Consider the following 72,089-nt stretch of genomic DNA (forward strand, 5'->3'; position numbering starts at 1 on the left):
CTCTTGCTTCACAATAAAGATGAGTTGTGTTTCTGATAGGACGGGGCTTGATGTGATACTCAACACCTGCTTTCTAGGGAGAACCAGGAAAAGGGTGATGACAGCAAGTCATAGAGAAAGATGGTAGGGTTGGTCTCAGAGTAAGGCCATGGTTGTATATGTTATTCATACCTTACAATACGTTGAACTTGCATTGGTTACTTTCTAGGTTATTTTATTTGAGTGAAAGTATTTTCTTGTCCTTATTTATTTAAAAAAAATGTAATGAATGAGTAGCCAATTCTTCAGTTGCAGGAAATTACTATTGAGCCTTGTTGAGTGAGGTAATGTTGTAGTAAAGTTGCAGTAGAAAGGGTTCCCTTTGCATCACTTTTTAATCTTCTAGAGTCGATTGACGCACCGGTCTGTCAATCTAAGTTACAAACCCAAATATTCCCCATCAAAATACGTCAGTTTAAGCTAGAGATATCAGGTTGTTTGCATTGGATGCTTCTGAATCCATTGCATCCGCCAGTCTCACATTTCCACATCTGTAGTGAAAGGTGGCAGAGCTAGAGCTGTGTTTGTCAGACCATGAGACATCCTGACTTCAGACCATGAGACATCTTGAAAATTGGTTTTCTCGCAAAAAATAACATTTTGACCTACACAACTATTGACTATGATCACTCTATGGAAAGAGGAAACTCTCACGAAGATTATGGTGTTCTCCCCCACAAGTGTCAGGAGACTCATCTGAAGTTGGTACCGTCGATGTGCCAACTGATGTTTGGTAGCGTCCAAACTGTTGGGCTACAAACTAATGTGACACCCCTGTGGAAAGAGGAGATTCTCACGAACATGATGGTGTTTGCTGTATGACCCCCACAAGTGTCACGGGACTTGTCTGAAGGTAACCGGTACCGGTTCAAAAAAACAAATGGAAATATGAAGGTTCTGTAGTTTTGTGCCTACCCCAAAAAAGGAGTTAAATATGTGTTAAAAACAACAAAATGCTTCCGGATTTTTTTTTTTATATATCTCCTAGATTTAGGACAGACACTTCAATGTCCTTTTTGCCATTTATGAATGTTTTATTCAATGTGTTTATATGGGCTTTAGTAGTAAAAAATCAATAATCAATATACATTTTTTATCCATCAAAGTCAATATTTTATCCCCCAAAAATGTATATATGTTTTTTATACCTAAAGGGGTCCTAAAATTCTGAATCAAATGGCTAAATGATCCATAGTATGACCATCTTAGTATGACTCCTCCCCACACACACATCTTAGACTCTAAAGAATTAAAAGAGTTTACTGCCAAAAGAGAGGGCAAGTTATGAGGTATTCTGTGTTTTGAAAGGTTTCAGTAGAGAAGGTCCGTTTTCACACCATGAAATGAGCTCATTCTGTTAGCCTGGCAGAAAGGCTTCAGATTTTTTACATAACCCCCAGAGACCCTGGGAAGCAGTTAAGACTCGGTTCCAAGAAGTCAGTGCTGAAACTGCAAACACTGTCCATGTACAGTTGAAGTCGGAAGTTTACATACACCTTAGCCAAATACATTTAAACTCACTTTTTCACTATTCCTGAAATTTAATCCTAGTAAAAAAAACCTGTCTTAGGTCAGTTAGGATCACCACTTTATTTAAAAAAATTGAAATGTCATCACATTCCAGTGGGTCAGAAGTTTACATACACTCAATTAGTATTTGGTAGCATTGCCTTTAAATTGTTTGGGTCAAACGTTTTGGGTAGCATTCCACAAGCTTCCCACAATAAGGTGGGTGAATTTCAAATCAAATCAAATGAAATTTTATTTGTCACATACACATGGTTAGCAGATGTTAATGCGAGTGTAGCGAAATGCTTTTGCCTCTAGTTCCGACCATACAGTAATATCTAACAAGTAACCTAACAATTTCACAACAACTACCTTATACACACACAAGTGTAAAGGAATGAATAAGAATATGTACAGAAAGATGAATGAATGAGCGATGGCCGAACGGCATAGGCAAGCTGCAGTAGATGGTATAGAGTACAGTATATACATATGAGATGACTAATGTAGGTTATGTAAACATTATATAGTGGCATTGTTTAAAGTGGCTAGTGATTCATTTTTTACATCCATTTTTCATTATTAAAGTGGCTAGAGATGAGTCAGTATGTTGGCAGCAGCCACTCAATGTCAGTGATGGCTGTTTAACAGTCTGATGGCCTTGAGATAGAAGCTGTTTTTCAGTCTTTGATGCACCTGTGCTGACCTCGCCTTCTGGATGATAGTGGGGTGAACAGGCAGTGGCTCGGGTGGTTGTTGTCCTTGATGATCTTTTTGGCCTTCCTGTGACATCGGGTGGTGTAGGTGTCCTGGAGGGCAGGTAGTTTGCCCCCGATGATGCATTGTGCAGACCTCACTACCCTCTGGAGAGCCTTACGGTTGTGGGCGGAGCAGTTGCCATACCAGGCGGTGATACAGCCCGACAGGATGCTCTCCATTCTGCATCTGTAAAAGTTTGTGAGTGTTTTTGGTGACAAGCCAAATTTCTTCAGCCTCCTAAGGGTGAAGAAGCGCTGCTGCACCTTCTTCAAACGCTTTCTGTGTGGGTGGACCATTTCAGTTTGTCAGTGATGTGTACGCCGAGGAACTTAAAACCTTCCACCTTTTCCACTACTGTCCCGTCGATGTGGATAGGGGGCTGCTCCCTCTGCTGTTTCCTGAAGTCCACGATCATCTCCTTTGTTTTGTTAACATTGAGTGTGAGGTTATTTTCCTGACACCACACTCCAAGGGCCCTCACCTCCTCCCTATAGGCCATCTCATCGTTGTTGGTAATCAAACCTACCACTGTAGTGTCGTCTGCAAACTTGATGATTGAGTTGGAGGCGTGCATGGCCACGCAGTCATGGGTGAACAGGGAGTACGGGAGAGGGCTGAGAACGCACCCTTGTGGGGCCCCAGTGTTGAGGATCAGCGGGGTGGAGATGTTGTTTCCTACCCTCACCACCTGGGGGCGGCCCGTCAGGAAGTCCAGGACCCAGTTGCACAGGGCGGGGTCGAGACCCAGGGTCTCGAGCTTAATGACGAGTTTGGAGGGTACTATGGTGTTAAATGCTGAGCTGTAGTCGATGAACAGCATTCTTACATAGGTATTCCTCTTGTCCAGATTTTGGCCCATTCCTCCTGACAGAGCTGGTGTAACTGAGTCAGGTTTCTAGGCCTCCTTGTTCGCACACACTTTTTCAGTTCTGCCCACACATTTTCGAAAGGATTGAGGTCAGGGCTTTGTAATGGCCACTCCAATACTTTGACTTTGTTGTCCTTAAGCCATTTTGTCACAACTTTGGATGTATGCTTGGGGTCATTGTCCATTTGGAAGACCCATTTGCGACCAAGCTTTAACTTCCTGACTGATGTCTTGAGATGTTGCTTCAATATATCCACGTAATTTTCCTCCCTCATGATGCCATCTATTTTGTGAAGTGCACCAGTCCCTCCTGCAGCAAAGCCCCCCCACAACATGATGCTGCCACCCCCGTGCTTCACAGTTGGGATGGTGTTCTTCCGCTTGCAAGCCTCCCCGTTTTTCCTCCAAACATAACGATGGTCCTTATGGCCATAGAGGTCTATTTTTGTTTCATCAGACCAGAGGACATTTCTCCAAAAAGTACGATCTTTGTCTCCATGTGCAGTTGCAAACCATGGTCTAGCTTTTTTTATGGCGGTTTTGAAGCAGTGGCTTCTTCCTTGCTGAGCGGCCTTTCAGGTTATGTCGATATAGGACTTGATTTACTATGGATACTTTTGTACCTGTTTCCTCCAGCATCTTCACAAGGTCCTTTGCTGTTGTTCTGGGATTGATTTGCACTTTTCACACCAAAGAATGCGTTTCGTTCCTGAGCGGTATGACGGCTGTGTGGTCCCACAGTGTTTATACTTGCGTACTATTGTTTGTACAGATGAATCTGGTACCTTCAGGCGTTTGGAAATTGTTCACAAGGATGAACCAGACTTGTGGAGGTCTTACTTTTTTTTTCTTGGCTGATTTCTTTTGATTTTCCCATGATGAAGGTAGGCCTTGAAATACATCCACAGGTACACCTCCAATTGACTCAAATTATGTCAATTAGTCTATCAGAAGCTTCTAAAGCCATGACATAATTTTCTGGAATTTTCCAAGCTGTTTAAAGGCACAGTCAACTTAGTGTATGTAAACTTCTGACCCACTGGAGTTGTGATACAGTGAATTATAAGTGAAATAATCTGTCTAAACAATTGTTGGAAAACTTCCTTGTGTCATGCACAAAGTAGATGTCCTAACTGACATGCCAAAACTATAGTTTGTTAACAAGGAATTTGTGGAGTGGTTGAGTTTTAATGACTCCAACCTAAGTGTATGTAAACTTCCGACTTCAACTGTATGTTTGATAGGGAAAGAAAAATACAAATATTCTGCAATTTACACATGAGGAATGTATGATATATTGTAAAGTGTGTACCAAAACATTTATCGAAATGATAGCGCCTTTGGCTAACATAGATTTTTCAAATCGATTTATGGAATTTGTTGATACTTCTCCTAATCATACTTTGTTTTGATCTTTTTATCCTTGTTTTATCCTTTAGCCTCTTAACTGATGTGAAATGTGAATGTTCTGAATGTTTTAAACATAGGTGACTTCTTTGTGAACTTTAAACTTTATCAAGAACTTCTATATTACGTCACATAAAGCAACACTTTCAGAACAGTAAATCACAGGCTTTGTATAATATTATTTATTTTAGTTAAAGGGGACCCAGCCCACCTCCCAAGCAGTGCTCTTTTACCCGTAACCGTACAAGAACCCTGTCCTCTCCTTCCCTCCAGTCTCTATGCAGGGCTCAGAACCATGGTGGGCAGCTGTCTGCTCCAAGAGGCAGCAAGGCCATGTTGGAGAGGAAACAGTTCTGCCAGTGGCCCTGTAAGTGCAGGGTTCAGCCCCAGTGTGCCCCTGGGGTCAGCTCGGTGCTGGATGGCTGCGGCTGCTGTAAGAGCTGTGCCCGGCTGATCAGAGAGGCCTGCAACGAGAGGGACATCTGCGACCCCCACAAGGGCATGTACTGCGATTTCTCTAAAGACCAGCCGCAACATGAGGTCGGAGTCTGCGCTTGTGAGTGAACGTGTCAAATCTAGCCCATGGGTTATCAACAGAGTTAAGTCAATGTACAATTGAATGTCTCAAGGTCAATTACTTATTTTCAAAGGGGGCAGGAGCTGTACTGTGCAATAGGACTCTGCTACTTCAAAGAACTGGCTAGAGACTTTACTACATGAAAATACTTCAATCCCATGCGATTTGCAAAAACCTGTAGTTCCACAGGACTGGTTTACTCATTTACCCATGGTCTCTTTGATCATCAAAGGACCCCATTAGGTCAAACACACATTTCAATCAGGCAAATACCCCAAGGCTGACCACACTTAGAGACACACTAACACCACAAGAATGTGGCAAGCACTGCACAGGCCAGTCAACTGAGTTGAGTTCTGTTTCCCTTATCGCCTGCTTCTAGACTTGATGGCAGTGGGCTGTGACTTGAATGGGGTCCACTATGAGAACGGTGAGGCCTTCCAGCCCAGCTCATCGGCTGCACCCTGGCCTTCACACAGAAGCCTGCTGTTCTCCTGGGTCCTGCCCCTCTGAGGAGCAACACGCCCCTGCCAGCCGGCCTCCAGAGCGCCCCCGGTGCTTCTAGGAAGCACCAGCAGGATACGACCTACATGGCCGCCATGCCAGGTGTGTGTTAGTAGAGAAAACCAGGGCCAGAATTGCCAGCTTGTCTGCCCTGGAATGCTAATTGCTGTGAAAGTAAGCTGGATGGAAAGACGGAGGCAGAGGGCATTTTAATGACTTTGGCTGGGAAGTGTAGAGAGGATGAAGTGTGGCTGACTGACTGTTAGGGAGTAGGGTGGATGGTTCCAGTCATGAACCATAGAGAGCTGGAGCTCACTTTCCATCAAAAGCAACAAGGCCTCTTTTAAGTATGCTTTGATATATTTGAATAAATGTCTGCTTGAAAAACAAGAAACATCCTGCTTTCTAGTTAATCTGAAAGGTTAGCAGGCACTTGGTGTTGATGTTTTTGATATTGCCATTACAGAAATTGAATATGACTTCAATCGCTGATTTAAAATCTTATAAATAGGCAATTGAAACCATCTTGGCATCATGGCCTGCCTAAAGATTTCTCTCCAACTGGGTTATCCAAGAGTCTTTAGCAGGCAGAATGATTGAGGACTGAGGGCTCTTGATTCACTCTGAACAGCATGTGCTCTGTGGCAGAATGGCAGGTGCAGGCGGGTTCCTTCCTCTAGCCGCCTGGGTGTTCACCCGTTGCCCTTTAATACTGAAAGCTTACAGGGATCCTCCTATAGTCTGGAAGAAGAACTGCCTGATCCAGACCACTCCGTGGAGCCCCTGCTCCAAGACCTGCGGCCTGGGTATCTCAGTCCAGGTCAACAACGACAACGGCAAGTGTGAGATGAGGAAGGACCGCCGCCTCTGCCTGCTGCGGCTGTGTGAGAAGAGCATCATGAAGAACGTCAAGGTGACCGACCACTGACCAGCCAGGCTCTCTCTGGGGGTTGATGATACATTGTTAAGATGGTGATGATGGGTGAAATGTAAAAATAATTCCCTCTATGCCCACAACACCCTGAATATGACAGTGGTCTTGGATCGACTGTATACATTCACAGCAGAAGAAGTATGATAGGGTTCCTATGTAAATCTTAAGTAATCATTTGGTGGGTGCTTACATTTGTCTTATTTCAGGTGTGTATTAATACGCATGTGTGAGTTGGAAATGTGTTTTTTTGCATATCCCAACTCTCCCTAAGACACCCTTGGAGTGTGGGATCACAGCCAGGGTCAATCTAACTATGCCCTTTTCCCCTCTAGATGCAGAGAGGAAAGATGTGTAAGTCCAAGTTCCAGGCCAAGAAAGCTGAGAAGCTGACCCTGTCTGGGTGTACCAGCACCAAGAGTTTCAAACCCACTTACTGCGGCATCTGCACCGACAAGCGCTGCTGCGTGCCCAACAAATTCAATATGGTGGCCGTCAATTTCAAGTGCAAGGGCGGCTCCAACGTACGCTGGAAGATGCAGTGGATAACGTCCTGTGTGTGCCAGAGGAAGTGCGACGACCCTGGGGACATGTTCGCAGAGCTACGCTTCCTCTAGCACCTTCTCCAGCATCTATATCAACCTTTGAGCCTCATCCATATTAATACCCACAGACTCCAACACAGGCCTTACTGCCTATGACCGAGTAATCCATATTAATGCCCACAGACTCCAACACAGGCCTTACTGCCTATGACCGACTCATCCATATTAATGCCCACAGACTCCAACACAGGCCTTACTGCCTATGACCGACTCATCCATATTAATGCCCACAGACTCCAACACAGGCCTTACTGCCTATGACCGACTCATCCATATTAATACCCACAGACTCCAACTCAGGCCTTACTGCCTATGACCGACTCATCCATATTAATGCCCACAGACTCTAACACAGGCCTGGCCTTACTGCCTCTGAGACTGAGTCATGGTGGTTAAGCGGACAGGACTGAACCCTGGTCACAGTTCAGTCTGGACATCAAGTGCTCCTGAACAGTGCCTGTGTTCTCTGGCTAGATGCCAGTGGGCTGATATGAAAGTTGAAACACGTGGAACCTCAACTCATGAAGTGTGACTGGATAGAGACAACTAGGGTTTGGCTGATTGCTTAACAATTAACATGAAGGGAAACGTAATGTAAGTAACGACAATTTGGGGTTAAACCTCAAATGCTATGGTTTTTACAGTACCTCATTAACAGTAGTGCTGTCAGTGAGGCCAATAGTGGTAACAGGGATAGATAGAGCAAACATGTTCTGGGTCAGTTTTCTTCTTAAAAAAATGTATGATCTAGAGAACAACTGATCGTAACCCCTTATCAATACCAAACACAGTGTTATTCCAGCTGGATAAAAAATGAATCTTTCTACCAGTTAATTCTCAACCAAGTTAGCTCCAAAATATCTTACAATCTCATATCCACTTTGGTTCACTACAGATTTGGATTGTTAGTTTGAATTGTTAGTTTGGTAGTAATGTGTGTTTGTATTGTCGACATAATAACCTCTTGTTTCAAGGTATACATACTCACTACTCAGCAATCCATTGTCATTTATTTTGACGGATGAAGAATATCATTTAGACACGAAAGTGTAAGAAATCTTTTCAAACAAGAAATAAACCAGTTATTTATCAAATTACAGTACTATTTTCTTGTAGTAAAATACTAAATTGCTTTGCACGTATACACCAACACATTACCACACACGGTCCACTATGTGTACAGTCTGCTAGTGCTAACACACTCACACAGAGAGGACCTTCATGTGGCAATGTTGAGTCTGGCAGCGTCAGGCATTAGTCTGTCCTTGGTGGCATCCAGCTGACTGTAGTCCTCTATCAGGGAGGAGAGGAAGGAGATGGCCCCCGTGAAGCAGCCCTGCTCCGTCCCGTCCATCAAGTAGAAGAAGGAGGAGATGGCCCCGGTGAAGCAGCCCTGCTCCGTCCCGTCCATCAAGTAGAAGAAGGAGGAGATGGCCTCGGTGAAGCAGCCCTGCTCCGTCCTGTCCATCAGGTAGGAGAAGGAGAAGATGGCCTCGGTGAAGCAGCCCTGCTCCGTCCTGTCCATCAGGTAGGAGAAGGAGGAGATGGCCTCGGTGAAGCAGCCATGCTCCGTCCTGTCCATCAGGTAGGAGAAGGAGGAGATGGCCTCGGTGAAGCAGCCCTGCTCCATCCTGTCCATCAGGTAGGAGAAGGAGGAGATGGCCTCGGTGAAGCAGCCCTGCTCCGTCCTGTCCATCAGGTAGGAGAAGGAGGAGATGGCCTCGGTGAAGCAGCCTTGCTCCGTCCTGTCCATCAGGTAGGAGAAGGAGGAGATGGCCTCGGTGAAGCAGCCCTGCTCCGTCCTGTCCATCAGGTTGGAGGAGATGGCTTCGGTGAAGCAGCCCTGCCTGTCCTGTCCATCAAGTAGGAGAAGGAGGAGATGGCCTCGGTGAAGCAGCCCTGCTCCGTCCTGTCCATCAGGTAGGAGAAGGAGGAGATGGCCTTGGTGAAGCAGCCCTGCTCCGTCCTGTCAATCAGGTAGGAGAAGGAGGAGATGGCCTCGGTGAAGCAGCCCTGCGCCGTCCCGTCCATCAGGTAGGAGAAGGAAGAGATGGCCTCGGTGAAGCAGCCTTGTTCCGTCCCGTCCATCAAGTAGTAGAAGGAGGAGATGGCCTCGGTGAAGCAGCCCTGCTCCATCCCGTCCATCAGGTAGGAGAAGGAGGAGATGGCCTCGGTGAAGCAGCCCTGCTCCATCCTGTCCATCAGGTAGGAGAAGGAGGAGATGGCCTCGGTGAAGCAGCCCTGCTCCATTCCGTCCATCAGGGAGAAGATGGCTTCGGTGAAGCAGCCCTTCTCCATCCCGTCCATCAGGGAGGAGATGGCCTTATTGAAGCTGCCCTGCTGCATCCCGTCCACAAGCAGGTAGTGATGCAAGTGAGCCTGCCAAAACAATACATTATGTCAGATAGGGAGGTACTCTACACTGATCACAGGGAAAATCCTGATGCCGACAGCCCTGCTTAGAGAACATGAACCACTTCTCCTTCTTTAGTAGAACTTTGCTATTGTCCTCTGTGAAATGGAAATGGTCTTGTTGCGGTCTTTACCTCTCAATCTTCTGGACCCTAAACACTTCTTTTGCAACAGAGTCTAAGGTTGTTGTGATTGAAGATTAGGTTAGGATGCACCTTCTTCCTGTAGAGCTTGGTGATGCGGTCTCGGAGCTCTATGAAGGTAGGCTTGACACAGGTGTTGTTGGCCAGGGCCAGTAAGGAGTGATCCACAGGGGGCATAGAACACAGCCCCGTCTTCCATCCCTCCTGGTTCCACGACACAAAGGGCAGTGTGGGCCTCAGTCTAAGATGAAGAAGAGAAGAAGAGAGAATAAATATGGGGCTGCCATTGGTCAACCTGCTTTTCTATGAAAACATATAGGGTAGGATTCTCATTCTCAAAGGAGAAGTTTAGGCTCCTGGAAACGAGTCCATAGGTTACCAGACACGGAAGCAGCCCACATTTCCAGGGTTTACTTTAAATCACATCTAGATGCACAGTCTAATTGAACAACCAAAGGGAATAATAACTGTCGCTATCCAAAGTCACCTAAATGTGCCACAAGGTGTCTGTGCTCCAGGAGATTTCTCCTCCAGGTTTACATGGTGGTCACGCACAGGTATGTGCTCTCATAAAAGCTCCTGTTTCTGTTGCTCTTGACAACATGCCACATGAAAATGATCTCTGCAGGGAGAGGTGAGGGGAGAAGGTGGGTGCTGAATTGGCCAGTCATGATTCAGAGGCACCTGTAGTGGAACACAAACACACAGGGGTGAATAGGAACACTATTTGAGAGTGAGCGGCTGGGATGGTAATCTCTGGGCCTTACGAGTATGTATGAGTCTGGGTGAACAGGCAGTTGCAGTACTTTTTATTAGAGATTGAAAACGGGAGGATAGCTGAAGTCAGACACCTGCATGTTGCCCCGGAACCTTAGGGCACAGGCCAGGCAGTGGTCTTTACTGGAGGCATCAGTGAACATCTGGTCCAGCCTGAGGTAGGATAGACACAGACAGAGACAGTATTGAGTGCATACATTTTTGTAATTTTTTCATACTGGTCCCTCTCGGAAATCGAATCCACAACTCTGGCGTTGCAAGCCCCATGCTCTACCAACAGCGCCACACAAGACTGCAATGTACCGTAACTAAACGCATTCAACTAACAAAGATAATATGCTATTGTATAGTGCTTTCACATTACACTATACACGCCAGGACACACCATTGGCATAATGGGCTATTCATAGGTCTCTCTAGTATTCCTAGTTCACTGTACGATTCCACTTTGAGACACCAGAATTTATAATGAGTGCTTGATATCATGCTATCACTATCACTCACTGTTTTTGTTATAAAGCAATAAATGATGCTGGCTCATCTAACCAATAGGCGGCACTATCACCGGTCCTAGGTTGGTAGGTTCTGTGAGCAATAGAGAGAGTTAGTTGAGTATTGGTCTCCATGATAGATAGTGGTGTAAATCAGTTTCTAATAAATGACAAGTAAAGATTACATCCAGTGTTCTCCAATTATATGTTTGTCTATTCAAGATACTACAGTTTTATATAGCATAGACCAGAGTAGACAGCATCGGTGAGACGGAGCTTTGCTTTTCACTGACTGTCAACAATGGGCACTTGTACAGAGGGCGGTGGGCAATGTAATATCCTGATTTCCAGAGAAGTCTATGGGTAAAAATAGCTGTTGGGACAGGAGAGCAGATCTCCTAGAGGGGATGTTAAAATCAGCCAGGGTGTAGAGAGGGGTAACACTGGGCGCCAGGTAGTGCAGTCGAGGGAAGGGAACTAGGTTCATGGCTATCTCATTCAGGTCCATGTTGAGCGATCCTTCAAAACGAGCCGAACTACAGCAGCAGAGAAACATAAACAGTGAATTGGTAGCACATCAGACATGTAAGAACCAAGCAGACAGATGCTAATACCTCAGACAAACAAGCATTCTTTATTGACACAAATAAACCCCCTTTAACATTGAAATGACTGCACTGTGCAATTATGTTGTAGGTGGTGGGGTGGGTTTTCTAATTCTATTATAGCACTTTTATAACTCAGAATTTCCTCTACATTTTCTTAAAACTTGCTTTTTTATCCAAAAACAGATGTTGGTGTTTACAATGGCAGTAAAATGCACTGGAGGAGACCAAACTGCAAACACCTGGGAGGCTCAATGAAGAGGCCTAGTGCCACATACAGCAGTCTGTCTTTCTCCAGTAGTCTACCTGCTGACATTGAGCAGCAGGTTGGCTACGATATTGTTCATGGCATCAAAGGCTTCTCCGCTCCACTGACCCCTCCCTGGCCTGAGATGATGGCAGTGTCCTTCTTGATCACAGAACCTACCATTCCACTGTGGGACATGTGCTTTATCTTGTTCACTATGTCTACCAATGACTGGAAGAAGAATAACAAAAATGGACAAAGTAAGTAAATCACTGTGGTTTAACTTTAACTGTCAGAAACAGAATGGAGGACATGCATAATGAGGAAAGACCTGAGCATTGAATCAAAGACTAAGATTACACTTTAACCCTGACACACAGGCAGTAACACACACACAGACAGACACACACCTGATTCTCCACAAGGAGAACACAAGTCGGCATGCCCGGTGAGCTACTGCATGGCCAAGACACTGTTGTAGGAGGTGATGATGTCAAGTTTTAACACACGAGTACCCAGTCCCTGGCCATCACAGCATAAGACACAACACATTATGGTCATCCAAAACTTTACACTGGAAAAATGTTTAAGGCACCAATGCCGTTCATGCCGTTATAATGTGTTTATTAATGTGGTTCAGTAGTTATGAGACTATGAATGCATTTGTACACTCCGAATCCTCACCGCCAACCATTGAGCGAATGAGAAAGCATTGCAGCCAGTCACAATGCTCTGCTGCCCTCTTCAACTGGTCCACAATCTGTTCCCTGTAGGCTGAGCCAAACGTCCAGTGGCCCACTGCCCTGGAGATAAATTAATGAGGTTGCACACTTGCTGTACAGAAGAAGTTTGGCATTGTTTGACCACAGAATTACCTCGATAATTAGAAGTTTATTGACTAGTCCTAATGTTCAGATTTTAGCCAGAAACCTATCGTCAGTGTCAGTGGCGCGTGACAATTAGTGCTGAGCGATTAACCAAAGTCGGTTTTCAAACTACTAATTGACCGATGTCGGCTTAAATATTTGAATGCCATTTAGTTTTTTTTCTTTCTGTGAGCTAGATGTGCAGTTTCTGTAGAGATAAATTAGATAAAGTCTGAACCGTGCGATGTAGTAGGGAGTTGTAGTTTCCAACAGGACAATATTCTACATAGTTTAGCGCAGAAAACATTGTAATTAACTACAATGACCATAATCCATTGCGAGTCGGTTTAAACTTGTCCGGTCTGTGCGGAACACATGATCAAGAGGGATAGAAAGCAGGTGCTTTGTGAGCCGAAAAATACAGGATCTATGTGATTGATAGTTGGTATTCAGCAGTCATAAAAGTATGCCTTATTTACTTTGAAGAACTACTAAATAGTGTTTTTTGTCAGACAGCATAGGCAGCAGCTCTATAGAGATGATGACTTGGAATTAAATAATATAGTCATCAACTAAAACAAATATTTTATTAAAGTAAAGTAATGTGAATAAATTATGGTTAATGAGTGATAAGCAATAATGGGCAGTGCCCACCATCAAGGGACTTTTGTGAATTGTTTTATTCTGTGTTGTTACAGCATTAAACCCACATAATGCATAGTGCATTTAATGTCTAAAAAATAAATAATCGTAACCGAAAACCATGATAATTATTTATAATCGAACCGAAACCGAACAGATAAAAAAACACAAATCACTACACACCAAACCACTGACAATGCTATCTCCACTGAATTAGACTATTTATGTGCCATATACTGAAGTGATTACCATGTAAAGCTCAGGGGTACTAAACTCTTTACCCCTACAAGGTAAGGAGCATGCTGTTTTTCTGTTATACCTGAGAATTAATTGCACCCACCTGGAGTCCTACTGTAGGTCTAAGTCAGTCCCTGATTAGATAAGAACAATGGAAAAGCACATTGAAACTAACATCGAGGTCTAGAGTTGAGTTTGAGGTACCTGGCCTATACAGAGGGCATTCTTCTTGTCAGAGGGTGTGTGAAGCTGACACACACACACACACACACACACACACACACACACACACACACACACACACACACACACACACACAATAAATAATCACTGGAATTTACCCTGGGATCGTATCCTCCCACCGATGATGTCACAAGCTCCCCCATCGCTTCTCCTGGAAATACATACATAGCAGGGAACAACAATGGTCATTTGAGAAGGTGAGTAAAGGTTGACTGACTGACTGAGCATGCACGTTTCACAGGCATGTAGTCGCTCGGGTTGAATGAGTCACAGCAAGAGATGGGCGGGATGGAATTACCTTGAGTCAACATTCTGGAAAAAGCTGCTCAGAGCCTCATTGTAGATTACTTTTTAAATGACAAAGAAAATAGGAAAGGAATGTTAGAGATACTGTTGCCCAGTCATGAGTATGTCAAATGAGAACATACCACTAGCCTAACTTCCTGTCCCATTTTACACAACAGGGGATAAAAACACAGGTGACTGGCATTCATCTAAAATACATTGTTAAATATGATGAAATATTTGCTTCACTACTGGTAGTCTTGACTTTTTCCCCATCATATCAAATAAATGTACCTTTTAATAACTACATTTATTTTTTAGGAAAATGTACTTACTTTGTTTTCATATAAATGCTCCCGCAAAGCAAGATCCCATAACCTGCAGCCCACCTCGTTACCACACTGTCCAACTGCAGAACACAGCTAACCCATGTTACATAAATATTAGCTAGCTGTTCCATTTTAAAGCAGTGATATACCTTACTCACCATCAGGCGTCAGCATGCCTGAGTGTACAAAACATTAGGAACACCTGCTCTTTCCATGACATAGACTGACCTGGTGAAAGCTATGATCCCCTATTGATGTCACCTGTTAAATCCACTTCAATCAGTGTAGATTAGGGTTGAATGGTGGGAACCGAGATTTACCGGGATTTACTGCCCAAAACCACTCCCTTTTCCCAGGATAAATAACTGCAAGAAACCAGTAAATTATAATAAATTATTTATATGAACAGCATAGCGTGAAATGGAAAATTAAATTATATGCAATGTCTGAATCTGTCTTCTCTACGGCCTCTGCATGATGAATCAACGCTCAGGGTGGGGACAGACAGCCCATCTCAGTATGGGAAGCAGTATACGGCCAATTATATTTAATAGTTCAAATCAAATTCGCTAGCCTATACTTGAAACTTTGTAGGATTCCAGTGCAGCATGTGCTGCACTAGAATCGCATGTTCTCTTCTGCTTTATCATGGTTTGAAAGATGTGCATAATTCCATATAATACAGTCCATATAATACACTATATTACAATACAGGACAGTAATACAGTTCACACTGAAAAAGATTAGGCTACTGGAGCTAGTTTCATTTATCTACCCAAGATAGAATATAGTTAGCTACATCTATGGGCTTTTATGTTTTTCTGTCATGTGTAATGTGCAGTAGCCTATATCATATATGAAATGGATAACAGCACAATCATTTGGGCTCATTAAATATCTTTAATGCAGGGCTCATAAAGTGTATTTAATATATGGCTCATCAGCAGGGTTGGGTAGGTTACTTTCTAAATGTAATCAGTTACAGTTACAAGTTACCTGTCCAAAATTGTAATCGGTAACGTAACTTTTGGATTACCCAAACTCAGTAACTTAATCTGATTACATTCAGTTACTTTTAGATGACATTTCTGATTACATTCCGTTACTTTTTAGATGAGGCATTAGAAGAAGACAATGTCATGGATCCCTCCGGAACTTTCTTTACGCACACCTGGCCCCTATTCCCAGTGATTAGCAATTGTATAAGTGTGTCCTTGGTTTACCAGTGTCCTGTTGATTATTTTACAATGTCCGTTGGTTCGTGTGAGTACGTGTGCTGTGTGTTTTGGCTTTCGTGCCATTGTGGATTGCGCAGATGATTACGGGTCTCGTGCCTTTACATGGCACGCTGTAATTTGGGTATAATAAAAACACCTATTACGCAGTCCTGCGTCTGTCTCTCAAATCATTCATACCAGCGTGATAGACAAAAATGTATGTTACCAATTGAAGGACATATATTGCAGGATAAATCAATATTAAAGTTTACATAGCTGGCCATTTATGGATGTTAAATTTTACTTTATGGCTTGGTTATGTAGGCTTCTATCCCATCACTTTCTACTACATATGTATAATAATATGATTAAATTATATCAGAATTCCAGGCATTCCAATAAATGTTGTACCCCTTGATCTTCAAGAATAGGACTTGGAAATATGGAAGTATAGATTAGCCAAATTGTTTTACCTGAGCACGACCCCAAAACTAAGGATTTATTAGCCACCTCTACTCTGTTGTTTATGATTTTGTTGTCATGGAGGACTGATTGGGCTCATTGATTCGAAAATAAAAATAAATTCTGCGCTCATGGAATGGCATGCTTTGCCAAGAGTGTGCAAAATGTATTAAACCCTAGCGTAGATGAAGAGGAGAGGTTAAATACGATTTTTTAAGCCTTCAGACACAGATTGTGTATGTGTGCCATTTGGAAGACAAAACATTTAAGTGCCTTTGAACAGGGTATGGTGGTAGGTGCCGTTTGAGTGTGTCAAGAACTGCAAAGCTGCTGGGTCAACATGGGCCAGCACCCCTGTGGAACACTTTCGACACCTCCTAGAGTCCATGCCCCGACGAATTGAGGCTGTTATGAGGGTACGGTGTTCCTAATGTTTTGTACACTCAGTGTATATAAACACTGGATTGTTGCTATGTATTGGCCATTGAGAGGCTTGGAAACTACCTTTTGGCCATATTGGTAATCCCCAGTAGGAGCAGTCCTCCATAGGAATGAATGGAATTGTACAGTACTTCAATTAAATGTTTGAAGGACAGAATGACCTGTATTTAAGTATTTTTGTTGTTGTAGTGAGAACAGTAACATTAGTAATCTCAAAAAATGATACCTTAAGGAATTCATTTTGTTTTTGTTTAGTGCACCTAATATAATTTACAAGTATGCAGTAAGGTGTTTGTAATAGAATAAACATGTCAAAAATGAACGGAGACATTAATAAATAACATTTCTATAGCTTCCAATATATTTTTTACACTGGTGGGGGAGTGCCAAGATGGAGGCACGATGGCTTCAACACAGCACCCCCTTTTCAAGGTGTTGTAGCCATAGACATTAAAACAGGTAGAGCAGGTAGAGCAAACAGAGATAAGAAAGTATCAAGCTCACATTGTACACCAACGGATTGTCATTGCTTCATAGAATATCAGACGGTAACTTCTTGGAACATTATAATTTACAGAGCTTCATATATCAAACTTTCAGACCAATATACAAGGCAGTTTGAGAATTTGAGCACAGAGTTTCTAAACCCAAAAGGCGCAACATTGTCTACTTGGTCATTGATGCAGACCAAGTAGACAGGGCCGTGGTCTGGGGTTTGAGAAATCAATAAGAGAAGTGAAAAATTCTTCTTCAGTTGTTCATTTTCTCAAAATCTAAAAGGCACAACCTATTCTGAACGAAAATATAAATGCAACATGTAAAGTCTTGAGTTAAAGCATTATACAGGACTTGACTTACTCCTAACCAATAGAACTATAAAAGCTTAGAAGATTTCCTGCACCCTGGTAATGCATTTTGAAATAAGCCCATACCCTGTTAAAAAGAACCAATGAATGTTGAACATGATTTCCTGTTAAAATTTCTTCAGGATCGGTGGGTCCCCCACCCCCACGGGACGGTTGAGCTAATGTAGGCTAATGCGATTAGCATGAGGTTGTAAGTAACAAGAACATTTCCCAGGACATAGACATATCTGATATTGGCAGAAAGCTTAAATTCTTGTTAATCTAACTGCACTGTTCAATTTACAGTAACTATTACAGTGAAAGAATACCATGCAATTGTTTGAGGAGAGTGCACAGTTATGAACTTGAAAAGTTATTAATAAACCAATTAGGCACATTTGGGCAGTCGTGATACAAAATTTTGAACAGAAATACAATGGTTCATTGGATCAGTCTAAAACTTTGCACTTACACTGCTGCAATTTAGTGGCCAAAATCTAAGTTGCGCCTGGGCTGGAATAGTACATTATGACCTTTCTCTTGCATTTCAAAGATGATGGCACAAAACAATACAAAAAAACAGTGTTTTTTTTCTTAATTTTTTCTTTTACCAGATCTAAAAAAAGGGGTGGATCCTTAATAGGTTTCAACTTAACTTAAAAGGCTACAATTTATTGTGCTCCCGATGGAGTTGTCGTTAATATCTCAAATGATGATGTTATAAACCAATTTGTAAGTAGGCAAAATGGAGTCTGCGTCTGTTTCCCTGTTGTCTCAGGTGCCAGACTTATTATGGACAGAGAGTGACATCTACTGGGCACTAAGACAGTGCAACCCAGTTAATACATATTGATCCCTCCAAAGCATTACATATGAATCTTAAAATAATATACATTTTATTAATATTGAAGCAGAAAGTGAATATCCAACAGAGATTGGTAATAAAAATATAGAGTCACTTTTTGAAGTGAAAACAATGCCTTCCAATATGGAGAAAGTGATCATGTGTCACACCCTGATCTGTTTCACCTGTCTTTGTGCTTGTCTCCACCCCCCACGAGGTGTCTCCCATCTCCCCTCATTATCCCTTGTGTATTTATACCTGCGTTCTCTGTTTGTCTGTTGCCAGTTCATTTTGTCCGTCAAGCCTACCAGTGGTTTTCCCCTGGCTCCTGTCTTTTTCTATAATTCCTGTTTTCTAGTTTTCCCGGTTTTGACCATTCTGCCTGCCCTGACCCTGAGCCAGCCTGCTGTTCTGTACCTTGTCACGCCGCCCTGGATTATTGACCTCTGCCTGCCCTGACCCTGAGACTGCCTGCTGTTCTGTACCTTTTGACTCCGATCTGGATTACTGACCTCTGTCTGCCATTGGCCTGTCGTTTTGCCTGCCCCTGTTCTAATAATAAACTTTTGTTACTTCGACACTGTCTGCATCTGGGTCTTCCCTAAAACGTGATACTACGAACTGGCCATGACCGACCCAGCAAACACAGACCAGCTCCACAATGCCATCTCCCTACAAGGAGCCACCATTGGATGACAGAAGGAGTTACTGCAATGTCTTATGGAGGGACCATACCCTGGCAGAATGCCATGAGCAGCTTCGAGAACATAGGAGGGAGAGGGAATCTGTGCCCAGTCGCCCTTGTTCGTCCTCGATTCCCACCTCGCCTCCGAAGAATCCCGTAGACCCCCAAAGTCTACATGTTCGAGTGAACCCAACGTCACCCAGGTTCTCTGAGGAATCACCGAGGGCCGTCGACTCGCCTCTTTCAGATTCCAGTCACCTGGGCAGGGCTAGATAGATGCCGGCTGAGCACTTACGCCGACTCCACACCCAGAGCTGTCTATATTGTGGAGCTACGGGACATTTCGTAGCTACCTGCCCATTAAAAAACAAGGCTCATCAAGAAGGGGCGAGTACTCTGGTGGGCATTATGGAGAACCTTTCCTCTCCCCTTACTCGCACCCCTTTCCATGCCATGCTGCTGTGGTGGAACCAGCCAAAATCTCTCAGGGGTACTCATCGACTCTGGGGTCAATGAGAGTTTTTGGACGCTACCACTAGGCCCCTCTCCCTTCCCATGGACATTAGAGAGCTGGATGGGCACTCTATAGGCCGGGTCACTCACAATACCACTCCCATCAACCTACGAGTGCAGGGAACCACAGAGAGGCAATCCAATTTATGCTGATTAAGTCTCCTCAGGTTCCCGTGGTATTGGGATTCTCTTGGCTCCAGCGACACAATCCCATCATAGACTGGACTGCTGGTGCCATTATGGGCTGGAGCCTGTTCTACCACGCTCATTGTCTGAAGTCAGCGCAGCCTGCCCCGGAACATCTTCCTGTGGGCTCAGAAGTTGCCCGGGCCGCTCCACTATTCACGCGGAGTACTAGGACATCTGGGAGATGTTCAGTAAGGCCCGGCCACTTTACTTCCGCAGCACCGACCCTATTGACTGCGGGAGTGACCTTCTCCCTAGCACCATTCCTCACCAGGGACGACTGTACTCTCTGTTGGGTCCGGAGACCAAGGCTACGGAGACCTACATTGAGGACTCCCTAGCTGCAGGGTTCATCTGTCCTTCTGCCTCCCCCGTTGGCGCAGGGTTTTTCTTTGTGGAGAAGAAAAAAACACTGCGTCCGTGCATCAACTACAGGGGTCTCAGTGACATCACGGTGAAGTACCTGCTACCACTCATCTCCTCGACCTTCGAGCCGCTCCAGGGGGCCACCGTGTTCTCCAAGCTGGACCTATGGCACGCCTACCACCTGGTGCGGATATGGCAAGGGGACGAGTGGAAGACTTCCTTCAAGAAGACTTCCTTCAAAGCGGTCATTACAAGTATCTGGTCATGCCACTAGGCCTTACCAACGCCCCAGCGGTGTTCCAGGCTCTGGTTAATGATGTTCTCTGCGAGATGTTGAACCGGTTCGTCTTCGTCTACCTTGACGACATCCTCGTCTTCTCCCGCTCCACCCAAGAACACGTGCTCCACGTCCGACAGGTTCTCCAACGCCTCCCGGAGAACCAGCTTTTTGTAAAAGCGGAGATGTGCAAATTCCAGTGCTCCACAATCCCCTTCCTGAGTTACATCATCGCTGCATGGAGTGTAAAGATGGATCCCGGGAAGGTGAGAGCAGTGGTGGATTGGCCCCAGCCTACGTCCAGGGTGGAGCTGGAATCCTGGGATTCCGCAACTTTTATCCCCGCAGCTCCCATCTTGGTTCATCCTGACACGTCCCGCCAGTTCGTGGTGGCGGCCGATGCTTCGGATGTCAGAGTGGGGGCTGTCCCGTGCCAGCATTCTGCCCTGGACCTCAAGTTACATCCCTGCGCCGCCTTCTCCCATCGCCTCAATGCCATGGAGAGGAACTACAATGTGGGGAATCGTGAGCTTCTCGCGGTGAAGATGGCGTTGGAGGAGTGGAGGCACTGGCTGGAGGGGGCGGAACATCCGTTCATTGTGTGGACTGACCACAAGAACGTGGAATATCTCGGCACCGGCAAGCGTCTCAACTCCAGGCAAGCTAGATGGGCTCTGCTCTTCACCCGGTTCAACTTCTCCCTCTCCTACCGAACAGGATCCAAGAACATCAAGCCGGATGTGCGGTCACGCCGCTATAGCCCCGTTTTGCCTGGCCCTGTTCTAGTAGTAAACTTTTGTTACTTTGACACTGTCTGCATCTGGGTGTGCAAAGTTGTCATCAAGGCAAAGGGTGGTTATTTGACGAATCTCAAATAAAAAACATATTTTGATTTGTTTAACACTTTTTTGGTTACTACAGGATTCCATATGTGTTATTTCATAGTTTCGATGTCTTCACTATTATTATACAATGTAGAAAATAGTAAAAACAAAGAAAAACCTTTGAATGAGTAGGTGCTCTAAAACTTTTGACCAGTAGTGTACTGGTAAGATGTTACCTCTCTCTCTCTTTCTCTCGCTGTGTCAGTTTATGGAAAATGTTGAATGAAAAAGCTATAATATTATTGTATTAGCTGCATGTATATTTTATGACCACATCTGTAAATCAGACCAGTGTCTTTCATGTGGGAGGGAAATGAAATAATAACAGCAAGGATTTTAGAAGATCCATTTTATTCAGCAGAACAAATGTAGAAAAACAACAAGGTGACAAAGCAATGAAGACTATTTTGTTACATGTGGATGTAGCCCCTTCTAGTGACTGCCATTTCCTTACCACCTATTTATTTATTTTTCTTCATTTTTAGTGTACTGTCTGTGTAGTATTATGTTATGTACTGTCTGCCTGTTTTGCTCTCCCAAATTTGAAAAATATATACACTACCGTTCAAAAGTTTTTGGTCACTTAGAAATGTCCTTGTTTTTGAAAGGAAAGCAAATTTTTGTCCATTAAAATAACATCAAATTGATCAGAAATATAGACATTGTTAATGTTGTAAATGACTATTGTAGCTGGAAACAGTTAAGAGCCTTAATTTCTCAGAACAAGAATAGGCTGACGAGTTTCAGAAGAAAGTTCTTTGTTTCTGGCCATTTTGAGCCTGTAATTGAACCCACAAATGCTGATGCTCCAGATACTCAACAAGTCTAAAGAAGGCCAGTTTTATCTTTAATCAGGCAACAGTTTTCAGCTGTGCTAACATAATTGCAAAAGGGTTTTCTAATGATCAATTAGCCTTTTAAAATGATAAACTTGGATTAGGTAACACAACGTGCCATTGGAACACAGGAGTGATGGTTACTGATCATGGGCCTCTGTATGCCTATGTAGATATTCCATAAAAAAATCTGCCGTTTCCAGCTTCTGATCAATTTTATGTTATTTTAATGGACAAACAATGTGTTTTTCTTTCAAAAATCCTAGAACATTTCTAAGTGACCCCAACCTTTTGAATGGTAGTGTATATATATTATTTGAAATTAACTTATAAATTAAATGAATAAAAACATAGAAAAGACAAAGATGTGGCTACATTGAGATTACAAAATAGGGTAGTGGAAGCATTGTCTGGAACTGGAGTTGATTGCACTTCTACAGTACATCACAGCTGTCGTAGACTAAACAAACCCGTCCTTTTGGAGTGTGAGTATGATTTATGAGTACTGTCAATGTAGATTAAGAGAATGAAGATACATTTACAAGCCTTTTTCAGTTGGCTATAATATGAGCACTGGAAATGCAGTGGTCCTTAATCACAACATGTTGCAGTCCTTCAAAGAAACAAAAACACTGAGACTCTTTGAAAAACAGTTTTTTTCTCTTGTGAAACTAGACTAATTCATAGGGAGGGTGGTTTACATTTCTGGGTCATTCTCTTTACCGACGAACAATACATTTTGCGTTGGTGAACAAGGATAGATAGTTATGAAGCAGAATTTGGTCAGTCTTGTTGCTGGAGAGCTGGCCTGTATTGGTTATGACAGCCCTTTAGGCAGCTGGACAGGAGCCCACACTGACGGCCCCGCTGACCAGGGCAGCTTTACTGAAGCTCACTTGGCTCTCATTCACAGTCAGCTTCCTCATACAACCTGTGTAGGCCCTCCTAGTCGTAATGCCCTCTGGAAGAAGAGATTCTAGGACGATAATAAATAACATTTAAACACATTCATTACTACTTACAGTCTCTGTATATGTTCAAAGACACGGCATAAAAAGTAATTGGATGAAACTACTATAGCTGTAAATAGTTCATATGATTTTTTTGTATATATTTTCTTAATTTCACCCCCCAGCAACCTATACAAAGTTGTTACAGTTGGGATGGGATTTGTGGATGGGATCTCAGGAATTAGGTGTTATAAGTAGTGTTTACAACTAGTATGAGAGTTGAGTAGTCTAGAGATGCATGGCCTTGCTACTGACCTGGAGCTCCACCAATGAACACAGGGGTCCTGGCACTCTGGGTGCTGGGGTTGAGTGGTCCCACCACGTGATTGACCTCTGAGTCGACATCCAGCTGGACAACATTGGCATCTCGAATCACTGTGAACCAGAGGAGGAAGGAAGGAACACATTGTTATCAGTCACTGCACATAACATTAGGGCCGGATGATACCAGTATCGCGATACTCGTTAGTATTATGGCAAGAAAACAAAACGCAAAGCGGATTTCACTTCTTTAGGAAAACAGCCCTAATGTTGGAAACAAACATCATTATGTTGTCATCAGTCACATTCATTTATTTTCCAAGCTATATCACACAATATTTTATTTACAGCAGATTTTTTTAAGGAACCAAATAGTAAAGTCTGCGTCATCTTTTCTTTTTTGACATGGAAAAAACATTGCAATACTGGTATTGTCACGGACCTACATAACATGGGCCAATCAGTGTAAATAAATCATGGTGCCATCCTGTTTAAATCAGGGCAGTCAGTGAAGGGAAGCCTCTTACCTGTGATCCTGTGCCAGCTCCCATCACACAGCCCTAGTCTAGGAGTGACCTGAGTGAAGAACTCACGAACTCCGTTGTTCACCAGCACCACCACCTGTGAGCATAGAACAACACTTGCATTGATGACAAGTCCAAGATCTACAAATAGAAAATCAGCAAATGAATACAGATCACTTTGTATTAGTGGCTTACTGCTCCTTGACGGATATATATGGTGAGGTACTCCTCGGCTGCTGTGTACACATGCAGTAGCACCCCTGATGCCACACGAGGGCGCACCTCTACCACCAGCTCAAACTTCAGCCCCAGGTTGAACGTGTCATCTGAGAGACGGACAGATTGAGAAGTTCAAACAAAGTCTGCTTTACAACCCCCTCCTATTCTGAACCTCCCCTTTAACGTCTGTAACCTGGAATATTTCACTGCCCTTCAGCCCAATGAGGTATGTCCACGTGTGAAACTTAGCCGGCCACAGTAGGGTGTGAAATTGCTCTGCCCTCACTCAAACAGCTGCAGCTCGGCTCCCAAGAGTTTTGGGTCTTCAACTCTCCTCCGTGCCCTCGACTTTTCCACCAGGCGAAATTTTCACCACAGCTGCACTGAGGATATTGTATTCCCCTATTCTGACTACAGTTTCTCTGCATCACTGTCTGTGTGGGGATTGGTGAGCGGCCCAAGGGTTTTGTCTGCTTTCCAGAGGAAACATAAAATGGCGTGTGATATAGTTGACTCATTGTTTCCAAACAGTTCCAGACCCTGCCAAAACTATTAGTGTACAACGATACGATGTCCTGAAGATTGCAGCAAATCAATGTTTCACAAGCTTTTCCTTTGGTATCCTACTTCAAATTAATCTGGAATGATTCAACCACAGTATGAAGCCAGAAGGGCTTTGAGGAGAATAATATGTGTTTGTGTATTACCCAAGACAACATATCCACCCTCTTCAGAGAAGTATGTCCCCGGCTCGGAGAGTCCCTCGAAACATGGCGTCACCCCGAAGGTCTGGGACACGGAGGACAGCCATTGGCCGTTCAGCTGAAGGTTTTTCACACAGCCAGTGAAGCTGTATGCAGAGTTTCTCTACAGGAGACAAATACAGCACAAGGAAGCGTAAATGAGTAGGACTAGACTGGTCCTATCATTGTAGTAGAGTAGAGTGGTAAATGTCTGGAAAATATGTTCCACTAACAAATACGGTCTTGCAGAGAGGGGTCACGTTGGTGCTTTCCTGGTCTCTGTGGGAACCGTATCATCTGAAGACAGCAGTCTGAAGTGAAAATACTTGGATGGCTCCCAGTGTGAACATATAATGCCATAAAAGACTAGAGGACCATAAATTACCCAAACATCTCTTGCAATGCTCTGTTTGGAGAGGTCAGGATCTTAACTATTGTATCCTACTTCAACATTCTTGGCCAGGCTTTGTGTTTCCAGGATTCCACTGTAAAAACTTTGTCACATTCTGCTCCATTTGCCTGCAGTAGGCTACTGGGCTACAAATGGCACCCTATTCCCTATATAGTAAGTGCACTACTTTTGAATGGTACTACCCCTGGGTGCTAAGAGGTGTATCTTACCTGTATGTTTTTCTGGGCCCTCCCTGGGGGCACCCCTCCCAAGTAGAGGTGGCTGCTGACGTGCCAGGAAACGTTGGAGCCCTGAGCTCTGTCCTCCAGCACTGTCAGTCCATCAATGACTAATCGGCCTAGATTCCCATCACGGATAAAAATAACCTGCAGGAGAGACAGGACAGAGCTGTCACACTGAAGTGTTGGAGTATTTCACTGCTAAAAACTAGTGGTTTATCTTAATATAGAATTATATATTTCTGTAGGGAAGTTGAGCCAAAGGGGTAAATTGTTTCTAGGAAAGCATACACAAAATGTATAATTTGACAAAATATTTTGGAAGTCATTATTTTAGGGAGTATATTTAGAAAGATACCACAAGGAAAAAGTGGTTAGGTCCAAAAAACGGATTTTTCACCAAGTCAAATACATGTAGATTAGCCAGCTGGCTCTGTGGCTTGTTCTCGCACTGGATTTGTCATAGCATTGATTTAGGCAAAACTTTGCCACAGAGGGAAACCACTGGCCTATCTTTGGCTTTGTCATCTATTGTTATCTTCAACGTTTTGGCATCTTCCATAAATTGTGTCTGCAAATCCGCCATAGAAATAGATAGAAAGAATAAGATGAAGCTCCGGTAATATGGATAAGTATTGAAAGATAGCTGATATGCGTTTTTCTACATTGTAATGGACATGGTGCAACCTTTGGTAGGCTCTTGGCAGGCTTCGGCTGGGGTACAGCAAAGCCAAGTCAGCCTGAGCTCATGGTTCTCACAAGGGAAGTGAAATGATCGGCTACAATGATTTTGCTCATGATCATGCACAACGTGCCTTTTCATTATCTGGATAGACACTCGTGGTTTTTAACTAATGTTACACCAATCAAAGTAGTGGGCCGATGGGGGGAGTGGGTATGCAAAATATCACGCAATTATACCATTTATGAAATGGTCATATACAGTATATATATATATTTTTTTTTTTATAAAGACTAGCTAAAAAAAATAAGTGAAAATTGACAAATTATCCAATGGATTATGATAATTTTCTGTTAAAAAAAGTACAGGAGCCCAGATCTGTATTTAATAGTTTACAAAAGTAGTTATCTTCTGAGATCTGTATTCAATTAGTTTAAAAAGTAGTCCGTTTTTGGGATCTGTATGCAAGTAGTTGTAGTCAACTTTTTGTTCCCCCGTTTTTCAATTTCTTATAAAGCATAGTTAAAACTATAGTTATCCCAGGTCTGGTATACTGTATGTGTGACTGTCAGAGGTCAACGTGATGTATTTTTGTATGGATAGTGGGGAATAAGTACATTCACTTACATTGTGCCATGCTCCATCATTGTACTTTTCCAGGCTCTTGATCTTGACCCTCTGCTGACCCAGGTTGAATGTGTACACCAGCTTGCCATGGGCCAGGAAGAGAGCCATGAAGTTGTCCTCCGCCTCATCTGATGCATAAAAGATTAGGCCAAAGGAGGACTGGGTCTTCAGGGACAGGGAGAGGTGAGACCTGGGGGAGGAAGGTGCATAAGAACTAGTACTTAGACCAGAGAGCATGTGACTAGTACTTAGACCAAGAAACCAAAGTGGAGTTCATGTGTAGAGTGGGTTCAGGATGGACCTCTGGTTGACTTCTGGTCAACCTATGTACCCACAATGTTTTCCTAGCCCCGGCCTTACCTCTCAGAGAGGGACCCTGGGATGTCTGTGAACTCCTGCCTGCTGTTGGCAGTGCCCCCATAGTGATGGGCATGGCGGGTGGCACGGGGCCTGGGGGACAGGTAGCAGGGCGTCTCCTCTGTCTCTCCTGGCTCCTGGTCATCACTATTCAGTCCCAACAGGCCTTTTGGGAGGTTGGACTTATCTCTGCCCACCTTTGAGAGACAGGAAGTCACTTGACTGTTAGTAGTGGGTCAATGCATGCATGCCTCTAGTTCAATATTCACTGATTAATTCTGTACTCCTTCCGCATTGATTATACCAAGATGGGCATGAATAAAAATGAAAATTGACATTTCGTAGCAAACTGTTTACTGACATGTATGGAAATTAATGTATGTCTTTATACCTTCCTTGTATGGCCTTTCTTGGGTTTGGCAGAGTTTTTACTTTGCTTTGAGAACAGGGCAGCGGACGGTCGCTTCACAGGGCAGTCCTGCAGAGAGGTCTGGACATTCTCAGTGTACTTCTGAAAGTCCTCTGGCTCAATGTCTCTGTCTTGTCTGAAGAGAGAGAGCGAGAGGGAATAGCATCTAAGTGCCAAAGACATAAGAGCCATAGATATACTCACACACACAACTCTGTCTCCATGGAAACACACTCCTTGTCCTCCCACTCGGCTCTCAACAGCAGCTCTATTTGTGAGCCTGGCTTTCCTCCTCTCATAGATAAAGCTAGGCAGCTAGGTTTTCACCAACCAACCTAAGCCAAATGATCAATTAGCATGCTCTCATAACAGCAGTCCCTGGAGAAAGGAAACAGGCTCACTAACAGTGTGCAAACTTGGACTTGTTCACTCGCTAATAAAATGCTCTTTACAGAAACACATTCAGCATTGACTGGCGGTGGATGAGGTCAGCTCACCCATAAAATTGCTTTATTTTAAATTGTTTAAATGTAACCTTTATTTAACTCGGCAAGTCAGTTAAGAACAAATTCTTATTTACAATGGCGGTCTACACCGACCAAACCCGGACAACGGTGGGCCAATTGTGCGCCGCTCTATGGGACTCGCAATCACTTAAGTGACTTCTCTATATAGGTTCCATGACAATCCATTTCATCAAATGCATTAGGCTACGAGGCCACTTGAGTTGCAATCCTGTCTATGTATTTCTAATGTGGTCTGAGTGCTGTGGCAGTGAGAGAGTGTGACCTGCTGATGTAGGCATAGCTGATGCAGCCAGTGAAGTTCTTGATGCTGCTGCTGCTGGGAGAGCCTCCGAAGTAGAAGTTCCTCACTGTGGATGCTGACGGGGCAGTAGTCGGACGTTTCTTCTCATGCTTGTCTTTGTCATCCACCACCAACTCATACCTAGGATAGAATTATATGGTTCATAAGCCAATTAGTGCAATGAATAATGATAGCCTATTCTATATTCAAAGAAACCTTTCAAATATGAAGTAATCTCAAAGTGCCTTAACAGCAGGGCAATCCGTAAAAGCACATTGTACATGGGAGCCATACATTGGATTCTTACTTGTCATTATTCACTGAAGCTACCAGGAAATGGGTAATTCCATCATTGTACTGCTTCTTCTGTGATTTGACTCTGGTGCCTCTGGAGTTCAATACCACTGCTCCATTCTCAAGGGTAATGGTAAACTCATCAGACTGGAGGAGAAAGACAGAGGAGAGTTTATAACAGTTGTATTTCCTTTGTAGTTCCTTTTGGATCTCATATTAAAAAGAGAGCATTCTTGATTTAAGAATAAATCCGTATACCCCTTCTCTGTGGTAGAACAGGAGACCAGTAGGCTGCAGTGTCCTGAAGTTAAGGCCTCCCTCGAAGGTGTCGAAAGGAGATATCTTTGCCGCAGACCCTAGGTAGCTCTCTCCAGTGAAATAGGCTTTACGAGACATCTGTGACAATCCAAGACACAACGGGGACATTGTCAACTATTGTAGTTCAGTTGATTCTGTATACACCACCAATGCTTTGTCTAGTAGAGTTTAATGTGGACTACAGTACATACAAAGTACTCCTCAGGACAACCGCTGCTGATGCCAATAGTGCCAGGTTCTTCCAGGAGGTTGAAGTCTTTCTTCTGGAACTGGAAGCCCTTCACACAGCCCTTCAGCCCAGCCAGGGAGGACAGATCAGGCCTGGGTGAGAGGGAACGGGCTCATAGTTTCATAGGGCATAGCTGTATTCAGTCTAATGCCAATGTTATAAGCTGTTGATATTGTGTTACAATTGTCAATTATGCTTTTAAGGTTATACCTCTGTCCAGGTCCTTGGATTGGTGTGAGGAAGTGCATGATTGTGGTGTTGGTTGGACAACTCACCTGGAGAGAAGAATGTGCGACGGGGCTCCTCCTATGTAGATATCAGAGAAGGGCAGAGTTTTTTTCTCGTTCTCCATGGACTTCACGTGACTCTTGTCCACCAATAGAATGAACTTCTTGGAGTAATGATAGATCACTGACACCTATAAAAAACAGCGTAGATTAGATTACCGTTGAGGACATTTATTTTATTCACATCTCACAGTTGTAGAATGCACACCCCTGCAGACACAAAGAGAATGGGCTGATTTAGATTTACCTCATGGTATCTTGCGTCGTTGATTTGTAGTTTGGGTGAGTTACTCTCCATGACGATCGGGCCTCCACTGAAGCCAAAGTCATACATGAGACGTAGGAAGCCATTCTTCAACTCCAACAGGAAGAAGTTGTCCTGGAAAGAAGATGGAAGAATTACAAAAGAAATTGTTCACAGTTACATGATGAAGAAAAATGATTGGTAAATCTTTATGCTCTCTGAAGCATTGCAAGGCATAGCATTGCATCAGTGACTGACTGTGTTGCTTGTTCAAATAGAAAGGTGACATTTTTGTTTCTATATTTACCCCATTGACCATGAGTAACAGGATGCCGTTGTTTGCTACTGTCCGAACAGCAATGTCAAACCGGGTGACGATGCCAAATTTACCCCTCCTCTCCATGTTGTTGATGAGGGCATATCCAGTTCCGTCAAACAGGTAGCTGGCGATGCGACTTTGTGAGAATGCCAGCTTATACCTGATAGGGCAAAGAAAACAATGTTAGATTTAAGTCAACATTAAGTGACTTGTCTGAACAAACCTCAGATGTAGACGTGGATTCTTTAAAGGCAGAGGTAATATCTAAAGTTCCCAACAAAAATGTTTGGACAAGATGCAGTATATCATACCTGGGACAAGGTGTTGAAGCAACTACATCCATCTTGTGGGTCTGTTTGAAATTGTACATACTGATGACATCGTTATTCAAAGAGGCCAACTCGATGCAGCCCACAAAAGGAGCTAGGCTGAGTGCAGGTGGAAGCTACAAGAAAAACAAATGAACAACATTCAGAATCTTATCTTAGAAGGGAAGAGTAAATACAGAATCATTGCAATACTGATTCAATCCTGCTGTGTCAATGGGTCTTGTGTGAAGTACAGGTTACATCAACACTGTGTGATGAAAACTGTCTGCTATGCATTAGCCAATGCCACAGAACTCTGATCAGAGGCTGGTGTCATATCCTGTTAGAAAGTAATACTGTACCCTGACATCAGCGGGGACGCCACCCACAAAGAAGACAGTGTCTTCAGGATCCAGGTCGAACAGGGAGTCGGTGCCAAAGGCCTCTCCCTTCTGGATGAATTTCTGCTCGTCAGTGGATGCCTGACTGGGTACAGTCAGGAACACTTTGCCATGTCTGCCCAACCTGTCAAAACAGAGACACAAAGTAGCGTGAATAATCAGTCACATCAACACTATTACCTCCTGCATGGGCAGATCAGCCTCCTAGCTCCCTGTGAGTGGTTAGACTAGGCAGATGTACTGACTGTGTGAATGGATGGACGACCTTTAGCCTGGTCGCAGATCTGTACTCAGTGGTGTAAAGTACTTAAGTAAAAATACTTTAGAATACTACTTAAGTAGTTTTGGGGGTATCTGTACTTTACTGTTTATCATTTTTGACAACTTTTACTTCACTACATTCCTAAAGAAATAATGTACTTTTTACTCCATACATACACCCAAAAATACTCGTTACAATTTTAATGCTTAGCAGTACAGGAAAATGGTCAAATTCACAGACTTATCAAGAGAACATCCCTGGTCATCCCTACTGCCTCTGATCTGGCAGACTCACTTAATTTACAAACTAAGAATGTGTGTTATGTCTGAGTGGTGGAGTGTGCCCCTGGCTGTCAAAAAATTATAATAATAAGGAAATAATGTCGTTTGGTTTGCTTAATATAAGGAATTTGAGGTATAGCATTTAATTGTACTTTTACTCAAGTATGACAGTTGAGTTATTTTTCCACCACTGTACTTAAGTACATTTAATACCAGATACTTTTAGACTTTTACTCAAGTAGTATTTTACTGAGTGACTTTCACTTTTACTAGAGTCATTTTAATATTAAGGTATCTTTACTTTTACTCAAGTATGACAATTCAGTACTTTTTCCACCTCTGTCTGTACTGTATGTGCTTTAGCCAAGTCCTTTGTCATTGGTTGTCAGTTATGATGCCAAACATGTATGGCATGACAGCAGACACGACAGAAGTCTTCTCTAACAAATATTAACTGATCTGCTACCAGAATATGATAGTCAATCTGTGTGGATCTGTTTCTTTGGAAATACTCTACTGTACCTCTCCACTTTGATGAGGTTGAAGACTGGAGGCCATTGGCTGACAGGCTTTGAACCAAGTGGGATCTCGACATCTTCCTCTCCCAGGTTGTAGATGTACACCAGGTTGTCATTCTTGATTGCCAGACCCATGTAGTCCTTCCTACCCTATATGATATATAGGACAAAAACCAAGGATACAGGTTTTATACAACATATAATACATGTACTGTAATATGGAATCCCTGCCTGTGCTCTTTTTCAAGGAAAGCAAAACAACCAAATCTTTGGGTTCATAAAACCAACGAATGGTCACTGAGAGTGGCATTTCTAAGCAACACCACTGCATAATTTACAGCAGTGGCAGAATCACCAGTGTAAGCAGCATCGTTAATGAGAACAGAGAGGCCCAGAGAGGCCCAGAGAGGAGAGATCTGCCCTGCTGTCAATAAGCCCCTATGGGTGGGGGATAACGCCATTTATGTAAAGGATCCCCGACTTTGAAGGCACACACTATTGTTAACAGGGGTTTCCTGGAAACCTTTCAAAAACGGCAACCGTCTGCTTTCAAAGGCCTCTCCTGCTCACATAATGACAACAAACCATTAATCTGCACACAAGCTGCTCTCCCTTTCATCTCAGGCCGTCCTCAGGGTCCAAGTCTGGGAAGTTTCAATAGCAGACCTGGGCCATTCTGCACCCCTCTCCTCCCACCCACCCACTTCTTGCACACAACAGAACAATGCCTCAGTCAGATCACAGGGGCTATTGTGGTCTATGCTGCTATCCTGATCCCAGATGTGTTTATGCTGTATGGCAAACTCCAATGGTAGTGACATCACAACAGCACGAGTTGGCTATACAGGACAAACATATCTTCTTTAGAGAAGAGCCAAGCTGCTGAACCCAGCACCAGCCCGGCTCCCTATTCCCTGTCCCTCCTCTCCCCTGAGCCTCCTCACGTTTCTGTCTCCCAGATAGAAGATGAAGCGGTCCTCGATAGGGTCCTTATCTGGGTCCACCCTGATCAACAGGCTGATGGTGGTCACTGTCTTCAGGTCCTCCAGGTTGGTGTGGGGATGCACCTGAACCGATGACTGACCGTTGAACTTCATGGACACTTGGACCTATGGTGTAACAAAACATGATATATCCGTGTCATACAATCTTGATTACGAACAAGACTTGGGATTATAGTAACGTGAGACTATATAGGATTTATCTCATCATAGGTGGTTGAAAGTACATTTCGGTTGTGATATAGTAATTGTTAAGGTGATAATATTGACCCGGATAAAGCACTAAATAAACTTCAGTTAGTGCTAAATACGGCTGCTAGAATCCTGACTAGAACCAAAAAAAATGGATCATATTACTCCAATGCTAGCCTCCCTACACTGGCTTCCTGTTAAGGCAAGGGCTGATTTCTAGGTTTTACTGCTAACCTACAAAGCATTACATGGGCTTGCTCCTACCCATCTTTCCGATTTGGTCCTGCCATACATACCTACACGTACGCTACGGTCACAAGACGCAGGCTTCCTAATTGTCCCTAGAATCTCAAAGCAAACAGCTGGAGGCAGGGCTTTCTCCTATAGAGCTCAATTTTTATGGAATGGTCTGCCTACCCATGTGAGAGACGCAGACTCGGTCTCAACCTTCAAGTCTTTATTGAAGACTCATCTCTTCAGTAGGTCCTATGATTGAGTGTAGTCTGGCCCAGGAGTGTGAAGGTGAACGGAAAGGCACTGGAGCAACGAACCGCCCTTGCTGTCTCTGCCTAGCCGGTTCCCCTCTCTCCACTGGGATTCTCTACCTCTAACCCTATTACAGGGGCTGAGTCACTGGTGCTCTTCCATGCCGTCCCTAGGAGGGGTGCGTCACTTGAGTGGGTTGAGTCACTGACGTGGTCTTCCTGTCTGTGTTGGCGCCCCCCCTTGGGTTGTGCCATGGCGGAGATCTTTGTGGGCTATACTCGGCCTTGTCTCAGGATTGTAAGTTGGTGGTTGAAGCTATCCCTCTAGTGGTGTGGGGCTGTGCTTTGGCAAAGTGGGTGGGGTTATATCCTGCCTGTTTGGCCCTGTCCGGGGGTATCATCGGATGGGGCCACAGTGTCTCCTGACCCCTCCTGTCTCAGCCTCCAGTATTTATGCTGCAGTAGTTTATGTGTCGGGGGCTAGGGTCAGTCTGTTATATCTGGAGTGTCCTGTGTGAATTTAAGTATGCTCTCTCTAATTCTCTCTTTCTTTCTTTCTTTCTTTCTCTCTCTCGGGGGACCTGAGCCCTAGGACCATGCCTCAGGACTACCTGGCATGATGACTCCTTGCTGTCCCCAGTCCACCTGGCCGTGCTGCTGCTCCAGTTTCAACTGTTCTGCCTGCGGCTATGCAACCCTGACCTGTTCACCGGACGTGCTACCTGTCCCAGACCTGCTGTTTTCAACTCTCTAGAGACAGCAGGAGCGGTAGAGATACTCTCAATGATCGGCTATGAAAAGCCAACTGACATTTACTCCTGAGGTGCTGACCTGTTGCACCCTCGACAACTAATGTGATTATTATTATTTGACCATGCTGGTCATTTATGAACATTTGAACATCTTGGCCATGTTCTGTTATAATCTCCACCCGGCACAGCCAGAAGAGGACTGGCCACCCCTCATAGCCTGGTTCCTCTCTAGGTTTCTTCCTAGGTTTGGGCCTTTCTAGGGAGTTTTTCCTAGCCACCGTGCTTCTACACCTGCATTGCTTGCTGTTTGGGGTAATAGGCTGGGTTTCTGTACAGCACTTTAAGATATCAGCTGATGTAAGAAGGGCTATATAAATAAATTTGATTTGACCTTCTTGGCCACACTCCTGGCCTGGGCAATGAGCTCTCTGATCCTCATGATGTTAGTGGTCACATTGTTCACTGGGTTCTTCTCCTCCACCACACGCAGCTTATCCAGCAGTTCAGGGACCAGCTCAGACAGGTTCTCCACTAAAAACACCACCATAGATGGAGAGGAAGATGACAATTTACAACAATATTTCAACTACTTTTTTCTATTAAGGCACCACAACCACAGAGCATTTTTTCTGAGAATCTCTGTTCAGTTTTACACTTGCTAGTTTGAGTGTAATGCTTAGTCATTAAGTCTTCTCTGTTGAGGATTGAAATGCTGTAGTCTGTATGAGTGTACTGTACCTGCTTCCCCAGCAGAGACTACAGCGCGGTCAAAGGCTGCAGCAGAGTAATCTTGGTTCTTCATGTTGGTGGCCCACTCCTCTACCTTCCCGTGGATGGGGGTGATGGTCTGCAGGACCTCCACTGAGCGGTTCAGGGTGCCTTCAGCCACCTCCTTGGTGAGCTCCAGACGCTTGGTGGTTCTGCCTGGAAGGTCAGAGTGGAATTCAGAACAAAAAGAAATGTCACTAGAGAAATGAGGAGAGCAACCTTGGAAGGGCGGTGAATACAATGATGTGTATGTCAGAGACCCTAGATAGGCTATGGGCCAGAAAAATAATGTGTTTTACCTGGCTCAATTCCCTTGATATCTTTCAGTACTACCGCTAGTTTTTTGGTGTAATCCTCCATGGTCTCCTTGGTCTCCTCAATGTATTTCATCTTGTCCAGAACCTCAGCTTCAACCTCTGTGGAGATAATTCCCACATGCATCATCACTGAGGATAACCTGTACAAGCTAGTCTCTAACAATAATCAAACAATGCTGAACCAGAAAATGTGTCATACCGAATTGCTCAGAGTGCAATGAAACAGATTCCTTGAAGACATTCTCACTCTGGGTCTTCAGAAACCCCAGCTGGGTGTTGATCCCATCCCTGGCCTGCCATAGACAGCACAGTTTTAGGTTACCAAGCGAAAATCACTGTACAGTAGCCTAAATATATGATATGTAGCTAATGTAGCTAACTGCTGCACATTTCAGACAACCTACATCCTCAGCTCTTGTTGCTAAATCCATTGTTGTCAGTCCAGTGATGTTGGCCTCTTCGATGTACTGGACTATGTTGTTGTATACATTGGCTGTATCCAGAGCCTTCTGCACGAAGCCGTTGGCATCACTGCGTTTCAGATTACTAGGTGAAAAGAAACATACCATAAAATCAATGTCTGGTTAGAATGTTTGTAAAGCATTGAGGATAAGGAACATAGCTGAAGTGCTGGCCTACTTTTAACTACTGTACATTAAAGGGTGGCCTTTCAATGGTGCTTTTATCCAGTGTTAGATAAACATGTTCAGTGGTGATTTTGTTTCTTGAATGTGATGTCCATTATCATGGAGTAGAGGATATTCAAGTGTAGTCGTGCTTAGTAGTTAATTGGTTCTACAATGTGATGTGCATTTATAATGGACTAAGGAGGAGTGCTTAGAGTGATGCAATGATTAGATCACTACTATGTAACATCACTACTGCTCACTACTCCAGTTCGTCCGCCTGACTCTGGAGGTCCTCTGCGTGGTCCTGGGCTCTCAGGACCAGGTCTCTGTCAGCCAGGGGCAGCACCTCAGTCTTCTCCTGCAGCCCCTTGCTGGCGCCGTCGATCACAGCGTGGTATTCAGTCACATTCTACATAGACAAAGACCCCATTCCAAGACTTAACTAACAATGTTACCTCTGAATGATTCTATTTCCCTACTGAGTAACCCAATAGAGAGGCAATTGACTTAAAGGGGAATTGTTCAAAGAAGCAGTGGCTTTTTCGATCCCAAGCAATTCCAAAAATGTGTCTCTCATTTTGTCTGTCTGTTAAATTTGTTATGGATTGCATGGGACTCTCCCTGTCAGGCCATATTCAACACATGAACTGAAACATTACATGATGACCTCATTGAGGGGGTCCAAAACACAAAGCTTTCAGGCATAGCAGGTTAATAGTGACTATGGTGTGTACACTCTTAGCCATTTTCTTCTATCTAGAACCTAAAAGGGTTCTTCGGCTGTCCTCATAGGAGAACCCTTTGAAGAACCCTTTTTGGTTCCAGGTAGAATACTTTTGGGTTCCATGTAGAACCATTTCCACAGAGGATTCTACATGGAACCCAAAAGGGTTCTACCTGGAACCAAAAAAGGTTCTCCTATGGGGACAGACGAAGAACCCTTTTGGAAGCCTTTTTCCTCAGAGTATACAGGCAGAGAACAGGCCTTACCTGCACCAGGAGATGCATCTCGGCCACAGTATTTTCAGTGTCCATGATAAGGTCTTTAGCCATCTGCAAGGTGTCATTCACAACTTCATAGTTCTCTATCAGCTCATGCTGCTTGGCCTGGGAGAGAGAGTGGACAGGATTAGTGAATACTCTGACTACTGTATAGTACCGAGAATAGACATTGTGTAGAGAGTACAGGTTATGTATCTCTCCCATATGAGCACTCGTATCATAAAAGTACATAAATCATAGGTAGAATCCTTTCAAATGTCAAATGAAAGCTGCAAGCCTAATCGATGCAGAACATCAACATTTAATTTATAGCACTCCCTTTAACAACTTGTATTTTGCCCTAAAGAGGCAAGAGAGAGATATGTGTTGACAGCAATTATGAGTATGGTACAGTAACACTCTCTTTCCCCCATAGTAACCCTGGCTGTGTTTTTCCTGCCACGACTTGTGTTGACTAATCTGCTATCGGAAGGAAGAGCCCTAGATTATGGTCGGCCTCCTGTTTGGACAGTACACCATTCATGGAATAGATTTGAAGCCGAGGCCCAGATCAAGGAGATAACACACACATACAGCCCTGCACCAGCTGGTTCTTCTATCTCCAGCCTTCACTGCAGCAGCTGGTTGTCCTATCTCCAGCCTTCACTGCAGCAGCTGGTTGTCCTATCTCCAGCCTTAACTGCAGCAGCTGGTTGTCCTATCTCCAGCCTTCACTGCAGCAGCTGTTTGCTCCTCGCTCCAGCCTTCACTGCAGCAGCTGGTTGTCCTATCTCCAGCCTTCACTGCAGCAGCTGTTTGCTCCTCGCTCCAGCCTTCACTGCAGAAGCTGGTTGTCCTATTTCCAGCCTTCACTGCAGCAGCTGGTTGTCCTATCTCCAGCCTTCACTGCAGCAGCTGGTTGTCCTATCTCCAGCCTTCACTGCAGCAGCTGTTTGCTCCTCGCTCCAGCCTTCACTGCAGCAGCTGGTTGTCCTATCTCCAGCCTTCACTGCAGCAGCTGTTTGCTCCTAGCTCCAGCCTTCACTGCAGCAGCTGGTTGTCCTATCTCCAGCCTTCACTGCAGCAGCTGGTTGTCCTATCTCCAGCCTTCACTGCAGCAGCTGGTTGCTCCTCGCTCCAGCCTTCACTGCAGCAGCTGGTTGTCCTATCTCCAGCCTTAACTGCAGCAGCTGGTTGATCCTAGCTCCAGCCTTCACTGCAGCAGCTGGTTGCTCCTAGCTCCAGTCTTTACTGCAGCAGCTGGTTGCTCCTAGCTCCAGCCTTCACTACAGCAGCTGGTTGCTCCTAGCTCCAGCCTTCACTGCAGCAGCTGGTTGCTCCTCGCTCCAGCCTTCATGGCAGCAGCTGGTTGCTCCTAGCTCCAGCCTTCACTACAGCAGCTGGTTGTCCTATCTCCAGCCTTAACTGCAGCAGCTGGTTGCTCCTAGCTCCAGCCTTCACTGCAGCAGCTGCTTGCTCCTAGCTCCAGCCTTCACTGCAGCCGCGGGTTGCTCCTCGCTCCAGCCTTCACTACAGCAGCTGGTTGCTCCTAGCTCCAGCCTTCACTGCAGCCGCTGGTTGCTCCTAGCTCCAGCCTTCACTGCAGCAGCTGGTTGCTCCTAGCTCCAGCCTTCACTGCAGCAGCTGGTTGCTCATAGCTCCAGCCTTCACTGCAGCAGCTGGTTGCTCATAGCTCCAGCCTTCACTACAGCAGCTGGTTGCTCCTAGCTCCAGCCTTCACTACAGCAGCTGGTTGCTCCTAGCTCCAGCCTTCACTGCAGCCGCGGGTTGCTCCTAGCTCCAGCCTTCACTGCAGCCGCTGGTTGCTCCTAGCTCCAGCCTTCACTGCAGCAGCTGGTTGCTCCTAGCTCCAGCCTTCACTGCAGCCGCTGGTTGCTCCTAGCTCCAGCCTTCACTGCAGCAGCTGGTTGCTCCTAGCTCCAGCCTTCACTGCAGCAGCTGGTTGCTCATAGCTCCAGCCTTCACTGCAGCAGCTGGTTGCTCATAGCTCCAGCCTTCACTACAGCAGCTGGTTGCTCCTAGCTCCAGCCTTCACTACAGCAGCTGGTTGCTCCTAGCTCCAGCCTTCACTGCAGCAGCTGGTTGCTCCTCGCTCCAGCCTTCACTGCAGCAGCTGGTTGCTCCTAGCTCCAGCCTTCACTACAGCAGCTGATTGTCCTATCTCCAGCCTTAACTGCAGCAGCTGGTTGCTCCTAGCTCCAGCCTTCACTGCAGCACAACCACAATGGCCCCATAATGTCAATTTGTGCATGACAACAGGGCCAGATGGTGGTATAAATTAGAATCGCAATCCCTCAGAATTTCACACCATAATGAATAGAAACAACAGGCCTGTTGTATTGTATTTTGGATCTATAAACATTATGGAAAATCTTTAATTTGTCTAACTAGCCTCATGCCTCAGACTGAGGAAACGTTAAGGAGCTGTACAAAATTACTGTACACATTCAAGTAGCTGTGGGTATTCAACTCTAAGGGGCATATCCTCTTTATATTGGCTATGGGGTTACGCTTGTGTTGTACAATAATGTATCAACCCCACACTTTGTGCCTCCTAACAATCCCTAACAGCGGTTTCTGTCTTATTGTTCTCTACTACTAAATACCATGGGTAACTGAGTTCTCTGGCAGATGTTGGGAACAACTACAACCCCCATACTGTATGGCAGAGAGGGAATATCTGGTCTATTCGTTGGAAGGAGGACAGTTGCTTTCCAGTGATAAAGTCAAGCTGAATTCCTGCAACATTCAGAGGGAAGATAAAGGCAGACGGCACTGACGCACCTCAGAGCAGGCTGGAGCTGCACTGATCTCTTTAGCTGGGCGCTATCAAATCAAATGTTATTGGTCACATACACATGGTTAGCAGATGTTAATGCGAGTGTATTAAAATGCTTGTGCTTCTGGTTCCGACAGTACAGTAATATCTAACAAGTAACCTAACAGTTCCCCAACAACTACCTTATACACACAAATCTAAAAGGGGTGAATGAGAATATGTACATATAAATATATGGTTGAGCGATGGCCGAGCGGCATAGGCAAGGTGCAATAGATGGTATAAAATACAGTATATACATATGACATGAGTAATGTAAGACATGTAAACATTATTAAAGTGGCATTATTTAAAGTGGCATTGTTTAAAGTGACTAGTGATCAGAGTGAGCTCTGGTAACGAAACCATGCTGACAAACACAGAGAGCTAGGGAGTCAGGCAAGCAGAGAGCCAGGGAGTCAGGCAAGCAGAGAGCCAGGGAGTCAGGCAAGCAGAGAGCCAAGGAGTCGGGCAGCCAGTAGGGAAGGCATAAAGTCAGTCAGGCAGCCAGTCAGTTGGCTCGAGGCATTTGGGGAGGCAGGAGGAGAGAGGTTCCAGACGGCACGCTCTGGTCCAAGCTGACCACGGGGTTGTGGGAAGTCACCTCACTCCTTTGGAATTTGACGGTGTTGGCTTTGTTCATGTCTTCCGTCTCCTGGACAGTGTTGGCAGCCTTCTGGAGGATCTCCTGGGCCTCAGAGAGCTTGTTGGTGAAGCGGGAGAGCACCTCCCGTACCGGGGCCACGCGGCTGTCTGTACTGATCAGCTTCTTCTCCAGCTGACGCATGCGTCTAAGGACTGGACAACACACACATTTGTAAATACACAAGACCACAAAGCTTGTCTCTACCTCTCCATTATAACACGTCTATAGCGTGTGTGTTTCTTTGTGTGGATGTGTCTATGTGTGAGTGTGTGCGTTTTTTCTCACGGTCGTGGGCCTCGGTTGACTCATTGGTGGCGATGGGCTCTTGTGGGGAAAGGTCCAGTTTCTTCATCCAGGCCACCATGCCCTCGGCAACAGCTGTCTTCTGTCTGATGATCTCTGGGTCCAGATCCTGATGGACACTGTACAGCTCCCAGTCACTGATCATCTCTGTGAGACACAGACACGACACAGAGCACAGGGGGATGGAAGGCTGGGATATGGCTATGGGACATGATCGAGGCTCTACCAAAAGCACCCTCATAAACAAGTGCAGATCAATGGATGGCAGTAGGAAATACAGCAAAGGTGATTTGGATTTAAATCTTAAGGCAAGGCGGGCTTAAAAAGTAATTGGATATCATATATCAACATTTATAACATACCTAGAAGCATTAGGAATAATGGGGGAGGTGTACGGTACTCAGAGAGGCATAGCAGTGTATCTTTAGCAGGCTTAACAATACCTTCAATCAGCACGTTGAGGGCGGTAAGGTTAGTTGTCAGCTCATCAGCCAGAGTGACACTCTGTAGTGTGCCGTCATCCACTCTGTCCCCCAAGGACTTCAGTACACTCTCCTGGCCCACAGCAAACACCACACAGATCAATCACAAAGTCAAGACATGACAAACACCACAGAACACAAAAGTCAATGACACATTCTGGACACTACCACTACAAGCTCAACTAAAACAGATTTGATGGCTCAGAGATAACTGCACTGTATAACCTTAGTCTCTCGTGACAGACGTTAACATTAAAATGGTAAATCGAGTAGTGGGAGATTTGCTTCTGGAACCAACAGGACCCTGAACAGCTTCTACCCCCAAGCCAGAAGACTGCTAAATAGTTTCAATTTTTAGTCTACACCAGTTGTTTGCGAAGCATGCAACAAAACCATTTGAGTTAGTATGAATTAACTATACGTTGGTTTTTGTATTTGGACTTTATTTCACCTCCAGAGAAATGTCAACTATGAAAGGAGGAAGGAAGAGGAGTGTGAGTTAGATGAGTGATGAAGGTGTCCTCTTACCGTCTCTGCAAGATGGTTAATGTCTAAGAGTAGAACAGCACTGGCCTCCTCCAGCTGCCCAGTCTGGGTCCTCATCAGAGCTGACTTATTCCTCCAGTTCACAAACTGAGTCTGGAAACAAAACATAGGGGTAATGGGATACACTTACACAATACTATTACAATACAGTAAATTCATGTTAGGATTATGAGAAGAAAATGATGTGATTCACACAGTACAATGGTTGTTATATTGGCTGGTTAGTTGGTTGATTGGTTGGTTGGTGGGTGTATGATATTTGCCAAACTTTATTTTAGAAAAACTCCACTAGTTGAGCTGCTTATTTGTCTTGTTTAAATCAGAATGAACTGATAATATAGGTGTGTATAAACATCTTGAGTCCCAACTATATCTGCCTGAGCAGAGAGAAAGGCTGTACGTGGTGTGATCATAACAACATACAGGAACTCAAGTCCTTTTGTTCACCTGACCTAGAATTCCTTACAATCAAATGCCGACCGAATTATCAACCAAGAGAATTCTCTTCGATCATAATGACAGTCGTGTATATCCCGCCCCAATCAGACACATCGACGGCCCTGAAAGAACTTGATTTGACTCTATGTAAATTGGAAACCACATATCCTGAGGCTGCATTTATTGTAGCTGGGGATTTTAACAAGGCTAATCTGAAAACAAGGCTCCCTAAATTTTATCAGCATATCGAATGAGCGACCCGGGCCGGCAAATCCCTGGATCATTGTTATTCTAACTTCCGCGACGCATATAAAGCCCTCCCTCGCCCTCCTTTTGGAAAATCTGACCACGACTCCATTTTGTTGCTCCCAGCCTATAGACAGAAACTAAAACAGGAAGCACCCGTGCTCAGGTCATAACAATCGGATTCCACGATTCAAGATCGCTTCGATCACGTGGACTGGGATATGTTCCGCATAGCGTTGGACAATAACATTGATGAATACGCATATTTGGTGAGCGAGTTTATTAGCAAGTGCATCGGTGATGTTGTACCCACAGCGTCTATTAAAACATTCCCCAACCAGAAACCGTGGATTGATGGCAGCATTCGCGCAAAACTGAAAGCACGAACCACTGGTTTTAATCAGGGCAAGGTGACCGGAAACATGACCGAATACAAACAGTGTAGCTATTCCCTCCGCAAGGCAATCAAACAAGCTAAGCGTCAGTATAGAGACAAAGTAGAGTCGCAATTCAACGGCTCAGACACGAGAGGTATGTGGCAGGGTCTACAGTCAATCACGGACTACAAAAGGAAAACCAACCCCGTCGCGGACCACGATGTCTTGCTCCCAGACAAACTAAACAACTTCTTTGCTCACTTTGAGGACAACACAGTGCCACTGACACGGCCCTCTACCAAAACCTGTGGGCTCTCCTTCACTGCAGCGAACGTGAGTAAAACATTTAAACGTGTTAACCCTCGCAAGGCTGCCGGCCCAGACGGCATCTCCAGCCACGTCCTCAGAGCATGCGCAGTCCAGCTGGCTGGTGTGTTTACGGACATATTCAATCAATCCTTACCCCAGTCTGCTGTTCCCACATGCTTCAAGAGGGCCACCATTGTTCCTGTTCCCAAGAAAGCGAAGGTAACTGAGCTAAATGACTATCGCCCCGTAGCACTCACTTCCGTCATCATGAAGTGCTTTGAGAAACTAGTCTAGGACCATATCACCTCCACCCTACCTGACACCCTAGACCCACTCCAATTTGCTTACCGCCCCAATAGGTCCACAGACGACGCAATCGCAATCACACTGCACACTGCCCAAACACATCTGGACAAGAGGAATACCTATGTAAGAATGCTGTTCATCGACTACAGCTCAGAATTTAACACCATAGTACCTTCCAAACTTGTCATTAAGCTCGAGACCCTTGGTCTTAACCCCGGCCCGTGCAACTGCGTCCTGGACTTCCTGACAGTAGTGGAGAAGGGGGAAGGTTTTAAGTTCCTCGGCGTACACATCACGGACAGTGAAGAAGGCACAGCAGCGCCTCTTCAACCTCAGGAGGCTGAAGAAATTCGGCTTGTCACCAAAAAAACTCACAAACTTTTACAGATGCACAATGGAGAGCATCCTGTCGGGCTGTATCGCCGCCTGGTACGGCAACTGCTCCGCCCACAACCATAAGGTTCTCCAGAGGGTAGTGAGGTCTGCACAATGCATCACCGGGGGCAAACTACCTGCCCTCCAGGACACCTACACCACCCGATGTCACAGGAAGGCCAAAAAGATAATCAAGGACAACAACCACCCGAGCTACTGCCTGTTCACCCCGCTATCATCCAGAAGGCGAGGTCAGTACAGGTGCATCAAAGTGGGGACCGGGAGACTGAAAAACAGCTTCTATCTCAAGGCCATCAGACTGTTAAACAACCATCACTAACATTGAGTTTCTGCTGCCAACATACTGACTCATCTCTAGCCACTTTAATAATGAAAAATGTATGTAATAAATGTATCACTAGCCACTTTAAACAATGCCGCTTTATATAATGTTTACATACCCTACATTACTCATCTCATATGTATATACTGTACTCTATACCATCTACTGCATATTGCCTATGCCGTTCGGCCATCGCTCATTCATATATTTTTATGTACATATTCTTATTCATTCCTTTACACTTGTGTGTATAAGGTAGTTGTGAAATTGTTAGGTTAGATTACTTGTTAGATATTACTGCATGGTCGGAACTAGAAGCACAAGCATTTCGCTAGACTCGCATTAACATCTACTAACCATGTGTATGTGACAAATAAAATATGATTTAATTTGAAAATGTGATTTACTGTACCTTCAGACGTTGGGCGGTGTAGTTGTAGTACTTGAGTCTGTCGTTGGCTGCAGCCCCAGTGGAGATGTTCAACACACTGACCTTTATCTGGTCCAGCGTCTTATTGGACGGCCTCAGGTCACCAATCAGGTGCCAGATACACTCATCACAACCTGGTGGTAGGGAGGAGACAAATGATTTGTGTGTAATTTCCCCAACATCACATCATGCTAAAATCCAACACAAGGGGTTGTTTAAGATAAACTGAAACGTTCATTTTTATTTCTAACCAGACACTCTTACTGATGTTGCAGAGGTTGACCGTGTAGGATTCAGGGAGACACTCCCCAGTGTGCACATCACAGTGGCTGCTAGCACAGTCACATTCTGGATGGAAGAAACAGACATACACATGCATTTCATATAGCTACAGTTGATTACATGTCGAGTTCCATTTATCGAGTTGAAGGCTTTATCAGCCGGACATAGGAGAGTCAGTCTGAGTAGACCCATGGTGGGTCTTTTGTCTGGGAAGGAGTGCTGCTGCACGTCTGTAGTGTGGTTCCCTGGTTCTCTATAGTGTGGCTGTGGGATGGATGATGGTTCCGGCAGCTGGGCAGATAAATTAGGACTGGGCGGGTGGTGATGTCAGAGGAAAGTCAGCTGCCAGCTGCAGTTAGTGCCTGTTGTCATGTGCAGATGTGTATGGATGGTCCCGGTGTTGCAGATCGCAGCAGATGCCTCCCTGACATCATGTATGAGTGGGTGTGGGAATGGTGGACTGGCTTGCTAGCTACAGAAAATGTTGTCTGTTCTTAATGTTTGACCAACTGGTCTGGGTGGTTCGCAAGATTAGACAGACACAGTACTTACTCTGACACCCTGAGGGGCCGTAGTTCCAGTGGTCTGGGAGGCAACGCTCGCAGTATCGGCCTCCGGCCCCTGGTTTGCACTGGCAGCTGTGGGTCAGAGGATGACAGGTGGGCCGAAGACCAGCAGGTCCACAGTCACAACTATGGCAGCCCTGGCAGTTATTGAAACCTGTATGGCCCTCCTAAAGCACACAATAGACAATAGTATGTTAGACATCTGGTTGTTATTTTTGTTATTCATAGTAGCCTTAATGATTTTGTCTGCTTTCATCTTACTGTCTGCTTTACTGAGCATATCTGTTGTCAGGAAAAGCTGTCCAACAGTGGGATTGTGTGACCACATGGTTGTAAGGCTGTCTCCTTGATAAGGCCCTTGAGTGTCTCACCTCACATTGGTCACAGAGTCGGCCGGTGACACCAGGCTTACAGTGACATGTCCCTGTCCTGTCATCACACGAAGTTGTCCCACACTTACTGCATTCACACACTGTAACACAGGACACACTCATAGTTAATACAGAGCGGGTCAAAGAAGCATGACATGGCCCCAATGAAAATTGTTATTTCTGTCCAAGCAAAGCCCTAAAATACAAATGGAAACCCTGCAATAGATTGTGATGTAGATTGGGATTTTCCAATTTCTTCAGTTGTATTCTTCATAGTTTTCTACAAGTGAGTTAGAGCTGGACTTATCTCATCCAAACAGCAACTACAAGTTAATATTTGGTAAACACGCACCACTTTTCCATGATACTATTCTTACACTGATGTGCACATGGCGTTAGATAATACACAGGCCAGGGTTGTCTGTGTTGTACTGTACTGTCTCTGAGGCATTGTGTCATTAGAGCATGGCAGAAATTCTCACTACCCAGCCTGCCTAACTGTGTAAACACACAAAATAGACCTCCCCGTATTTTGTTTCAGATAGAGCCTTGTGATTGACATATATGAGCAAAACAAGGGGATATTGTTAAAGCTCTATTGAAGACAAATCCATAGTAAGTCTTTAACCCCAAGAGCAATGTCAAAGCAGCATTCAAATCCAGAATTGAGCAAATGACTGGATATAGCTTCACTATTGTCAGACATCAGATTAATATCTATTTTTGCCTTGGATGTTTTTCGATCTACATTGACAGTAAAGTTGAACTGTGTCACGCCCTGATCTGTTTCACCTGTCCTTGTGATTGTCTCCACCCCCTCCAGCTGTTGCTTATTTTCCCCGGTGTATTTATCCCTGTGTTTCCTGTCTCTCTGTGCCAGTTCGTCTTGTATGTTCAAGTCAACCAGCGTGTTTTTTCTATCCTCTTTTGCTAGTCATCCTGGTTTTGACCCTTGACTGTTTCTGGACTCTGTACCCGCCTGCCTGACTATTCTGCCTGCCCTGACCTCGAGCCTGCCTGCCACTCTGTACCTCCTGGACTCTGAACTGGTTTTGACCTTTTGCCTGTCCATGACCATTCTCTTGCCTACTGTTTTGGATTATAATAAATATCAAAGACTCAAACCATCTGCCTCCCGTGTCTGCATCTGGGTCTCGCCTTGTGCCCTTATAACCTGACGTATTCCCTTTAGCTCCTATTGGAGCAAAGGGCCTCAGTAGGGTAAGTAATGTCTAACAGTACTCTTGGCAAGCACCTCTGCAGTTCTTGGCACTGATGGCGTCACCGTAGAAACCTGGGGCACACCGTTCACAGTTGGCTCCGGCCGTGTCCCCCCAGCAATTCTGACAGAAGCCGGTCACGTTGTGGCACTCATTGAAGATGTGGTTGGGGTCCGAGTTACCGTTACAGTCACAACTCTTACAGGAGTCACCGATCACCATGGGGTTGCCATAGAACCCTGGAGCACATCTGGGTGAGGAAGATGCAAGGTGATTGCCAATAATTGTTTGATTTAGATTGACTTATCACTTATACTGAAACATCATTGTTATATGAAAGCATTTCCAAATATTTATTGTTCAGGTCCTGAAAAAATAAATAGTGAAATTGTAAGAGCTTTACTTGTGTCTATATGAGCCGATTTAGGATAATGAGTGTAATTGCTCCCACGGTGGCGTTAACTCATGGAGTTGGCCAAGGTTCTGTCAGCACTGACCTCTCACAGTAATGTCCAGCATAGCCCTCTTGGCAGTTGCATCGTAGGATGTTACTGCTTCTGTCACAGTGCTCTGCAAAGCTGGCCAGACACACAGTGGAAAGAATGTCAGTCAGTGAGCTCTGCCCGCCAACACACAGGCCTCTCTCTGCACGGCCTGCACAACAGCAGGGTCTGGTTGGACGGACGCTATAGCTTACTTGTTGGAGGGGCTGGACAGGGGACAGGCGCACGGTTGGCAGGAGTGATGTCCGTGGTTGGAGACGTCAGGCATGTATCCATCCTCACATATTTCACAGAAATCCCCAGTGGTGTGGTCCTGACATGACTGCATGGTAAAGAGTGGAATATAGTTAATCTATTACTGATATGATAGTAATCTAGAGACTAGAAGTATTCCCCATGATGTAATTAAGAAATAAGGCACAAGGGGGTGTGGTATATGGCCAATATTCCACGGCTTAGGGCTGTTCTTAAGCACGACGCAATGTGGAGTGCCTGGATACAGCCCTTAGCCGTCGTATATAGGCCATATGCCACAAACCCTCAAGGTACCTTATTGCTATTATAAACTGGTTACCAATGTAACAAGAAATGTTTTGTCATACCCTGGGTAAATGGACTGATATACCACAGCTTTCAGCCAATCAGCATACAGGGCTCGAACCACCCAGTTTATAATAAGTATTAATAGAGGGGATGGATGTCATACTTACTGTACAAACACCTGTGATATCTTCACATGTTTCTGAATGGCCTTTGCAGTTACATGGTAGGCATTTTTTCTGGTTACTGAGGAAATATCGTTGTGCACACACCTAGGGAGAGGGAACATGAACGAGCTCTTTAAAACAGAGTACAACCTCAGTTTCACACACAACAGTTTTCCCCTGAATCTGATCTAGGATTAGAAATAGATTTGACCAGTGATATGGTTCCTGACATTAATGCCAAGTTGCTAACGGGGCACTTTATCATTCTACCCTATGTTATTTTGAGTATTACATTGTTATGGATTACTGCATTGTTGGGTTTAGAGCTTGCAAGAAAGGCATTTCTTTGTACTTGTGCACGTGACATTAAAACTTGAAACAGCAACTTCAGAAAGTATGTAGAGCACCTGGAATCGTTTAGGCAAGGCTGGATTAAGTTGTGTATCATCAATGGGATACAACGTTCCCCTACTTTTCACAATATCTCTTATCAAACACACTCACATTCCTTCATGAAAAAAGGTGCTCTCTTATTTAGCTACTCTAATGTGACAATAAAGCACATACTTGACTAAACAAAATTATGACATTATTGGATACTTGCATACTGCTAATAATGGTTTAGTCATTCACAGAATGTTACTTACAGAACGCTCATGGCCAATTCACTCTGCCACTTGTTCTGTAAGGCAGTTTCCTAATGTAGTGTGAAATCAGAGTTCAGCTACACCTCTCCTCACTCTACCTCCACAGATCCCTTTGATCTTCTGTCACCCCATTCAAAAAGGGTTCTGGTCCTACAACACTACTCTGTTCATATTGGCCTGCTATAAGAGTACCATGTTTCCCCCCCTTGTTTCATCCAGTCAATGGAACACGTATGCTGTGTCCAGAGTGGCGGGCACCAATACATCTCAAACATTCCAGAGATATGCTCCCAGTTGTGATGCATAATTCCCCTTGATGTATTAGCTAGCAGGCCGGAGGTCAGGCTACCTTCTGAACATTTGTAGCTTCCGTTCTTCTAGCTAAAGTGCAATCATTGGAAAATAAAATTGACGACCTACGAGAAAGATTTAACTATCAACAGGACATTAAAAACTGTAATATCTTAGTATTAAATTATCAACATACTGGCTGGCTGGTTATACGCTGTATCGGCAGGATAGAACAGCGGCGTCTGGTAAGACAAGGGGTGACGAACTATGCATATATGTAAACAACAGCTGGTGCACAATATTTAAGGAAGTCTCAAGTATCTCATAATAAACTGTAGACCACATTATCTACCGCACTCAATGAGCTGTATTCCGCCATAAGCAAATAGGAAAACACTCATCCAGAGGCGGTGCTCCTAGTGGATGGGGACTTTAATGCAGGGAAACTTAAATCTGTTTTACCAAATTTCTAACAGCATGTAAATGTGCAACCAGAGGGAAAAATACTCAAGACCACCTTTACACCACACACAGAGACGCGTACAAATCTCTCCTTCGCCCTCCATTTGGCAAATCTGACCATAATTCTATCCTCCTGAATGCTGCTTACAAGCAAAAGTTAAAGCAGGAAGCACCAGTGACTAGATCAATAAAAAAAAGTGGTCAGATGAAGCAGATGCTGAACTACAGGACTGTTTTCTAGCACAGACTGGAACATGTTCAGGGATCATTTTTTGTTGTTGTTGAGGGCGGATCCGCCACGCTGATCCTCAACACGGGGGCCCCTCAGGGGTGCGTGCTCAGTCCCCTCCTGTCCTCCCTGTTCACTCATGACTGCACGGCCAGGCACGGCTCCAACACCATCATTAAGTTTGCCGATGACACAACCGTGGTATGATCACCGACAGTGACAAGACAGCCTATAGGTAGGAGGTCAGAGACCTGGCCATGTGGTGCCAGGATAACAACCTCTCCCTCAAAGTGATCAAGACTAAGGAGATGATTGTGGACTACAGGAAAAGGAGGACCGAGCACGCCCCCATTCTCATCAACGGGACTGTAGTGGAGCAGGTTGAGAGCTTCAAGTTCCTTGGTGTCCACATCACCAACAAACTAACATGGTCCAAGCACACCAAGACAGTCGTTGAGAGGGCACAATAAATCCTGTTCCCACTCAGGAGACTGAAAAGATTTGGCATGGGTCCTCAGATCCTCAAAAGGTTCTATAGCGGCACCATCGAGAGTATCCTGACTGGTTGCATCACTGCCTGGTATGGCAACTACTCGGCCTCCGACCGCAATGCACTACAGAGGGTAGTGCGTACGGCCCAGTACATCACTGGGGCCAAGCTTCCTGACATCCAGGACCTCTATACCAGGTGATGTCAGAGGAAGGCCCTAAAAATTGTCAAAGACTCCAGCCACTCTAGTCATAGACTGTTCTCTCTGCTACCGCACAGCAAGCAGTACCGGAGCGCCAAGTCGAGGTCCAAGAGACTCTAAACAGCTTCTACCCCCAAGCCATAAGACTCCTGAATATGTAATCAAATGGCTACTACCCCCCCCCCCCCCTTTCGCCGCTGCTACTCTTTGTTATTATCTATGCATAGTCACTTTAATAACTCTACTTACATGTACCTCAATTACCTCGACTAACCGGTGAACCCGCAGATTGACTCTGTACTGGTACCCCCTGTATATAGTCTCGCTATTGTTATTATATTATTGCTGCTCTTTAACTACTTGCTACTTTTATCTCTCATTCTTATTCATATTTTTTTTATTGCATTGTTGGTTAGGGGCTTGTAAGTAAGCATTTCACCGTAAGTTCTACACCTGTTGTAAATGGTGCATGTGACTAATAACATTTGATTTGTCAGACAAAGAAATGTCTTTCCTACGAACTCGTGAAACATCCTGTGAACAGCCGTGCTTCCATGCACGGAGCAGATTTTTCCTTCCTTCCTGTGGCTTTTCTGACCTATAGTGGGGCAAAAAAGTATTTAGTCAGCCACCAATTGTGCAAGTTCTCCCACTTAAAAAGATGAGAGAGGCCTGTAATTTTCATCATAGGTTCACTTCAACTATGACAGACAAAATGAGGAAAAAAAATCCAGAAAATCACATTGTAGGATTTTTAATGAATTTATTTGCAAATTATGGTGGAAAATAAGTATTTGGTCAATAACAAAAGTTTATCTCAATACTTTGTTATATACCCTTTGTTGGCAATGACACAGGTCAAACGTTTTCTGTAAGTCTTCACAAGGTCTTCACACACTGTTGCTGGTATTTTGGCCCATTCCTCCATGCAGATCTCCTCTAGAGCAGTGATGTTTTGGGGCTGTTGCTGGGCAACACGGAATTTCAACTCCCTCCAAAGATTTTCTATGGGGTTGAGATCTGGAGACTGGCTAGGCCACTCCAGGACCTTGAAATGCTTCTTACGAAGCCACTCCTTCGTTGCCCGGGCGGTGTGTTTGGGATCTGTGACGACCCTCCCACTCTGTCTGCTGTATTTTCTCTCTTTGCTCTTGTTCCTTATTAGGATGCCAGTGGGCGGAGTGGGAAGGGTCGTCAGCTAGATGGGAAACACCTGGGCTCGGGTGGGTCCAGGATAAAGACACCTCTTCCACAGTCATTGAGAGAGACTCTCTCCACACAGACACCTTGTTGATTTTGGTTGTGTAGTTTTGTGGCTTTTTGGTTATTTGCTTTGGCACCTTTCAACACCCTGCATTATTACATTCAGGTATGCAAAACACTCACTTACACTACTGATTACTGATTACACATGCCATTGTTAATTACTTAGTTACTTTATTTAATAAATATATATTTTTGTTACTTCTTGTCTCCACGTTGTCTCCCTTTTGTTGCGAACTCTGAGCCGGTTCGTAACAAGTGGGTGCTCATCCGGGATCTGAACCCGGGACCTCTCACACTTGTTACGAACCGGCTCAGAGTTCGCAACAAAAGGGAGACAACGTGGAGACAAGAAGTAACAAAAATATATATTTATTAAATATATTGTCCACATAGGATTATATAAAAATGGCAAATGTTTGAAACAATAAAAGTATCTACAGTCTATGTTGGCGTGAATGTCCGCGAAAGTCGTTTTGGACCCGCATTTTGTTGAGATACCGTTTGTTGAGGCTTCACAGTAGGTATGGTGTTCGTTGAATGCAACTCAGCATTCTTTGTCCTCCAAACATGACGAGTTGAGTTTTTACCAAAAAGTTATATTTTGGTTTCATCTGACCATATGACATTCTCCCAATCCTCTTCTGGATCATCCAAATGCTCTCTAGCAAACTTCAGACGGGCCTGGACATGTACTGGCTTAAGCAGGGGGACACGTCTGGCACTGCAGGATTTGAGTCCCTGGCGGCGTAGTGTGTTACTGATGGTAGGCTTTGTTACTTTGGTCCCAGCTCTCTGCAAGTCATTCACTAGGTCCCCCCGTGTGGTTCTGGGATTTTTGCTCACCGTTCTTGTGATCATTTTGACCCCACAGGGTGAGATCTTGCGTGGAGCCACAGATCGAGGGAGATTATCAGTGGTCTTGTATGTCTTCCATTTCCTAATAATTGCTCCCGCAGTTGATTTCTTCAAACCAAGCTGGCTACCTATTGCAGATTCAGTCTTCCCAGCCTGGTGCAGGTCTACAATTTTGTTTCTGGTGTCCTTTGACAGCTCTTTGGTCTTGGCCATAGTGGAGTTTGGAGTGTGACTGTTTGAGGTTGTGGACAGGTGTCTTTTATACTGATAACAAGTTCAAACAGGTGCCATTAATACAGGTAATGAGTGGAGGACAGAGGAGCCTCTTAAAGAAGAAGTTACAGGTCTGTGAGAGCCAGAAATCTTGCTTGTTTGCAAATAAATTCATTAAAAATCCTACAATGTGATTTTCTGGAGAAAAAAAATCTCATTTTGTCTGTCATAGTTGACGTGTACCTATGATGAAAATTACAGGCCTCTCTCATCTTTTTAAGTGGGAGAACTTGCACAATTGGTGGCTGACTAAATACTTTTTTGCCCCACTGTATAGTACACACCATAAATGAGGCCAGGCCTATACATCATATGGTTATGTTATATGATGTCCTGGTTATTGACTACAGGTAATTTCAATCGATTCTACTCACCTTCTGCTCCCACACATGTTTGCATTACAACTGATTACATATTATAAAGTAGGTGTTATCTATGCCAGTATTTAGGTAAAATGATCTGAATGGGTCCTGAACAGTAAGCAGTCTAGAGATCCATCACAATTGAGGCTATTGCACTACAGAATGCTAGTCCTCTCAGAGAGTCTTACTGGTTGCTGACAGTGCTGAATAATTACACTACATTGCTAATGACTGGATTTAGTATGATCTGAACCCCACCCTGTTCAACTGGGTCCTGGATTTCTTGACGGGCAGACCCCAGGTGGTGAAGGTAGGCAACAACACCTCCGCTATGCTGATCCTTAACATGGGGGCCCCACAATGGTGTCCTCAGCCCCCTCCTGTACTCCCTGTTCACCTATGACTGCGTGGCCACGCCTCCAACTAAATCATCAAGTTTGCAGACGACACAACAGTTGTAGGCCTGATTACCAACAACGACAAGACCGCCTACAGGGAGGAGGTGAGGGCCCTGGCGGAGTGGTGCCAGGAAAAAAACCTCTCCTTCAACGTCAACACAACGAAGGAACTGATCGTGGACTCTAGGAGACAGCAAAGCGAGCACGCCCCCATCCGCATCGACAGGGCCGCAGTGAAGAGGGTGAAAAGCCTCGGTGTGCACATCACTGACAACCTGAAATGGTCCATCCACGCAAAAGGGTGTGGTGAAGAAGGCAGAAAAAGCATCTCATTAACCTCAAGAGGCTGAAGAAATTCGGCTTGGCCCCTATGACCCTCACAAACTTCTACAGATGCATCATTGAGAACATCCTGTCAGGCTGTATGGCAACTGCACTATCCGCAACCGCAGGGCTCTCCAGAGGGTGGTGCGGTCCGCCCAAGCATCATCGGGGGCACACTGCCTGCCCTCCAGGACATCTACAGCACCTGTTGTCACAGAAAGCCCAAGAAGATCATCAATGACCTCAGCCACCCGAGCCATGGCCTGTTCACCCTGCTACCATCTAGAAGGCGGAGACAGTACAGGTGCATCAAAACTGGGACTGAAAAACAGCTTCTGTCTCTCCATCTCCAGGCCATCAGACTTAAATAGTCACCACTAGCCGACCTCCGCTCAGTACCCTGCCCTGAACTTAGTCACTGTTACTGGCCGGCTACCACCCGGTACTCTACCCTGCACATAGTCATTGAACACTGCTTTAATAATGTTTACATACTGTTTTACCCACTTCATATGTATATACTGGATTCTAGTCAAGGCTCATCCTATATAACTACTGCTGTACACACCATTTCTATTCATGTACTGTCCATAATGTCTATACACAACATCATATACATATGTATTTATATTCCAGACTCTGACATTGCTCGTTCTCATACTTCTAAATTATTGTATTTTTATTTGTTGGATTTGTGTGTATTGTTTTGAATTATTGCACTGTTTGAGCTAGGAAAAACATTAGCATTTCGCTGCACCTGCGATAACATCTGCAAAATATGTGTACTTGACCAATAAAATGTGATTTGTTTTAGATTTTATTACCCTGTGGTGAACTACTTTTGACCACCAGGGCCAATACAGTAGGGCTCTGGTCAAAAGTAGTGCACTATATATAACAGGGAATAGGGTGCCTTTTGGGACGTAGACTTTAGAAGTGTAAAGTATATAACACAGCAGACGTTGCACCATGTAATATGTAACTACATTAGTTCCTGTTCGTTTGGACCAGAATGAGTCTCATTCAAATATCCTTTAGTTCAGAATACAATTTCATTAAAACACCAAACCCCAACTTCCTGGTACTGTTTCCCTGGTTATAGGGAGTAATCCTGTGATACAGAAAATGAACCCCTCAAGAATATTTTACAGCATGGTGAATGCTCTAATCCGCTCCTAAATGGCATGAACATTGAAACAATTCACAACTGTAGCCTTCTGGTCCACTCTGAATGTCCTCTGTAATGTGAGCTATTTCTGATCTATTTCTCTGTGCGCCCACTACCGTAGAGAACAAAGATGACATTCACCATGTAGTATAGCCTTTCTCTGTTTCATGTACAGCAGCATGTCCCAAAGACTATGTCACTGTGCTCCACTTCTAAAAGGTGGAACCTCAAATGGTAAGGGCAATTCCACGTTAACAGAGTGATGCTGAGACTGCTGAGACTCTTTTTCACACTCCTTGTGCACAGAGTTTAATGGTTTGTTTAACTTTGCAATCATTGTTTGTTTTTTTTGGCATACAATTTAAAGAGTCTCAACATCACTCTGTTATCGGGGAATTGCCCGTATTTATTTATCATTAGCTGTTCATATCATGTGTTCAGAAGTGTTATAAGTTATGTAGCCTACATGAGACTAAGCATGAGTCTGGCTCTATCTCTGCCTCTGGGACAGGGATGGATAAATACAGTTGGTCTCAGCTCAGGCAGAAAAACAAGAATTGGCTCCAAACAAGAGTTCAGTCCAAAGTCAACATCTTCTCAGGTCTGAGGCTGTGGCAGACTTTCTCTCTCTCTCTCTCTCTCTGAAATAGGAACAACAAACCCAGTGCCCCCCTCTCCCTCCCTGCCTGCACCCACTCCTCACAATAAGAGGCAGATAGTTTATTTACTTTGGCCCTAGTGAAGACTTCACTCTCTGACTTAAGTGGTAAACTCCTCTGAAGATACTGAGGATGGGAAAGGGGTATGGCTGGGTAATGTGAATCTCATCATAATCCAATAACAGAGCAGAGATGATATGTCTGCAGTGGAGAGGCCTCTATCTCCTCATGGGTCTCTGCTATTAGAATGCTCATGTACACAGAAGAAGTAAACAATTTCACAAGAGGCGGAAGATCTTCAATTCTAAATTTAGACACTGGGGGGGACCTGCTCCCTGCCCCCCCCCCCCTCCACCCACCCAATCAAAATTCTCTCAACTGCCTTAAACTCAGCAAACAAAAAATAAATATAGCTATTCAATTCATTTTTCTGTGACTCTCTGTGACCTATTACACAATGCAAAGTAGGTAACATTTACATTAGTCTCGCTCTGGGCACATTGTTTTGCCTGCGTGTCCCTGAGAGGTTTCTCTCTAAGATAGATGCCCATTCTTTGGGCCCCCGTTGGCCCCCAAACAGGAAATATCTGCCTGCACCCAGTCTACCCACTATAAATATGTGAGCAGCACGTCCTGTATTGTTTCTCATGCCTTTTCTGCTTGCTATGTTCCCTCTATGTGTGTTGCTCAACACTTGGCAGCTGGTTTCCATTAGGGCTCCACCGGTGGCTAGCGCGGGCCAATGGAGAGTGATATGTCCCTCATCAGGGTCTCGGCTGGAGCTCCTCCACAAACATCCTGACCCCAGGCAGAACACAGAGAGGGTTGAGACGCAGCACTGAGTGGCCAGAGTGTGGCCATAGAGATATGGATCCACACAGCAAGATCCTCTCACACCCAAACCACCCCAGCATTTCACAAAAAAGTCTAAGAAGCATACTGACTGACTTACAAACCTGTGTCTCTTGCTGTGACTATCAAAACCCATTAGAGTTTAGCTACAGAAGCATTCAGCACAGTTCGTGGACATAATATCCAATGTGACTGTCTGATTCAGTCATGTGGAAAAAGATGTGGAAAGGTTTGCAATAACAACAGGTCCTCTGTATTTAGCTGTGATAAGGAACTTGACGCCTGCTGTGCATCCTATACCAGCCAAGCAGAGAAAAAACAAAATGTCTAGTCTTACTTTCATCACAGACTGCTGTTCCCAATGTAAACCAATGGAAGTCGCTGGGTAGACGATCCCTGAGAGGACGATGGAGAGTAGAAGGCAGAGGCAGGGCAGAGCTTTAGTAGCAGACATGTCTGTGTGTAAGTCCAGTGGAGCGCTGCTCCCTCTCACTCTCTGTCTCCCTGTCCTGCCTGTAGTGAAGTCTTTCTGCGACACAGGCAGCTCTCTCTCTCCCTCTTTCTGCAGCACCCGTTGGTTTAACTTTTCCACTGGTCCGACCTACAGATGCGGTGCTAGCGCCAGCTCAGTCCAGCCCCAAGTCCTATAAAACAAATAGTGTGTACTTCCTCCTCTCCCTATCCTCCTCTCCTTTCCTTTCAACTCCCCCAGTGGACCTGCCTCCCCAGAGCCTGACCATAAATCACATTCAGATGAGAAGTCTGGAGAGGGAGAGAGAGAGGAGAGAGAGGGGGAGCAATAAAAAGGGAAAGAAAATTAGAGAGCAACAGGGTGCACTAGACTTGTGTGTATTTCAGACAGGCAGACAGGCAGAGAGTGTAGTCATCCAGATGGCATATCTCCCTCTGACTGGCAGAGTCACATCGAGTGTTGTTGGGCAGCAGCCGTCTCCGTCTGCAGGGTCCCTCCATGGTACCCTTTCACCTTGGGGGGGGGGGGGGGGGGGGGCTGATCAGCAGACACAACCTCCAACCCCTCTCAGAGTCCTCCCTCCCCCCTCTGGTCCACTCGTCCAGGTAGAGAGAGGGGCCGGGATAAGCCCCGGCACTATGTCTGCAGTGCTGAAAAAAAAATGTAAAAGCTGCCCCCCCACCCCACCCCTTCACACTTCTCCCCCACCCCCCTCCCTGGCTGGCGCTGCCCCTCTGTTTTTCTAAACACAGGTCAGACTGTCAAAGAAGGTGATACATTTATGAAAACTATGTTAGGGTCAGGATGCTTTCCCCAACAGGAAGGAGGCCAGTGACTATGGCTGAAAGTAGCACTCAGTCAGTCAAAGGACGTGTTGTCAAAGTTCAACGCTGTGTACTCTAAGATCAAAGTATGGTGTCTGTGTCAGTACACGTGCTTTATTCGTGTCAGAAATGTTCAATGCAGAAACTCATGACAATAAAGAGACGTGTCATGCCAGCCATTAGATTGTGACAGGGTGTTGTTGTTCTCTCTCCATCTCTCTGCCTATAAAGAGTGTGTTGTAAGTCGTTTCAAATGTGGCGTCTGAGTTATGTGCCATGTGGTAGTTATACACTACATGTCCAAAAGTATGTGGACACCGGCTCGTCGAACATCTCATTCCAAAATCAGCCTCTACTCTTCTGGGAAGGCTTTCCACTAGATGTTAAAAAACATTGCTGCGGGGACGTGCTTGCATTCAGCTACAAGAGCATTAGTGAGGTAGGGCACTGATGTTGGGCGATTAGGCCTTGCTCACAGACGGCGTTCCAATTCATCCCAAAAGGTGTTCAATGGGGTTGAGGTCATAGCTCTGTGCAGGCCAGTCAAATTCTTCCACACCGATCTCAAAAAAATATTTCGCTTTGTGCACGGGGGCATTGTCATGCTGAAAGAGGAAAGGGCCTTCCCCAAACTGTTGCCACAAAGTTGGAAGCAAAGAATCATCTAGAATATCATTGTATGACTGTAGAATTAAGATTTCCCTTCACTGGAACTAAGGGGCCTAGCCTGAACCATGAAAAACAGCCCCAGACCATATATCCTCCTCCACCAAACTTTACAGGTGGCACTATGCATTGGGGCAGGTAGCATTTTCCTGGCATCTGCCAAACCCAGCGTCATCCGTTGGACTGCCAGATGGTGAAGTGTGATTGATCACTCCAGAAAACACGTTTCCACTGCTCCAGAGACCAATGGCGGCGAGCTTTACACTACTCTAGCCGACGCTTGGCATTGCGCACAGTTATCTTAGGCTTGTGTGCGGCTGCTCGGCCATGGAAACCCATTTCATGAAGCTCCCGACAAACAGTACTTGTGCTGACGTTGCTTCCAGAGGCAGTTTGGAACTCGGTAGTGATTGTTGCAATTGAGCACAGACTATTTGTACACGCTACGCGCTTCAGCGGTCACGTTCTGTGAGCTTGTGTGGCCTACCACTTCACGGCTGAGCCATGGTTGCTTCTAGACGTTTCCACTTCACAATAACAGCATTTACAGTTGACCGGGGCAGCTCTAGCAGGGCAGAAATGTGATGAACTGACTTGCTGGAAAGGTGGCATCCTATGAAGGTGTTACGTTGAAAGTCACTGAGCTCTTCAGTACGGGCCATTCTACTGCCAATGTTTGTCTATGGAGTACACATGGCTGTGTGCTCAATTGTATACACCTGTCAGCAACGGGTGTGGCTGAAATAGCCAAATCCACTAATTTGACTGGGTGTCCACAAACTTTTGTATATACAGTGTATGTCTCAAATGATCAATACACAGGCCGTCACATTCCACTGATGCATGTTAGGGATGTTCCTTTTAATCCTGCCTTTCTTCCATGCAAGAGCAAGACAAGACCACAACATGTCCGTTACCACTTCTACTTCAATGGAATGCATCAGAGGAGATCAAACGTCAGCATTTATAATATGATAGGAATTATGTCTCTCACACACTAACACACAGCACACACATTGCCTTATGTAAAGCCTGACCTCAGAACCATAAGAAACATACACTGTGGTGTTTACGGTTTCCCGATCTTCTAACTTTACTAGGTTAAATAACAAATGGACGGAGAGGGAAATACGGTTAATGCCCACAAGTGTTTTACTGTTACACTGCACGGGGTAACGGGGAGCTGCACAAAAACAACAAACCTAGCCTGAACTAGCTAGCCATACCTCCCACTGGACTGTGACAACTGTGCGGCCACGGGGTGCTAGCCTCACCCGGTATATCACCACTCCAACCTGGCCAACTACGTAGCAGGGACCCACCCAGTTGCTGTCCAGTTTGGGGCTCCTGCCTTTCACTCTCTTGGGACCGTACACCCACACCAGGTCTCCTGATGTAAAATGTTGCCCCCTCACATACACATCGTACCCCCAGTAGAAAGATTGGCAGATTTTCTTCAGAGTCTTGGTAATGCCGAAATGTCCTACACCAGGGCGTCCATGGTGTAGCTCCAGCACTTCTTCTCTCAGGACGTAAGGGACGACAAACTGCCAATGAGCCTCTCCTGAGGCTGATTCCAACTAGCTTATTTTCAGTGCTCCGTCTCTTATTTCTACCCCAGGCCACTGTGACCACAGTCCTCTCACAGTGGGTGACTGCTCCACCACCTCATCCCAGGGGAGCGACGTCCTTCCTCCACCCAGCCAATCACCATATCTAGGTCGGGATCAGCCTGCTGTTGTTCCGTCCACCTGTCAGTATCCGCTAAGTGCAGCGCCCGATACATGTGGCATTCGAACAGATGTCGCTCTACTTCTCGAGGATCTGCGCGCTCACAATGCTTGCATTCAGGGCCACATGGCCACCTGGACAGTACATCAGCATAGCTGCTCTATCCAGCGGGTCACTTGCCCCTCGGGCTCTTTAAAGTAGAAAAGCCACTTCAAAGCTACATGGTCTGTTCGGATGATGAAGGGCAGGCCACAGAGGTAGTGGCGGAAGTGAGTTCTCGGTGAGTGATGCAGTAGTTCCTCTGCCTTGTTGAAGGTATGGTTATAGTATGCCACTACCCGCTCACCCTCAGGGGTGACCTGCGACAGCTCCCAGCCCCTTGCCACTGACATTGGTGTCCGGGGCGAACTGTCTCTGTGGGTCTGAGGCAATGAGGATGGGGACTTCACAAAGGGCCTTTTTCAGGGCTTCAAATGCAAACTGCTGCTCTTGGTTCAGAGGAGCAGCCACCGTTGAGAAGCCTGCCACAAACCTCCTGCAGTATTGGGCTAGGCCGAAGAATGCCCATACTTGGTGGATGTCTCTCGGGGTAGGCCAGTCCTGTATTGCAGCGACTTTGTCCTCCATTGTTTTGAGGCCCTCATTGTTCACTCTGTGGCTGAGGAAGGTGACCTCCCTTTTCAGCAGGCAACACTTTTCAGGGTGCAGCTTGAGTGCTGCAGGACGGATCCTCTCCAAGACTTCCCTCAGCGCTTCAAAGGCAACATCAAAGTCCAGCCCATGTGCCAGCACATCGTCCAGTTACACAGACAGCGTTCAGGGAGCATGCCAACCAGTACTTTCCTTATCAGCCGTTCAAACATTGCTGGGGCGTTACATAGTCCGGATGGCATGGTTTTGAACTGCCACAGCCCCTTTCCTGTGGTGAAGGCAGTCTTGGCCTTGTCCACTGGAGCCATGGCCACCTGCCAGTAGCCACTTCGAAAGTCCAAAGAAGCGAACTATGTGGACCCCATCACCAAGTCAAGGGACTCATCCACCCTTGGCAGCGGGAAGGAGTCCTTGACAGTTATATAATTAACCTGGCGGTAGTCCACACAGTGCCTCCATGTCCCATTTTTCTTTTGGACCAACACCACTGGAGAGACCCAGGGGCTGTCTGAGAGTTCGATAATATCAGCTGGCAGCATGTCTTCCACATTCTGATCTGCGATGGCCTGCCATCCAGCCGGGAGGTGACGGTGGCGCTGACTGATGGGGCTGGCATCGCCTGTATTGATTCGGTGCTGCACAAGATGAGTACACCCAACATCTGCAGGGGTGGTGGCAAAGCTGTGACGGAACTCAAACAGCAGATCCCAAACAGCAGATCCCAAACAGCAGAACCCAAAGGCGACGGTGTTGTTGCTGATCCATGCCTTCACAGTTCTTCTCCCAAATTACTGAATCACCTCAACAGCAACAAGCTTTGCAGTCTGAGAGTGACCAGGAGAGATATCGTCTGACTGGGCGAGCGCTGCAGGGCATGGCACTTGGTCAGTTGGCTTCTGAGTCCCATATAGGACTCCTGGGGGTCACAGCTTGGATGACTGTATGGAATAGGGGTTGATTCAGTGCCTGCTTGGGGGGGGGGAGATGCCTGCTTCCAGAGGGAAAGGCTTCGATAGGATTGCGGTCTGGAGTGTCTCTGTGAGAGCTCTAGCGGGAGCAGTTGTGTGTTGGGGATGCTGTGTTGGACCAGGTGGTTGGCTCTCAATTTGTTACACCACAGCACCAGTAGTAGGAGCAAGGGAAGGCCCAAGACGTATGGCAGGACAGCCATAAAAGGTTATCACCTCAGCTAGAAGATCCACCTGCCCTGCATAGGAAGATCAAACTCAATAGGCACTTCTCTCTGACCTCCGCAACCCAGATGGGGTGGTGGAAAATTTGGCCAGCTATACATACAGTATATCCATATAGGCCGATCCCATCATTGGAGCCTGGTCACCCATGACAGTCCCAATGGGACACCGACAGCCCCCAGGTAGGTGTGAGGGGCAATGTTAGCGTGGATCAGTGTAGCGGTGGAGCCTGTATCAATGAGGGCCTCCACGCTCTAACTTCCTATTTGTACAGGTATCCGACTGCTTATGGGGTCAGGCCGGATGGGGGTCAGGCCGGACACTATTCACCAGTGGTAGTGTCTCTGTGTTTTCTTTTGGTGTGCCCTGTGGTGCGCCTACTGCACTGGACCCATCCCGTTTCCCAAACGTTGTGGTTCTGGAGTGGCTCTATATTCTACAAAGGTGCAATCTCTCATCTGGTGGCCTTTCCAGCCACAGCGCCAGAACATTTGCTGTTATACATTTGTTGGTCCACCATCAGGCCCGGGCAGGTGTTGTGTTCAGGTTCTCTCTGCCACTGGTCAAGGTGGGGGGCTTGGAAGTTGTACCCGGTACGTTTGGGGGTGGGGTCTCCCAGCTGAGGTGGCCTGCCCTTTTCTGAGGACTTCCTCGGGTCAGTGCCTTTGTTAGTGCCGCCTCTAGTGTCTCTGGTCCACAAAGGTGAATCTGTTCACGGAGTCTGTCTGGTGTTAGCCCCTTGATGAAAGCCTCTGTAGCAAGTGCCATGACAATGCTGTCTGAGAACTGGGGAATCTGTGGCTAAATAGTGAACCTCAGTGGCATAAACACCCAGTATCGCCCCGGGCTTTCGGGCTCGCTCAGCAAACTGTTGATGCCAAGGCTGGCAGCAGCTGACCAAACCACAGAGTTCTTTCAATTGCTATAGCCTGAGAATCCTTCAACTCCTGTTCAGACAGGTCCAGTAGTACTTGCTGGGCTTCCCTCTCCAGTGACATGGCCAACTGTACTCCTCTCTCTGTAGTGGAACATCTGTTAGCTGCAGCCACTAGCTCAAACTTGGCTTTGAAGGCTTCCCATCAAACTGGCATGCTTTGAGCCTCTCCAGGGGAGCCCAAGAGCCGTCAGTATCAGAATGTTGCCCTTCTACTGTCACTGTGTCACTACTGTTACATTTGGGGCTAGGGTTAGCATCCTGGCTAGAATTAGCATTGGGATTCACATTAGCATCAGCGCTAACATTTGTGTTCACATTATCCTCTCTTGGCATTTAGCATCTGTGCTATTGTCCCTCGTGCTCTGATGAATAACCTTTACTGAGGAGTATTAGAGCTAAGGTGTAACCCATCCATCCATCCACCATCAACACCCTATTTGCTCATGTTTCCCCAGTGGCCATAACTGTTCGATTTCCTCTTCACTAACAGCTCTCATTAGTCATGAGTTTAGTTTCCTCACTCCATTTGGCAAGACACCCTCTTGTTTAAGTTGTAGTTTCAAAAAGAGACGATGTCTGTAGATTCAGGGCAATTGGCTGTTCCTCTTTCATAACTTTACTAGCTTAAACAACAAACGGATGGAGAGGGAAATACGGTTAATGCTAACAGGTGTTTTAATGTAATGGGGGGCTGCACAACAAAACAAACCTAGCCTGAACTAGCTAGCCATACCTGCCAGTGGACTGTGATTTATCTCCCCAGAAAGATGATCACGAGAGAAATTGGGCTCTCCCCACTAGTTATATCCCCCACAAACTTATGTGCAGCTCCCCCCTCTTCTATTACCATGACAACCCCATAAACAATGAAAGTGACTGGTGCTGCCAGCCTGGGGCAGGGTCTGCCCACCTAACAATACTTTAAGTATTTCTGAGCACCTCCATGATGTATGTTACCTGCTAATAGTCTAATTACTTTAGACAGAAATAATGATAGCGAAGTTGGTCGGGAAGGATGGGTCGTAACTAGTTACCCCAGCCACAAAGTCAGAAGGCCCGCCTACTCGACCAATCAGGTGAAGGAGTGTGATGACGCATATGCTTGTTTACGGTTCGTGGGAAACGACCAATCAGATGAGGGAGTGTGATGACGCGTATGCCGACCGGTTTGCAGGGGCGGACGAGAAACATGCATTTCTTCTATTGATCCATCAATGATTTGGTTATTTATTAGATATAGTAAAAAACAAACGTTATGAATGCAGTGTTAATCGGATGTCTTATTCAGACACAGCTTACAAGTTTATCATGATATTTGCCCCTACTCATAGTTACTTGTCTTAACCCAAAATAGGTTTAACCATTTCCATTTACGTCATTTAGCAGACGCTCTTATCCAGAGCGACTTACAAATTGGTGCACCAATATCTGCAACGTTTTAAAAATGGCATGTAGACTAATTTTACATGGCATTTTGGCATGTAATTTTTTTTTTTCAAAAATCCACACGTAAATCACAAGTAAAACGTACACAGTTTGAAATAAATGTTCACAGAATTTTTTATTTTTTTAAATCGGTAGATAATTTGCTGATTTGAGATGAACACTTCTAACCTGCTACTGTATTTGCCACCTAGGCACTTAACATAGTCATTTTTTTTATTCTTAACTGAACATAGCCATGCAGTCTATATTTTCTGTATTTTGTACCAGTTTCCATCTCTGTACAAAGGTATGGTCTTCAAGCTATGGAAGATAGCAAAACATTTAATAATAATAATAATTTAATGGACTTACATATCACTTTTTTAGATATCCAAGCTCTTTACAGTGTAAGGGGAAACTCACCACCCTAATCCCACTTACATGAGCTTTATTTGTATTTATTTTATTGGCCTATCCACCCCCCCTCTTCGGAGGACAAAATAATCTTTAAAAAATAAATGTTACAGATATTTTGTTACATATACAGTGCCTTCAGACCCCCCTCCACATTGTGTTGTGTTACAGCCTGAATTTAAAATGGATTAATTGGCCTTCTTTAGACTGGTTGAGTCTCTGGAACATCAGAATTTGTGGGTTCGATTACAGGCTCAAAATGTCCAGAAACAAAGAACTTTCCTCTGAAACTCGTCAGTCTATTCTTGTTCTGAGAAATGAAGGCTATTCTATGCTAGAAATTGCCAAGGAATTTGAAGATCTCGTACAACGCTGTGTATTCACAGATCAGCGCAAACTGGCTCTAACCAGAATAGAAAGAGGAGTGGGAGGCCCCGGGGAAAAACTGAGCAAGAGGACATTAGAGTGTCTAGTTTGAGAAACAGACGCCTCACAAGTCCTCAAGTCGCAGCTTCATTAAATAGTGCCCACAAAACTCCAGTCTCAATGTCAACAGTGAAGAGGCGACTCCGGGATGCTGGCCTTCTAGGCAGAGTTCCTCTTTGCAGTGTCTGTGCTTTTTTGCCCATCTTAATCTTTTCCTTTTATTGGCCAGTCTGAGATATGGCTTTTTCTTTGCAACTCTGCCTAGAAGGCCATTGCCCCATGGGACATTTCCCTGCGTAGGGTGCTGTCTTTCGGATGGGAAATTATACAAGTGTTCTGACTCTCTGTGGCTACTTAAGATCCCATGGCACTTATCGTAAGAGTAGGGGTGTTAACCCTGGCGTCCTGGGTAAATTCCCAATCTGACCCTCATGCTATTGTGGCCACCTAATCATCCCCAGCTTCCAATTCGCTCATTCATCCCCTCTCCCCTGTAACTATTCCCCAGGTTCTTGCTGTAAATGAGAATGTGTTCTCAGTCACCTTCCCCATTAAAATAAGGGTTAAAAAACATTAATAAAATATTAATTGTGTAACACCATTACTATAATAAGGACAGTTGGTGGATTATCATAACACTGCCTGAGTGTCCTGGGGTAGCAGTTTGGGCCATCAGTTCTGATTATCCTCCATTGTTTAGCATGTTTACACCACCAACTCTCCCAGACTCTGGATCAGTTGTTTTAACACACTTAGCACCTTTAAAATGTCATTGTTGGGACTAATTATACATTTTCACAGCCATCAGTGCTGATAACAGGGAAGTTATGATAGCTAGTGGTGTTTATTTACATTTCAACGGGTCCCTTGTCATGCAGCTACAGCTGGAGTGGAAGGCCAGTGAGTTCTAAACCTAGAGGGTCTAAAGAAGTATTGGAAGGAAAAAAATAAATCATGATATGCTAATATAGGCTACCTTTTGTATGGTGTGTGTGTGTGTGTGTGTGTGTGTGTGTGTGTGTGTGTGTGTGTGTGTGTGTGTGTGTGTGTGTGTGTGTGTGTGTGTGTCCATCCCTCCTAAGAGAATGTTGTTAAATGAAAAGGACAAAAGAGATAGAAGCCTAGTATTTGCAGTCCTTGACTTGGGCAGGAACTCACCGGAGCTGACAACCTGTACTAAGATTTGTCTGCTGCTTGAGTTCCTGCACCTGTTAAAGAATATTAGCTCAAAAGTGTCAGAGCTCCTGCACCTAAATATAAACAGTACCAGCACCCAAAATGAGTACTTGTAATTATTTCAGTTCAAGTCAAGCTCTGAATATATGCCTATAGAGCTGTAACTTACTTTTAATATAAGTTATATTGCAACACAGGACTTACTACTTTAATATATAATTATCTAATTTCTGGTCATACAACATATTTTCCCCCCCAAAGTGTTCCCTTAACCGAGCCCCCTATTCGAGGGCTATTTTCCTGGTCAACACCACCCATGTCTCTAAGCAGACCAATTAGGTGCGTTTCTCTAGCGCGCCCGAGTCACGTGATAGGACAGATTTTATCATAAGGACCAATGGAAAGGTCTTACATTCACAAACTCCGCCCACCCGGAACTCGCGGGACAGATGAATGCACACTGAAGTAGCACGAATAGCACTGCTCGTCCTGTTTTAGGTTTCGTAGATGTTTGACTCGACCTGCTTTGTATTATACTGACGATGGACCGCAAACGGAGCAAGGCACAGGCGGAGGCTATGGCTGCAGATCTCAGTGACGTCACTTCAATGAATCTGCTTGGCGTCGCGGATGTAAATCAGTGGATAGAACTTGTGAAAGATTACTCGGTGGCTGGAGATCACACACATGTCCTCTCTGAATCTGAAGATGGTGACGATGATGACGATTATGACATGGATCACCCAGTTATCACAGATGAAGTTGAGATGATTATGATTAGAGTGCGCAACGCGATGGAACCGGGTTATGACAAGGAGATGGACAAAATCCGTCAATTTGATTGCAAATGCGGAGAGGGGCGGAAGGAAGACTCCAACGAAGGATCGTGCACAAAAAAGTTGTACCCAGACCGCATCTACAAATATAGGCGTAATATGGCATGCTTAACACAGAGGTTGAGAGACATTGCCATTCTCGGAGTATTAAATACCATCGCACCTATACTTACCGTAGGTGCGAAACCCCAGTGTTCCAAGACAGGTGAGCAGACTCAACGGAACCCCCAAACACTTCCATACCTGGTTGGAGGTGTTCCAGTCTGCGAGGAATCATTTCTATTCATATATGGGTACGTGCTTTACATAGTATTTCACATACATTTAGTACTAGAATCACAACCCAGTGAGCTTAATACTAACGTAGTAGTAATTGTCTTGAGGTGACACAAAGTTGTAGGCCTATTGGATTGGGATTTTATTTCACTATGAAAACTTTTAAACATTTTATTTCACCTTTATTTAACCAGGTAGGCTAGTTGAGAACAAGTTCATATTTGCAACTGCGACCTGGCCAAGATAAAGTGTAGCAATTCGACACATGCAACAACACAGAGTTACACATGGAATAAACAAAACATACAGTCAATAATACAGTAGAACAAAAGAAAACAAAAAGTCTATATACAGTGAGTGGAAATTAGGTAAGTTAAGGCAATAAATAGGCCACGGTGGCGAAGTAATTACAATATAGCAATTAAACACTGGAATGGTAGATGTGCAGAAGATGAATGTGCAAGTAGAGATACTGGGGTGCAAAGGAGCAAGATAAATAAATAAATACAGTATGGGGATGAGGTAGGTAGATAGCCCATCTGTAAACAGCCCATCTATGTACAGGTGCAGTGATCTGTGACAGCTGGTGCTTAAAGCTCTCCAGCTTCAGAGATTTTTGCAGTTAGTTCCAGTCATTCGCAGCAGAGAACTGGAAGGAAAGACGACCAAAGGAGGAATTGGCTTTGGGGGTGACCAGTGAAATATACCTGCTGGAGCGCGTGCTACGAGTGGGTGCTGCTATGGTGACCAGTGAGCTGAGATAAGGCGGGGCTTTACCTAGCAGAGACTTGTAGATGACCTGTAGCCAGTGGGTTTGGCGACGAGTATGAAGCGAGGGTCAACCAACGAGAGCGTACAGGTTGCAATGGTGGGTAGTGTATGGGGCTTTGGTGACAAAACGGAGGGCACTGTGATAGACTGCATCCAGTTTGTTGAGTAGTGTTGGAGGCTATTTTGTAAATGACATCGCCCGAAGTCAAGGATCGGTAGGATGGTCAGTTTTACGAGGGTATGTTTGGCAGCATGAGTGAAGGATGCTTTGTTGCGATATAGGAAGCCGATTCTAGATTTAATTTTGGATTGGAGATGCTTAATGTGAGTCTGGAAGAAGAGTTTACAGTCTAGCCAGACACCCAGGTATTTGTAGTTGTCCATGTATTTTAAGTCAGAGCCGTCCAGAGTAGTGATGCTGGACGGGCGAGCAGGTGCGGGCAGTGATCGATTGAATAGCATGCATTTAGTTTTACTTGCGTTTAAGAGCAGTTGGAGGCCACGGAAGGAGAGTTGTATGGCATTGAAGCTCGTCTGGAGTAGAGGTCGACCGATTAATCGGAATGGCCGATTTAATTAGGGCCGATTTTGAAGTTTTCATAACAATCGGTAAATCGTTATTTTTGTAATTTTTTTTTACACCTTTATTTAACTAGGCAAGTCAGATTAAGAACACATTCTTATTTTCAATGACGGCCTAGGAACGGGGGTTAACTGCCTTGTTCAGGGGGGATTCGGGGATTAGTTTTTGCAACCTTCCGGTTACTAGTCCAACGCTCTAACCACCTGTCTTACATTGCACTCCACGAGGAGCCTGCATGGCAGGCTGACTACCTGTTACGCGAGGGCAGCAAGAAGCCAAGGTAAGTTGCTAGCTAGCATTAAACTTATCTTAAAAAACGATCAATCTTAACATAATCACTAGTTAACTACACATGGTTGATGATATTACTAGTTTATCTAATGTGTCCTGCGTTGCATATAATCGATGCGGTGCCTGTTAATTTATCATTGAATCATAGCCTACTTCGCCAAACGGGTGTTGATTTAACAAGTGCATTTGCGAAAAAAGCACTGTCGTTGCACCAATGTACCTAACCATAAACATCAATGCCTTTCTTTAAAATCAATAAACAAGTATATATTTTTAAACCTGCATATTTAGTTAATATTGCCTGCTAACATGAAATTGTGTCACATCTCTAGCGTTCATTGCACGCAGAGTCAGGGTATATGCAACAGTTTGGGCCGCCTGGCTCGTCGCGAACTAATTTGCCAGAATTTTACATAATTATGACATAACATCGAAGGTTGGGCAATGTAACAGGAATATTTAGACTTAGGGATGCCACCCGTTAGATAAAATACGGAACGGTTCCGTATTTCACTGACAGGAAATACGTTTTGTTTTCGAGATGATAGTTTCCGGATTCGACCATATTAATGACCTAAGGCTCGTATTTCTGTGTTATTATGTTATAATTAAGTCTATGATTTGATAGAGCAGTCTGACTGAGCGATGGTAGGCTCGTAAGCATTCATTCAAAACAGCACTTTAGTGTGTTTTGCCAGCAGCCCTTCGCAATGCATTGCACTGTTTATGACTTCAAGCCTGTCAACTCCCGAGATTAGGCTGGTGTAACCGATGTGAAATGGCTAGCTAGTTAGCGGGTGCGCACTAATATCGTTTCAAACTTCACTCGCTCTGAGACTTGGAGTAGTTGTTCCCCTTGCTCTACATGGGTAACGCTGCTTGGAGGGTGGCTGTTGTCGATGTGTTCCTGGTTTGAGCCCAGGTAGGAGCGAGGAGAGGGACGGAAGCTATACTGTTACACTGGCAATACTAAAGTGCCTATAAGAACATCCAATAGTCAAAGGTATATGAAATACAAATCATATAGAGAGAAATAGTCCTATAATTCCTATAATGACTACAACCTAAAACTTCTTACCTGGGAATATTGAAGACTCATGTTAAAAGGAACCACCAGCTTTCATATGTTCTCATGTTCTGAGCAAGGAACTTAAACGTTAGCTTTCTTACATGGCACAAAATGCCCTTTTACTTTCTTCTCCAACACTTTGTTTTTGCATTATTTAAACCAAATTGAACATGTTTCATTATTTATTTGAGGCTAAATTGATTTTATTGATGTATTATAGTAAGTTAAAATAAGTGTTATTCAGTATTGTTGTAATTGTCATTATTACAAATATAAAAAATAAAAAATAAATCGGCACCGGCATTTTTTTTGGTCCTCCAATAATCGGTATCGGCGCTGAAAAATCATAATCGGGTGGCCTCTAGTCTGCAGGTTAGCTAACAGTGTCCAAAGAGGGGCCAGAAATATACAGAATGGTGTCATCTGCGTAGAGGTGGATCAGAGAATCACCAGCAGCAATAGCAACATTATTGATGTATACAGAGAAGAGAGTCAGCCCGAGAATTGAACCCTGTGGCACACCCATAGAGATTGCCAGAGGTCCGGACAACAGGCCCTCCGATTTGACACATTGAACTCTATCAGAGAAGTAGTTGGTAAACCAGGCGAGGCAATCATTTGAGAAACCAAGGCTGTCGATTCTGCCAATAAGAATGTGGTGACTGACAGAGTCGAAAGCCTTGGCCAGGTCGATGAAAACTGCTGCACAGTATTGTTTCTTATCGATGGAGGTTATGATGTTGTTTAGGACCTTGAGCGTGGCTGAGGTGCACCCATGACCAGCTCTGAAACCAGATTGCATAGCGGAGAAGGTATGGTGGGATTCGAAATGGTCGGTAATCTGTTTGTTAACTTGGCTTTCAAAGACCTTAGAGAGACAGTGTAGGATAGATATAGGTCTCTAGCCCTTTGAAGAGGGGGATGACCGTGGCAGCTTTCCAATCTTTGGGAATCTCAGACGATACGAAAGAGAGGTTGAACAGGCTAGTAATAGGGGTTGCAACAATTTCAGCAAGAGAGGGTCCTGATTTTGTATGGGTCCAGATTTTGCAGCTCTTTCAGAACATCAGCTATCTGGATTTGGGTGAAGGAGAAATGGTGGGGGCTTTGGCGGGTTGCTGTGCAGGGTGCCAGGCAGTTGACCGGGGTAGGGGTAGCCAGGTGGAAGCATGGCCAGCCGTAGAGAAATGCTTATTGAAATTCTCAATTATAGTGGATTTATCGGTGGTAAGTGTTTCCTAGCCCCAGAGCAGTGGGCAGCAGGGAGGAGGTGCTTTTATTCTCCATGGACTTTGGTGTCCCAGAACTTTTTTGAGTTAGTACTACAGGATGCAAATTTCTGTTTGAAAAAGCTAGCCTTAGCTTTTCTAACTGCCTGTGTATATTTGTTCCTAACTTCCCTGAAAAGTTGCTTATCACGGGGGCTATTCGATGCTAATGCAGAATGCCACAGGATGTTTTTGTGCTGGTCAAGGGCAGACAGGTCTGAGTTAACCAAGGACTAGAGTGAGGGGAAAAAAGTATTTGATCCCCTGCTGATTTTGTACATTTGCCCACTGACAAAGAAATGATTAGTCTATAATTTTAATGGTAGGTTTATTTGAACAGTGAGATACAGAATAACAACAACAAAAATCCAGAAAACGCATGTCAAAAATGTTATAAATTGATTTGCATTTTAATGAGGGATATAA

General features: G+C 44.9%; 3 protein-coding genes and 1 pseudogene across 3 annotated transcripts in view; 2 read left to right on the forward strand and 2 right to left on the reverse strand.

Annotated features, from left to right (window-relative positions):
* Positions 1-4,915: 4,915 nt before the first annotated feature.
* On the forward strand, positions 4,916-7,211 carry LOC115174409 (WNT1-inducible-signaling pathway protein 3-like; annotated as a pseudogene).
* A 1,857-nt stretch (positions 7,212-9,068) lies between these two features.
* Positions 9,069-11,974, reverse strand: LOC115174410 (uncharacterized; the record flags this gene model as incomplete). The annotated part of the gene is made up of 5 exons (XM_029732919.1): positions 11,934-11,974; positions 10,606-10,684; positions 10,242-10,318; positions 9,827-9,995; positions 9,069-9,578 (listed from the first exon to the last, which is right to left on the reverse strand). Coding segments are annotated over exons 1-5 (876 nt in total), but the record flags the coding sequence as incomplete, so codon positions are not given.
* A 10,534-nt stretch (positions 11,975-22,508) lies between these two features.
* On the reverse strand, positions 22,509-57,372 carry LOC115174901 (laminin subunit alpha-4). The gene is made up of 40 exons (XM_029733910.1): positions 56,992-57,372; positions 48,180-48,281; positions 47,664-47,791; positions 47,464-47,544; positions 47,002-47,216; positions 45,747-45,847; positions 45,362-45,542; positions 44,792-44,875; positions 44,510-44,661; positions 41,686-41,796; positions 41,119-41,230; positions 40,658-40,822; positions 40,331-40,524; positions 36,897-37,013; positions 36,167-36,315; positions 35,682-35,823; positions 35,477-35,570; positions 35,260-35,376; positions 34,931-35,116; positions 34,584-34,723; positions 32,707-32,871; positions 31,767-31,912; positions 30,663-30,825; positions 30,304-30,437; positions 29,981-30,152; positions 29,677-29,808; positions 29,418-29,560; positions 29,105-29,234; positions 28,854-28,991; positions 28,609-28,742; positions 28,284-28,442; positions 27,477-27,630; positions 27,089-27,282; positions 26,729-26,918; positions 25,411-25,566; positions 24,754-24,913; positions 24,023-24,153; positions 23,831-23,924; positions 23,298-23,417; positions 22,509-23,008 (listed from the first exon to the last, which is right to left on the reverse strand). Exons 1-40 carry the CDS (start codon positions 57,106-57,108, stop codon positions 22,863-22,865), a joined length of 5,649 nt encoding a protein of 1,882 aa, XP_029589770.1. The 5' UTR covers positions 57,109-57,372; the 3' UTR covers positions 22,509-22,862.
* A 9,589-nt stretch (positions 57,373-66,961) lies between these two features.
* The window catches only part of LOC115174369 (uncharacterized), an 8,210-nt gene continuing 3,082 nt past the window's right edge, over positions 66,962-72,089 (forward strand). Inside the window, exon 1 of the mRNA XM_029732896.1 lies at positions 66,962-67,698. Coding sequence (XP_029588756.1) covers positions 67,112-67,698 — 587 coding nt within the window. The 5' untranslated portion in view covers positions 66,962-67,111. The remainder of the gene's footprint in view (positions 67,699-72,089) is intronic.

Source organism: Salmo trutta, chromosome 35 (assembly GCF_901001165.1).
Source record: "Salmo trutta chromosome 35, fSalTru1.1, whole genome shotgun sequence".
Taxonomy (NCBI): Eukaryota; Metazoa; Chordata; class Actinopteri; order Salmoniformes; family Salmonidae; genus Salmo; species Salmo trutta.

What these genes read in the sequence shown, in the direction of transcription:
- LOC115174901 (XM_029733910.1), bottom strand. Translation starts at nt 57,108, where the DNA reads ATGTCTGCTACTAAAGCTCTGCCCTGCCTCTGCCTTCTACTCTCCATC. An exon ending in ATTGCACTCTGAGCAATTCG is followed by an intron (nt 35,377 to 35,476) that starts GTATGACACATT and finishes TTATCTCCACAG; the next exon opens with AGGTTGAAGCTGAGGTTCTG. An exon ending in ACGACGCAAGATACCATGAG is followed by an intron (nt 29,561 to 29,676) that starts GTAAATCTAAAT and finishes TGTTTTTTATAG; the next exon opens with GTGTCAGTGATCTATCATTA.